A 72,089-nucleotide genomic window follows, 5' to 3' on the forward strand; every position below is an offset into this window, starting at 1 on the left:
TCACACATTGTCACATTCTTTCATAACTCCTATATTGTTCCGACTCTCTTAAGCTACCATAATTCAAATGTTTTAGTATTGTTCAGCCCTTCTTTAAAACCCCAAATGCATAATCATAATTTTGCCCTAGAGCTTCCCAGTAATAAGGGCATTCGACTTAAAAGGAATGGAGTGGACCATAATGAATTTCTATGTAAGCTGATCTCTGAGCGCTATGATAATTTCAAGACCTGTCTGTCTGATAAGTCTAACGTGGGTTAGGTTGTTGAGGGTTTCCAGAAAATTTGTCAGGATATATCCTGCCTCCTGACAGGCCGTTTACCTTCTAATGCCCCCACCCCTTCAAATGGTTAAACTCCAGCTGTACCACTGTTTTAAAACAGCAGAAGCAGGCTTTAAAGGCATCCCCCTGGGATATGTCTCAAGTTGATGTCTAAGAGGTTCGTACATATTTACGCTGGAAGCCAATAAAGTGGAAATTAGAAAGCAGGGATGGGATGATATCCAAGTACAGAATGGAGGAGTACTACGCGATGAGGGTAACTGAAGGCTTTTGTCTAAACTCAGGAAACATTGTTCCTTTGTTAGGAAAACCCTCACTCACCACCTAGTGGTGACTTGCTTCATCATCGGGGCCCACCCAAGTGGCCTAGCGTCACTTGGGTGTGCTTCAACACCTGCAATTGCAGTGGAGCTGGTAGTGAAGTGTGGAGTGCAAACAAAAAAGAGTGTAAGTGTTAAAATTGTCCTGGTATGCTTTTATATAAAGTTTAATAAAAAAGTAACTGGACAAGATTAAAAATATAGGTGAGATAGTAGTAGGGAAGTTACGACCTACTTATCTCTGTTTTATGTGTTGGTCGACATGTTTCTACCATTAGGGGAAAATCCCCGGTATTCCTCAGGACCAAAACAAGGAAGTGGGTGGTATGTGCCCCCTAAAAGACACACCCAGCCCTAATTCTTTGGACGACCAGAAGAAAAATAGACTTCTGGGTATGCACACCTAAAATTAAGGGTGCTGAAAAACAATGCTGGGGCTCAGGTCGAGCTGCATCAAGCAGGAGTAGGGCGCTATGCCGGTAACAACATAATAGTTGTGTTGGCGGAATCAGGCGGATCACCTACTTCTCCGTGCTCGCTGCTTGGTAGCCCGCAGGGTGTGCGTACCCAGAAGTCTATTTTTCTTCAATGATGTTATGGGGTGACTCAATCTGAAAATTAATCATAAGAAACCTTTCATCATGACATGTGGTCCACAGAACACCCGCTCCCGTTCCTATCACATTGCAGTGATTCCCACAGCTAAAGTAACCAATTTTAATTATTTAGAGGGTTTGATATCTTTGGATTTTAGCTGGGGTAACTTTTTGTCCCAGAGAGTAGGTAAATTCGAGGGGCAATTGATGTAATTTTTAGGTTTCAAAAATACTTGGACATAAACCCATTGGAGAGCTTATTTCTATCTATAAGAGTTAGTGTGTTTCTCAGGGGACTTATGGGGTTGGCATCTGGGGCTAATCTTGGGCAAACCCAAAACAATAGAAAATTAATTCCTCTGCAGGTTACTTGCCATGCCAAGGAGCTCAGCAACTTTTATAACTCATTTAGAAGTTGGATTTCATTTCTGGAAGGCCTTGTTCTGGTTGCCCCACTGTTGTTATGGCTAAAGATCTGGCACATGCCCTCATTCATCATATAGTCAAATGATCCTTGCAGACTGTCTTAAATTAGATTATTCATCCACAATCCCATGGCTCGCTTGTGTCCAAAGTACTTTCACAACTATATGACTGTCTTTCACAAACCTCAAGAAATCAATGGAAGCTCGACAACAGTGGTTAAATCCTCTTTCACTTCCCACAGATCACATTCCAGGCTTGTAAAACATTAGTCCAAGACCTCTGTTGTTTGTTATTTAGACCTGAAGCAGACTGAGGGTCAGGAACAGTACCTTACCTGGATTACAAATTTGGAAAGCTGATTTTATCTGACCTCAGTCAGTCAGTCAGTCAGTCAATTATCTTTATTCGATTATTAAAAATCATAAAAGAACGAGCATACTTACAAAACAGCATTTCATCAGAGCACAAGTTGTTACAAAGTTAAAAACAAGCAATCATTATTTTAAAAACACTAAAATCACGATGAATGATACAAAGATATTAAAAATGATAAAAAGATAAAAGAAGAGGGGCTTGTTAAAAGATTTTATCTGACCTGTTTTATAGTGGGTATTTTCTATTTCATGGTAGCCCACCCTAAGCAGGGGGTATGGTTCTCTTTTTTACCTCTCTTTCCTTGTGGTGGGGTTTTCTAAGCAATCTCTAGCCCATTTTATGTTTTTTTGCAGTTTTTATTCCAGACCCAGGATGTTTTTTTATGTCCATTACTATGCTCTTTGGGTTATAGTTATTTTTTTGTCTGTTTGATTTTCTCCAACTTCTAGATTCTGAATTTTGTTGTGCAGCAGTTTTGGCTATATCCGTAAAGCACTCAAAATCAGGAAGTCTGTTACCTCTTTTATTGATTAATGTTATGTTTAATCACCTTATATAGTGGATGGAATTTGAAAATGGTATTGTGCTTGGCATGAGATTACACTGCAATATTTTTATCTAATTAAAAAATGTGTATGCATGATATTGATTATTTTATGGACTTGTGCCAAATACAGCTGTGAATCAAAATGACTAGCAGGTTCATGGGAGACTCAACTCCGGGACTATTATCTTCTCACTAACATCGAGATCAGGAGACATGACTTATAACAACAGTAAAACCGATCATCAGCCACTAAAGAAACAGTACCCCCCAGCAAACAAGAGAGGCGCTGACTTTAACAGCAGCACAGTGGAGACCAGTTCAGGGGATGGACTTAGTATCCTAGACTCCCTGGTCTCCCATTATGCAAACTGCATGCCCGGAGGCGCTTTAAATCAACCACGCTGTCCCACGGCACGGTATACGAGTGAGCCACGCCCAGGTGAAGCCCAGGCTAAGGGCAAAGCCGTCTCTGCCCGTCCGCAGCCGAACGAGGCTGGGACGGGCCCACTTGTTTAATCTTTTGTTTTTTTGGGCACAGTCAATCCCAGGATACAAGTGTTATACCTGGTTAATCATCCAGATACAATGAGCATTTGAACCTTGAGGGGGGTCTAGTTTTTTTGTAGTGCTCTTTTATATCGGGAGGCTTTTGGACAAGGAGGAAGAGGAAAGCAGGTCATGTGAGCTCCCCAATGGGCAAGAAACACGCAACTATTGACTCTTTTCCAGCGAAAGCAGTGGGGGAAATTTCCAAAGAAATTGATAGGGCAGAGAGGAGGTTTTATTTGGACTCAGGTGATCCCACTGTCACCCCGCCTGGCGACCCCATAGACTCAACCAACCAAGCACCTCTGGTAGGAGCTGCGGAGGTAGCTCTGATGGTTATAGAGGCCTTCCTCTCTAGCTCCAGTACCCTTACAGGAACTAAAAAAAAGAGCAAAATACCTACTAATTTGTACCAGGGAGTAGACTCGGGAGGGCCCCTAGCACCTAAAAGGTTGCGGCGAGTCAATAAGACGTTGGAGAAGGGAAAGGGTCTGCTAACGTTGAACCGGGCTCCTTTAAAACAGAAAGTCACTGAAGTTTTGACTGATTTCTTGACTAAGTTTTACAATTAACTTACTAAAGTATTGTTAGAGTCCAGAGACAATTTAGAGAGAGTTGAAAATGCACTGGCTTCTATCAACCTAAAACCCCCTACTGTTATCTCACAGCAACAGACAGCACAAATTGGACCCCCTCCTCTGGATAGCTTGAATATTAACAAGCCCATTATTTATACTTCAAGGGCAGCGGGTGTAATGAATCGCAAAAATTAAGCCTTTGTGTACCTACCTTCAATCAATTACTATAAACTCAGGCCGCTCGGACCTGACCCACCAGCTCCCTTTGCCGAAGCAAAGTCCTCAACAGCCCTGGTCTACCAGTAATTGATTTACCCCAAGCGTACTGTCCCTATACTGTGGTTTTGGTAGCGTTGTCAGGCCTTGGCCCTCAAAGGGCCGAACCTACTGACCAACTCATCAACAAAGTTACACACTGGATAAGCAAATATGCCAGATTTAAACAGATCTCCCTTTATCTAGAGCCGGCTATTAAGCTATTACCCGTGGGCTTATTTTACAGGCCCCATTCCAGGGGAGCGGTTCTCCTTCTTTTGGGGGTATACAGACAACACATAATCCTTATGCTCCCCTGATGGACCTTAATGACCCAGACTGACTGCAAGAGCGTGCAGGGAAATGTTTAGCTACTGTTATGTCTGCGGAATCTCCACCACAGAGATCGTTTATCGGGGATATACAGCCTGGTGCTATTGTTGACCATCATCTTAGTTGTATAAGTGGCTCGAGGTCAAGTAGTATGGGGACTAGGAGCCCATAGTTACGCTCCACTGTGCCATTTTTAAACCCTACTCAGGGCAGGGGAGACAATCAAAAAATGTTTCCCAGAATGTGGCAGTTCTACCCCCAAAATGTGCGAATTACAGGTGGTTCTATTTTATCAGATACTTTAATATAATTTGTTTTTAGGAGACATGGGAGACTGAAAATAACTACTTTCTTGAGGGTTATGAAACCTTTTTTTGTCCAGCAGACGGCGCAAGAATGGGCAGAGCAGACCTTAGGATATCGGCAAAGTATTTGAGTTGGGATTCCAAGGTAGCACAAGATCTGACATTTGCGACAAATCATTTAGTTTGACTATAATTAATTTCTATAATGCGAAGCGAAAGTCTCATGGCCCTCAAGTCTTGCAGAGTTAAGTGGCCGCCTTGAGTGGATGAAGGGCGAATGCCTACCCCAGGGACAATCAAATTCTACTGCGAGATTTTAATTGCCATCTATGCCCGGACCTTGCTCTGGATATGTGAGATTGGTCCACATGTGCGATTAGAGATGGCTTGCACATGGACCACTCCCTAGAAGCACAGGAACTGAATGCCCTGCTAAACACTCACAGTTTAATATACACTGTGAATCTGCTGGACAGCAGACAGCAGATGTAATCACTTAGAACAGAAAAACTACATGTCAGAAAGATCTATCGCACTAGCCCTTGCACTAGCCTTTGCTTTCATCACATTGGCCTAAAAACTTGGGGGCCCATCTTACAAACCACTGCTCTCAGTAACAGCAGCACAAATGTTACCATTGATTTCTTACGCCAGAATGATCCTACACGGAAAAACTCTGCTCTGCTGAATAAGTTACATGTCACAACCTACAAACGAGTATTTCAATTACCCCAGTCTGCCTTGCCAACACAGGTCTGCCTGAAATTTGGGCTAATAATCGAAACATCAGGGAGAATGTACTCCACAACAAAACGTTGGTACAAAATAAAACAAAACGTAGTACACTGCCCGCTCAACAAGGCGCTATGGACTTAAGTCGAAAAAGATTGAAAATCTGTATACAGTCAATATCTTTCCAAAGCTTTAACAACCACCAACACCGATGTGCTGTGGAAAAGAATCAATCCTTCACAACCTTGAAACATATCAAAAACAAAGCTGAAAAACACAATTCATCTGCTGCTTTATAAAAACAGATTCACTCTCAGATCACACGGTAGGATGGTGATAAAAAACTATCAAATCTTAAAATCATTTCCTTACTTAAGTCTCACATTCCGCGTACACCTAAAAAACAACTGATATCACTCTGCTGTGGTCAGTTACCATCAACTGCCGACCAACTGTCTTGGAAGCAAAACGCATCCACAGCAGGAAGAGTTTGTGGTAGCAAAAAAGAGGATTTTATTCATCTCATACGTATATACCCCAAGTTACACACAGTACGTGTCACTTTACTAAGAAAAGATTTTATCGCAAGAGGAATAAGGACATGCAGAGAAGCAATGATATAAGGTCTAGACCCGTCAGATCCTCAATTAAACTGCAAACTAGTAAAATATCTAAAACTCCACGAACTATCTCTTGGATCAATAGCCCAGGAGGAATACTGATTTTAATTTAGAACAGAAAATTTCAATGGTTCATTCTCGAGCTAAAGTAAATAAAATATGTGAGCTTCCAGATGACTGAATAAACAAACAATATCATGAGGAAACCCCAGATCACAAGAATCCTCCAACAGTTATACGACTGAAGACTGTGCACACCTAGTTCATTTTGCATAGGAACTTAGGGGCAGATTTACAAGCCCCTTGAGCCTCTTTTACGATGCCGTTGCGTCACTTTTATGACGCAGCGGCCCCACAAAAGATGCACCATGGTGCAGGGTATTTACAACGTGACTGGGAGATGTATCACGTTGTAAAGCCCTGCGCCATAAGGAGACGTTACGGCGCAGGGGGGGGAGTTCTGGCGCAGGAACGCCTCCTAAAAGTGGCTGAGTGAAATCTACAAGATTTCACTCAGTCACTTTTAGGCCAATGCTGCATCAAAACCCTGCGCCTGCTTGAAGCAGGCGTAAGGCTGGACACAGCATTGGACAGATAGGGCACCCCAGTGCATTGCTGGAGAGGCGTCACGCTTGCGCCGCAACTCCAGCAATGCGCCACTTTTAAAGCACAGATGCGTCACGCATCTGTGCCATTTTTGCCCCATGGTGGGCCGCATTGTAAATGTGGCGCACCATGGGTGGCTGAGCTGCGGCGCACAATAACTGGCGCATCCCTGGGGGTTGCGCCAGTTATTGTAAATCTGCCCCTAGGTCTTCACAAAGTATTTATTATGCTCATTTTAACAATGAGGCTCACAGGACAGCTCATCTATCACAAAGCACTTTACGCTCTCATCATGCCTGATTTTGCACATAGAATCTATCTTAGACACAGTATTAATTATGTCAAAACCCAAAGACTAAAGGGCAGATTTACGTTGCCTGACGCATCTCTGAAAATAGGCAGAGATGCGCCAGGAAAGATACGTCATGCAAGTCCATCCCTGCGCCACCAATGATGCACCGCATTTACAATGCGGTGCACCATGGTGCAAGGAAGGGCGGATGCGTGACGCATCTTTTGGCTTACGGGGGGCGCATTGCTGCAGTCGCGTTGCAAGCGCGACGCAACTCCTGCAATGCACAGGGTCCACCCATACATTACATGGTGCGTCACTCCTTGCGCCTGCTTCAAGCAGGCATAAGGAATTGACGTAGCAGCTTTGGGAAAGTGACTCAGTGAAATCTTGTAGCAGGTTTCATGTGGCGCAGGGCCTTACACCGTGACGCATCTCCATAGATGAGTCACGTTGTAAATGCCTCGTAGGGATGCGCCACGTTTACGCCGCCTTGCGTGATGCAACAGCGGCGTAAACATGGCGCAAGGGGCTCGTAAATCTGCCCCAAAGTTTGTAGTTACCTGGCTCATTTGCACATTGTACCAATTTGTAGACAGAATGTTTATCATGTCTACACTCGGGAATGCTTTACATTTGAATCATTGCATAACCATACCTGAGCAAGACCAAGGTTAGAAGAAATATTATTAAGTATTACTCTTTTATTTATGATCTCTTGTTTATCGTACTGTATTTTAATAGGCCTATATTGTTAAGGTTTTAATTAACTAAACATTAAATACGTTATTACTCTCTTTCTCAGTGCGCAATTAGGGAGGCTACTCAAATAGATTCTGGTGCAGTGTGTCTTAGGCCCTGATTTAGGGCCCGAATTCGATGTTGGACGGACCTGAGTCACTAGTTTTTTAGGTTCCGTTGTTTCACTGGGACACCATTCATTAAATACTGATGATTATTTAATTACCATTAATGTATTTTGTTTCTAAAACTGTATAAATAATTGTTTATGAAATACTAAATCCTAGGTGTATTCGACTCCTCTTTTGACATCACATTAACCCATTACATTGCCGTTCATACATTGAGATTATTTTGACATTAGTCCACAGGAGCCATTGTCTTTCTATATTACTTTAATTACCCTGGTTCCAAGTGAGTAGGGTACCCTTGTTTTTAGTTTCTCGCAACTTTAAATCACGGCCATAGTCTGTTAAAGAAAGTTTTCTTGAATGATATCACAATAGGTTTCCAAACCCGAGCTGACGTCTTCAAACAAAAGGAACATTCTGGAATGTCTGCTGTCACGATTGTTAGCGGTATGGTGCTCAGTAAAGAGAACTGCTTTCTTCCTCTACGCTGAGTGACCGATTTAAAGCGTGCTGTTTTCTTAAGTACTTCTGCGTTGTTCCTTCATTAAACTCTAAATAAAAACAACTTCTCCAAGAGACATATACTTTTGCTTCACAAATGCAATTCCATTTGGATCTACAATATCATGGTTTTATAATTCTTGATTCACAGATAAACTGTATGTTGCCACTGGCGCTTTTTATTGTTCTGTTGCACTTCTTTTATAGGGGGTTTCCTGCAGTGTAAATGAAGTCATTTCCTGCATTCGGCAGCAGTTGAAATACATAAGAAGAATATTGCGTGTTAATTGTATGTTTCTAAAGGCACATACCGAGAACTCTAAAACTCACACAACACCGTGTGCTAATGGGCACTAAAAGACAAATTTTGTTTTAAAATGAGAATCATAATATAAAACGAAAAGCACATTAAACTTAAGCAAAAGAGTTCCAGTGGAAGTAGTTCTGGGGTCACTGGAAGGGCATTTTGGCAGCCCCTGGGTAGAACTGGTAGCTTGCATTTACCTTCATTTTTTAGGGCAATGCTACTCGATGAAAAGCAAGAATTGGCCTATGTGCAGTGTGCTGCCTATCTCATTTTCCTATGTAATAAATAGTTCTGACTTGAAGAGCGTCTTTTAAAAAGTGTTTTAAGAGGCAGTGGCATGGTTTATTTTGCCGAATGCCTTCTTCAGAATGCCAAACTCACCTACTGACAGGCCCAAAAGACAGGTTTGAAAATTTATATCTGCCACTTCTTCCTGAAAAAATGGGAAAATTGTTGGTCTTTAACAAGCTAAACAATATCGTATCCACTATAGAGCTAATGTGTTACTCTCCAGCAAGCACTCTTGTCAATGGTATATATTTAAAGTAAAAATTACTGCGCCCTTTTCTCCAACTACTTTGAAAAACCTATCAGGTCAATTTCTGCTCTACTCCTAAAAGGTACTAGTATGAAAATGGTTGCAAATTGCATTTGTGCCTGATTTTACGCCAGTGCTAAACTGTAAAAGGCATTTTATGCACCTGCCTGAACACAAGTCTCACACTAAGGCCACATAAATACAGTCATCATGAAACCGTGCCTCTGAAAATACTTTCAAAAGGTCAGCAAACTGACAATTGCAGAGAGAGACTATTGCAAAGAGAAACTGCTGTAAAAAGCTCACCGAAGACTATAAACTTGCTCCTCAGAAGCAAATGTTATACTTAAAAAGTATTACTGGGGTGCACCAAACCATTGAAAAGGGTGGCCTTACTACCATAGCATAAAGCAATGCAAAAATGCCAAAGTGGCACACTTTAGTCCAGAAACACCAGGACACTAACCACAGCTATATCACACAGAAGTCAAAGATACCCCTCTTTCAGGTAGCATCCAATCTCCAGGAAATCCCTATGGAAGTCCAAAAATGACCTCTTACTCTCGGGGGGACTTGGTTTGTACATATGTATCATACGAAAGAGAATTGCATTGGTTATCCCGTGAAAAATGTCCATAATTTTTGTTAGCCATAATGTGTTGTTGTGATTAATTATTATCGTAATTTGCTGATTTGTTTTTTTTTTGTTTGCGCTTATATGGATTGTTATGACAACCCGAATAAAAGCTTTTGAAATGAAATGAAATGAAAATGACCTCTTACTCTCTTACTTAAATCTATCATGCTCCGTAATACCCACATTGCTAGTCCTTTCCAATCCTAAGGAAATGGCGTGGGCGGAGGGACGCGGGGACGGAATACAACTTTTAAAAGAGGCTGGCATTCATTTTCACAGTGTAAGCTGTCTGAGAGGGACAGTTCTCAAAATGTGAACTTAGACTGCCAGCATTGCAGCTTAGGGGACAGCAGCATGCTCTTCCCGATACTCTTTGCCTCATGTAGTGTCACATTCTTTTTATTTCATAGCATTCTTTCTCCCTTTAAGAGCAGAAACTGCAATGATGACATTTTGTGAAGACAGTGTTGGATATCTGCTGTCCCCCGTAGGCCTTCTACTTTGCCATGTGCAAACTCTCACAGAGAGAGTCAAGCATGTGTCATTTTCAACTACCTCTAAATAACTATTGTTTTTACATCTATTTGCTTAATTTATGATTTTTTTAAGCTTACCTATATGATTTTTGCGATACATAACTATAAATGATAACTAATTGGTTTTTTTTAAAACACCCTCAGTTTGAAGAAAATATATGTGTGACCTGTAACCTCCTTAGTCTATCAAAGAGTATTGTTTTTAATAGAAATATTTGGAATTGATTTCTTTAAATAGGATGAAAAAAGAAAAAATGCTTCATCCATGTATATAAGTGCAAACCCATTAACCCACAACATTACAATGAAAAAGAATGTTTTTCATGTGACAATGCGTAGTCCAGAAGAGACAAACCAGCTGTGAAGTCCATGCATGACACCACACAAAAGTGTAAGTGAAGAAATGGCAAGAGAAAAGTAACAGAGAAAACCAAAACATAACACAAAAAATAAAAAACTTATTTGTAGCTAACATTCACCTAAAGAATAACTCATAATAGTCAATGTTTTCTACATTTTCCTTGACATTTCGTAAAAAAATCCGGAAGAAAAAACACCGAATGATAAAAGACAAAACATCATCCAAATAGTAAAAACATATAACAGACGTCAGACAAATTCTCCAGAGCAAACCAAATATCAGCAACAAGGTAATTTATCAGCTACCAAGGATATTACGGTACCAATTATCTTGTTTGAATTTCTACCCCAGCTGATAAGAAAGGATGGCAAATAATTCTATCGAGATGGGGTAGAATTCCTTCAGTGTAACAGTTGGAAAAGTCACTCTTCAATATACATTTATTTAGAAGCCCTTAAAAACCAAAAGGTTTGGATCAACCCAAACAACATCTCTGACAATTTATGTCCGAAAACCTCCCAGAAAAACAGAGAATGCCAAAAACAATTACAGCAGAAAAAAACACATCTTGAGTTGTTCTGGTGTATATTATTGGATATGAGGTGTGTTAGAAATGAGGGTCTCTAGTTGACAGGGATAGGTACCTTTGCCCAAATGGGGACCCTTGTTTCTAGTTAGGGTAACAGGATACACACTTTAGATAACCCCTGCTCACCCAGGGGTAGCTTGGCACGAGCAGACAGACTAATTTCGAAGGCAATGTGCAAAGATTTTGTTCTCAAAACACACAATAATACAATGATACCACCACAAAAAGGACACCACACAAGTTTAGAAAAAGAAAGTATCTTTATTTAAACTCAACAAGACCAAAACAACAGAAATCCAACATGCAGGTAATAAGAATGACTTTAGAAAGGTTTCAAACATCTTGGTTCATAGAAAACTATGGATGCGTGATTTCTCACAAAGTACCTGTAGATGCATCAAAATTGAAATGAATGAAACTTATATAGCGCACGACTTACCCTGGGGCATCTCCGCGCTTGCTTAGGGAACCCGTCCTGGTATTCCCCTGTGAGATAACCCTGGCAGGGTATCCACAAGGTGAAAGCCAGGCATCCCACCGCGAGGGGCCGTTGTGGAGATTAAGCAAGCTATTGCCCAGAGTCGCAGAGTGTGAACCCGTGAGTCGAGAAGGCACCGGAGCGAGAATTATCGAGTCCGTGGAATTTTTTAGCCCAAGACCCGCCGAGGCAGGGAATTGAACCCTGGTCCAGGGCCGAACTCAAGCTCCAGGTCTGCCGCCTCTAACCCCTGAGCCACACTTCTCCACTCAATTTCACAAGGTCAAACAACCGCAGAGATGGGAAGCGTAGAAAAACAAAGAGATGTGCCAGTTCCTTAGACCATGGGAAAGCAATGCAACAGTTCTGCTGCATGCAGGAGAAGTGATGCGTCGAAATCCAGTCTGTAGGGGGAAGTGATGCGACGATTCTGAGATGGTTCTGGTCTGCTCGTGATGTGTTGGGAAAACTTGCTGCACAAGAACGAAACGTGGACATCTGGGATGTTTCGGCAATTGATGCGCCGGCATTGAGCGGCGCTGCAGTGGTTTCTTCAGCCACGATCCCTCGATGCATCGGTTCTTGCAGCGGTGACAGGTACTGCGTAGGTTTCAGCAGCAGTGCAGCGATGTGTGGAGATTCTTCTCGCACAGCAGTGCTGCATTGCAAAATCAGCTGCAAGAAGAGCCACAGGTCGATTTCTTCAGTTCCTTAAGTTTCTTCCAGCTCCCAGCAGCAATCACAACCTCCAGAGGCCGAGAACTGGAACAGGCACCTCCTGGCAGGTAAGAACCCTCAGCAGCAGAGTTCAGGGGACCTGGGGGTGAAGTCTTTGTGGCCCTGAGACTTCAGAACCGAGGTCAGCACGCACAGACCCTTGGAGACCTTCTTCTTCAAGCTGGTTCAAAGCAAAGTTCCAGTCTTTGTACACTCCTAGGGATAAACAGCAACTGCAGGCCGACCCCACACAGCACACAGCAAAGGGGCAATACTCCTCCTCACAGGTCTTCAGCTTTTCTCCTTTGCCAGAGTTCCTCTTGAGTGCAGAAGTAATCTAAAGTTCTGGGGTTTTAGGTCTAATAAGTATACCCTAAAACGTCTTTGTTCTTTTTGTGCAAGGGTCTCTGAGGCCAGTCCAAACTAGTTCTGTTCTCACTGGTGCAGTATGACCACAAAGGGTGGAGACAGCATTTTGAAAGGGAGACAGACCCCTATGCAGGTGCAAGGAAATCTCCTCCCACTACTCTAAATGCTGCCAAGCCCCATTCAGCTCAGCTCTGAGTCATCCAGGAAGGGCCAGGCACATTTCAACCCCCCTCACCCAGTGGCTGTCTACAATGAATGCTGAATGCGCATCCCCAGCCCCTGCCACTCTAAAACCAGCCAGTCAATACACTAACAGGCAGAGGCACACAGAATGGTTAAACAAGAAAATGCCTAATGTCTAAAGGTACAATAGGAAGAAGGGGATTGGCCCACAACGCTAGAGAGGGCCTCACAAGAGACAACAGGAAAAAATGCAGTAGCCGTAATGTTTAAATCGCTGTTAACCTTATTTAACAGACTGAAGACCATTAAATGAATTACATGGTCTGAAGCAATCATTTACTATACCCATTTCATTTTTTGAGATATAGTTCATTTACTTCATAGGTCAGACCAAGGGTGATACTTCCTTATCACATTTGACAACATACATTAAACAATACATGTTAAACGAAAATGATGTGTAAAACAAAACATTCATTGTGGTACAAAAGCTACAAAAACTGCATACATTAATAAACCAGTCTTGTTTTTTCAAACCTGCGGTAACATAGCAATTGGTTTTGCAACCATATTCTTTGTACATACTATGGTGCTGCTGAACCAAGGGTAATTATTAGAAAGCCTAGTAGGTAGGTGGAAATGTACACAACTCCCTACAAAAGTCAAAATTGATCAAATGCAAGTTCCCAGTGGTTTAGGGTGCTGATGGGTTTCGAGTCCCACGGTGATTGTAGGGATTCTCTTCAGGGTATAGACTGGATATAATCTATGAGGAAAAGAATGGGGGATTTTTCAAAAAATGATTTCTAAAGTCTCCTCAACGCTATTAACTTATATACAAAAGTTGCTGTGATACCTGGTAAAGTGGTTTCTTATTCTCGTGTGGGCACAAAACCAGAAATCTGACTGGTTCATTAATGTATGTAATTTTGTTGCTTTTCGTACCATAATGAATGTTTTATTTTAAAAGTGGCATTTTCAAACACACAACTTAAAAACCATCTTTACTAAAAGATGTTTTATTAAATTCTGAGTTCTGAAAGCCTAAACTTAATTTCCCGATCTTGTCCGAGTGGGAAGTTATACGTGTAATATATTACAAAGTATTTCCCATTCTATCCTATGGGCCAGATAGCCTATCAATAGTGAAAAACGAAATTGGCAGTATTTCACTAACAGGACATGTCCTTCCTGTCACATACACTGCATCTTGCCCAGGGGCCAACCATAGGAGTGACTTACATGTAAGAAAATGGAAGGTTATGGCCTGGCAAGTGGGTGCACTTGCCAGGGCGACATGGAAGTTTACAAACTGCATACATACACTGCAGTGGCAGGTGTGAGATACATTTTCAGGGCTACTCATGTGGGTGGCACAGTCAGCACTGCAGGCCCACTATTAGCATTTGATTTACAGGCCCTGGCACACTCAGTGCACTTTTCTAGGGGCTTACCAGTAAATCAAATATGCCAATCATGGATAACCAATCAAGTTCACAAATTACACAGAGAGCATATGCACGTTAGTACAGATTGGAAGTGGTAAAGTGCCCAGAGTCCTACCAACAACAAGAAGTCAGGAAAAATAGGAGGAAGAAGCAAAAGGTTTGGGGATAACCCTGAAAAAAGGGCCAAATCCTACAAGGTGTTTTCTGTACAATGCTAAAATATTACACTTGAGAGTCGCAGAAACTCTATTCAAACAAAACATTTCAATTGCATTTGAATAAAAATACTAAGAAACAAATCACAATTATCAAGGTCCCAAAAATTAAACAAACAGTTTCTGTGTTCTTGCGAGTGATACAGACATGTCAGACATCTGACTCCTGTAACGTCCAGATAAAAATCATTTTAAACAGTCGGATAAATAAATACAGTTAAAAAAATGAATGTTTACCAGAGCCAATTTAAAAAACTTTTAAGGAATTGTAATTCATGGACAAAATAAGAACAAGTTGTCTGGGGCACAGATTGAAACACTGATTTCAAATCCCTCAAAGTAACCACTGCAAAAATTACCATAAAGGTGTTTATTAAACATCTCACAAAGAAATTCAAACAATAGAAAATACAAATAAAAGTTTTGAAAGGTAATTGTATTGGTATCATAACTTCCCGAACCTCACACACACACACACACACACGCACACACGCACACACATACCTACACACACACATGCACACACACACACACACATATATTTTTATTTTTTATTTTTTTCTGGACATCTCATGTAAACACCCACAGAACAGGAAACATAACATGAAAACACATGTTCAAAATATCAGAAAACCATGTGTGAAGTGTGAGGCTTTATTCTCACAAATCCACAAACTAAATTCTATCATGTTAAACTCATTAATAGGTATACACAAATACAACTATTTGGCAAAACCATGACCAAGAGGTCTCTCATTCTGCACCCCAATGTGCTAGCCCAATAACTGCAATAGAAATAGAAAAAAGAAGAATTAGTTATGAAACATTGTAATTATTTGCATGAAACAGTAGAATAATTAAACTTAATACGCTATAACATTTCTTCCCATAAGGGCAAGAGCAGATCTACACATCTCGCTAGTTTAACTCAATTAGCTAAATAATGGAAGGCACAATCTATGACACAGGAAATTTCAGTTTGTGTGCTTGCTTTTATTTACAACGTCTATACACAATAATATGCATATATATTTGCAGATGAATTACCTACTGAAACTAAGAAGGTAGAGATTTGCAGGTACTTAGATGGTGGACCTCTTCCTCAACTTCTAATGGCACAGTCAAAACGACTTTTACTTGATTTAGGTCACAGACATTGGAGATTTAACTGTTGGTGAAGCCTTGGGCTAAGACACAATTACGGCAATAGTCTACAAAGCACTAACATCAGAGTCAGGGCTACAATTTAAAAAAAATGATTCAAGAAATTATGAATAAATGCAAGATCCCTGAGGGTTGGAAGATGGTCAATATTTCATTGTTTGTTAATGAAGACCAGATAGATTGCTTCTTCTTTTGGCCGATTTCGCTGTCAATTTGAATCTCAAGTTCTATTTGAACATTTTAACAAGCTGGGTAGTGAGCAGACTTCACGTATTAGTGTCACCATTGCAATAAGGGTTTGTGCCAGGTAGGGCTACTACATGTCATACATACCATGCCATAATATTGATGGAAAGAGCACACACACACTAAGTGAACTAATAACAATTCTACTTTTGGATGCAGAAATAAACATGCAGGCAAGTGTCATGAGGGTATTATGGGAAGATAAGCAAAGGATGTACATCAACCAGTGGTGCAGCTAGCGGTCCCTACGTTGGCTGCAGTGAAGAGTCGAGGGTGGTTCTTGCGAGAGTTTTTTCCATATGAGGAGTGGGGGGTTGCTATAGCAGCCCCGAGATGGCAGGTAAGAGTGGGGGAGGGTGCCACACCCAAAACTCATGCCGCCCCCCCCCTCCATTTTCTTATGTGGGGAATTATGTGGTGATGATGGTTAGACTTTACCATGCAATACTCTCACAATAGCCCAAAGATGGCCCTTGGATTCACAATAATAAATTGTTAGCTAAGTCCTGGCAGAGTGGCAGTCAGGTTTTGCTAGAGGAACATGTGGACGATTAGTAATTGACATGACTTGAAAGAAATCTAACACCAATACACATATAGCGCAGATGTGTAATTCTTTTTTTATTTTAGATACCAAAATGAAGTAAATCAAATAAGTATATCCAGAGAAATGGATTTTAGAAGCAATATTTAATCAGTGCAAAACATTTTCATTGTTGTCAATTGGAAAAAGCCCTAGTGACAATTGGTCATTTGCAGGTCGAGTTGCGTGGAACCCACCAAAGAGGCCAAAGGTGATGAGGGTCCCAGGGTCAAGCCACGAAAGCCATCTCAATTTTACCTGGCTCAAGAAGCCCAGGTGCAATTTTTTTCATATCAGAGCGAAAGGAGAGTTGTTTTTACGGCTTACATGGTGCTGATAGGGAACTGGGTGCAAAAAGTTGACAACAAAGCTACTGCAGACATGAGATGAAGATTTTGTGGAGTTCCTTTGAGGTGCAGCATTGAGTAAATGAGGTGGTTGCTGGACAGGGAACCAACAAGTCTTGCCACCGCTAAGCACAGCAGAAAGTTCATTCAACGTCTGGAATCCCAGAAGAACATGTTAGCCACCTGAAACTTCATGGACGTCAGGACTATGTTTCCCACAATGCACTGGATAATCTATGCCTGGGCGATCCCTCAGAGGGCCCGATGGCCAGCAATTCTTTGGTTCCAGTACATTGTTTTTATCTGCAGTTTGCAGGGGACTAATGCCTCTAGTCCAGGGGAGTTGGGTATTGCCTTTGGCTCGCAAAGGGGTCCCTCAGTTTGGGGGAACCAAGCTTTGGTCCAGGTCGAGTTGCAGTGATGCAGTTCCAGAAAGGTTGCCACAGGTGCAGAGTATCATGCCTTTGGGTTGTGAAGGTCCTATTTTCGCAGACTCGGTTCTCTTCTTGTATCCTATGTTGCGAGTCAGATCAAAACTGAGGTTCTTTTGTCAGGGGCAGCCCTTTAGTCCTAGATTTAGGGGCTTTAGGGGTGTGCAAGTTGCCAATGGGCTACTAGACCCAGGGGCTAATTCACCCCTGAGGTGACTACATCCAGGGGTGTAGGTCACCCTTTCTACCCAGAACCCCCTTATTACCACTTTTTAAACTGGCAAAAGCCTTCCTTTGCTTTACAGACCAGGTAGCCCACCCTAGAGATGTGGCTAGCCTTCTGGGGGTGTACATCTCCTGTATACCAAATTATCCTACCTGCCCAGGTGCAGATATGCTTGGGGGCGGGGAGGGCTGCTACCTCCATTGGGAAGCAGCCTGGTTGCATTTCACAGGTGGTGCAGCCTTTAAAGGTCAACACCTTGATGTGCCACTTCACTGCCCATCCTGTCAGGGAGGGGGGTATGACCTCCTTCCTGTCCAGGTGATTGTTTCTGACTCCTCTGTGAGTTCACACCTCCTGGCATGTTGTCAGATTCCTGTTCTTGTGGCAGCAGCCGCAGGGTAGCAGCCAGAGCACAGGAAATGCTAGGGCAACCAGGTGGTCAACCTCTAAGGTAGACACCTGGGTGCATACCACAATGCCCTCGACACAAGATTTGTGTCAGGGGTGAAGAGGCACGTTGTTTGATAGCAAACACAACATATTTAGGGAGCCCTATAAAGTAGCTGCCAACCTTGAGTTTGCTCAGGGGACAGCCCAAGATATCCAATGAACTCGGTATCACTTATAGGAGCCTTTAATGGTAAAGGCCACTATAGGGGCATATAGGCTTAAACTTACATGTCCACACCTTTAATGTAATGCATCCAGCCTCCTGGGCTCATGAGGCCTTCCTTAGGGGTGACTGGCATATATTAAAAATAGTGCATTGACATTATCACACATGGTGAGGACAAAGTCATGTTCAATCAGTATTGCACTGCTCCTGTAGTCTGCACCGGCAAACCTGCTGTCAGTAGTTTGCGTGGGTCACTCAAGGTGGCACAAACAGTGCTTACGGGCATGGTGTTCCCTTTAACACACCTGCCCTGGGTACCATTGGTACCATATACTAGGGAATTACAAATGGGTTGAGGTCCTTGCCAATGGTGGTTAGCAATTCACACATATCAGCTTTAGGGAGAGAGCACTTCAAGAGTCATAACCATCAGCATTAGAGCAAAATGTGGAAGGGGCGACCACACAGAAAATGAACTTTGCTAAATTACCCCCCCCCCCCTAAATGGGAGGTGATGAGAAACTAACCTATTCCTTGGTAGTTCTCATTGTCTAAGTGGAAAAACATGGAAAGTCCATCTGCATTGGCATGGCCAGCCCCTGGTCTGTGTTCCATTGAAAAGTCCATACCCTGTAGGGAAATAGACCACCTCAACAATTTGGGGTTCTCTACTCTCATCTGCATCAGCCATCTGAGAGACCTGTGGTCAGTATTAACCTTGAATTGAGGTCCAAACAAGTATGGTCATAGCTTATTCAGAGACCAAAGCACAGCAAAGGCTTTCCTCTTAATGGCATTCCAAAGCTGCTCTCTAGGGGTGCTAAAGACAGTAATAACCAGGTACAGAGAAGCGTCAAACACAGTGATCGCCGTGTGCAAAGAGGCATTAAAAGCGGGAAACATTTCCAAAAAAAAGAAAAGTTAAAGGCAGTAGAAACCAGTGAAAATGCAAAGAGGTCAGAATGGCGAAGAACCTTGCAAAAAACAAAGCTGCTACTCACCACCAAAAAAGAAGACAGCACCTCACAACCAGAAAGTGGACATGAAAACCCAAATGTTAGCGTGCAGCTAGTGCTTGATGAAGGTGCATATCCAAGCAGGCAGCAAATGCTGCCAGAACAAGCTCTGTTCCTGACAGCCAAAAGTTTCACAGGCTATAATGCTGCAGTATTCCTAAAACCTATATTAATCAAATGGGGGAGGAGGAAATTCTGATCCTTTCAGTTTCCTTATTTTAAGCTTAACTAATCAAAGGGGAAAGGATCACTTGTCCTGCTAAAACCGGGGTATGCAGAAATAATCCGGGGTGTCTCCGGTAAAAAAAAACCATGCACGTGTTTTCAGAATCGTGGTAGCGGTATATGTTGGTTCTCCGCTCTTCATACACGTGTGTGCGTAATCATAGGGTTAGTTTGGTTATGCAGCCTCCACCAGGAGGTTCTTACCCATGGTTAAAAACAGTAGTGATCTAGTGATGTGGGTAGTGCTCGGTTTAAAATACCCGAACAGCCAGATGTTTCACTTTATTGGGTCTGGATTCGGGTAGCCCATGAGGGAATGTTAATATGCGTGCGTTCTGTGAATATATTAAGGATTCTAACGCACTAGTAGTCAATAAAAATGGTCAACATGTTTCAGCCCAAACTGCCAGATTAGGACTTTTGGGCTTCCTTCAGGACCAACTGTGATTAGCGAAAAAGTCAATAAGTTACAACAATCATTTGTCTTATTGTAAACAGTGTAAGAAAAAGGGAATTTTCAACCTGTTTCTTTTGAATGGGGTCACAATGTACCTTCAGTGTGGAGATTTCACACTTCCTTCGCGTTTTCCACTCTTGTTTTATGCTCTCTTGTGCCTCACTTCTCCTGAGAAACAAGATGGCTGCTCAGGTGGTCCCAGAAGGATAATAACATATATAAACGTAATCCACAAATAGAATTAGCATTTACAAAACATTTGAAATTTATAGAAAAAAAATATAGGTTTCACGCCTGATATAGTTAGGAATTAGCATTTAAAAAACCTTGCAAATTCACTGAAAAAACCATAGGTTTCAAGCCTTATATAGTTAGGAATTAGCATTTAAAAAACCTTGCAAATTAACTTAAAAAACCATAGGTTTCATGCCTTATATAGTTATGAATTAGCATTTAAAAAAACCTTGCAAATTCACTTAAAAAACCATAGGTTTCAGGCCTTATATAGTTATGAATTAGCATTTTAAAAACCTTGCAAATTAATTTAAAAAACCATAGGTTTCAGGCCTTATATAGTTAGGAATTAGCATTTAAAAAACCATTGAAATTGCTCCTATATAGTTGGTTGTACTAACTATATTTTGCGCACCCGCAATCCACTGCTGATGATGTCACATATTACATCATTCATGACATGGTCAGTGACATCACTGATGACATCACTGATGACATCTCAAATGACATCACTTCTTAAAATGCTCATTCCTAACTATATAAGGCCTGAAACCTATGGTTTTTTAAGTGAATACATATATATATATATATATATATATATATATATATATATATATATTACCTACTGGGGGTCGCCAGTAGGTATATATAGTTAGGATTTTTTTCCTATGGGATTTTTGAAAATTCTATGTCGAATAACTTTGGCGTTTGTGGACAGAATTGGCTGAAATTTTCAGGAAAATGGCACATTTTGTTTCTGAGCAGCCCCTGAAAATTTGGGGGGGGTTTCGTCAAGGGGGGGCAGAGAAAAAAGGGGGTCCCAAAACGCGTTTTTAACATTGAGTTTTCCATAGGGCGGTTGGACTCACTTTTAGCTCGAACGGCTGAATGGATTTACACGAAACTTGGCAAAATTGTAGATATGGTTTGCCCGACGTGCCTTTGCTATGTCTCAATATATGTGCTCCAGTGGATTTTGAGAAATTAACGTTTTAAAAAACAGATATATCTGTGACAGCGCTCCGGTCAGCGCTCCGGTTCGCGTACCTGACGCTTAACGGAACTTCGCGAAGCGAAGCTGATTGGCTCTCCGGTGTCTGTCGACATTCTAAACAGTCCGGACTGGCCGCCATCTTGTCTCTCGGTAGGATCGAGAGACAAGAGGAGGAGAAAAACGAAGGGGCATTTTAATGAAAGGGGGCAAGGTAGACCCCTCTTGACCCCCTAGGAATGATGTTGGGGTTATTAAAGGGTCCCGTGGGGCAAATAAAAAAAATTTGATTTTTCGCGGTAGAAGCGCTTCCCGGTACGTGAACCGGGTCGCTCACTGGTAGCGTAACGGGAGTTCGCCATTTTGTGTTTCGTTTGAATTAAATCACAAGATGGAGGAAAAACAATGTGGGATATTGGTATAAGGGGGCACGGGAGACGTATCCTGACCCCCTAGGTTTTCTGAGGGTGGCTGAGGAGGCTCATATATGTTGGAATTAAAAAAAAATTGAATTTTTCGCGCGGTTAGCTGCCGGTACGCGAACCGGGTAGCGAACCGAGAAGCGAACATAAGTGAAAATTAGTGAAAAAAGGTACATTCGAAATTTGGAAAGACTAATTATAGTTAAGGTAGCTCTGAAAAGAGCTTTTGTGTTCTTTGTAAGTTCTAGGTACTTATAAGTAGGTACCAATACACGGTCTTAAATTTTGTATGAAAACTCTGTTTCCCTCATCTGAGAAGTGTACACCATCTCCTCTGTAGATATCTTGCATGTAGTAACGCAAGTTATTGTTGTAGATGGCGCCCATTCCATGATCTCTCATATAAGCTGAAACAGACTTATTTACATGCTTCCTCGCTTTCTCAATTTGTGGACAAAATTGATTGGACCACCTCCATTTCTGTCTTTGGCATATATTGGAATATACCAAGGCAGTTTGAGGGAAAAGTGCCATCAATTGCTCAAAGGTGTCCTTTAAGAGCATTTCCAGACCTACCCCAGTCAAAGTGCCCAAATCATTTCCTCCACAGTGCACTATTATGAGGTCAGGGTTTGGCAAATGCAGAAAGGTTTTCACCAATGGTATCAATTGGTGACATCTCAATCCTCTTTGCTCAATCCATTTGATATCCACATTTTGAAAATTGAGGTTGTGTAAATTTCTGTTATCAGCATACCTGTGAGCCCAGTGGATATAGCTATGTCCAAGAATCCAGACAGAAAACATGGCGAGAGGAGGTTCTGCTGCAGTCAGATGAAGTGTGGGAATGAAATGGCAGTTGAAACAGTAGGAGTTTGTAAAGAAAAAAAACTGTGGAGTTTCAGTGCTAATGGTTCATTAGCAATGATTGGTGGATTTCCATTGCTGAAAACAGAAAGTTAGGGTGCATGGATGTGTTCTTTGAAAGATGTAATTTGAATGGTTAAGAAAAAAATATTTTATGAAAGATTGCAGTGGATTAGCAGGTGTACTGAGAGTTCAGAGTTCATTTGAAACATTGTTGTGTGAACTTGTAAATATGAGAGGTCTGGCAGGAGGTAGTTGCTATGGAAAAAGGGCATAAAGGGCAGAGGGGGGAAGGATGTTGATTTGAAAAAAGTGAGGGAAGAGTTTTGATTGGCTGATATGAGAGATATGTGTGATGAATATCAGCATTTATGTGCCTTTCTTGGTTGCAGCCTCTGGAGTGCATACCTTTTGTTCTGCTAAAGCAAAATTGGTGTTTTTCTGAGACTGTTTTGAAATTCAAAAAACATTTGCTAAGGTGAGATATCGTTTCTTTATTTTAGATAGAGACTAGTATGCTTTTTGGAGAAAATAAGAAAGCTAGCTGTGCATTTAAAATGATGTTTTGAGTCAAGTGTTTGCATTATGTTTTCCAAGAAGATTTTGCATTCTTTTACAAATTGTAATTGCAGATAATGTTAAGTATTACTACTGACAAGGTGTGGTTGTACATAGGAGCTGTGCTGTGTTTTCTAATTATGATCAGAAAATCGTTTTTAAGGAAAAGGAATGCTTTTTAAATGTATAAGAATTTATTTACTTGCGAGGTGACTCTTGCAATGCGTGTTTTTTATGGAATAGATGCATGATGCATCTGTGCTGTTTATGCCCCATGGTGCTCCACAGTGTCAATGTCAAAAGCGATGCATAAGTGGCGCAAGGGCCTTCTAAATACGCCTCCATGTGTGCTTGGCAATTTTAAGTGACTTGCTCCTGGTGCAAGTGCCTTGTAAATACGCCCCCTTGTGTGCTTGGCCATTTTAAGTGACTTCCCCCTGGTGCAAGGGCCTTGTAAATACGCCTCCATGTGTGTTTGGCCATTTCAAATCACTTCCTCCTGGTGTAAGGGCCTTGTAAACACGCCCCCATGAGTGCTTGGCAATTTTAAGTCACTTCCCCCTGGTGCAAAGGCCTATGAGACTGTTTTTAAATTCAAAAAGCATTTGGTAAGGTGAGATATGGTTCCTTTATTTTAGAAAGAGACTAGTATGCTTTTTGGAGAAAATAAGAAAGGCAGTTGTGCATTTAAAATGATGTTTTGTGTGAAGTGTTTGCATTATGTTTTCCAAAAAGCTATTGCATTCTTTTGCAAATTGTAATTGTAGATAATTTGAAGTATTAGTACTGACAAGGTGTGCTTCTACATAGGAGCTGTGCTGTGTTTTCAAATTATGATCAGGAAATCGTTTTTAAGGAAAAGGAATGCTTTTTAAATTTATAAGAATGTATTTACTTGCGATGTGAGTCCTGCATTGCGTCGCTTTTGTTGAATAGATGCATGATGCATCTGTACTGTTTTTGCCCCATGGTGCTCCACATTGTAAATGTTAAAAACGATGCATAAGTGGTGTATAGGCCTTGTAAATACTCTCCTATGTGTGTGCATGGCCATTTTAAGTCACTTACCCCTGGTGCAAGGGCCTTCTAAATATGCCCTCATGTGTGCTTGGCATTTTTAAATCACTTATCCCTGGTGCAAGTTCCTTGTAAATACGCCGTCATGTGTGCTTGCACATTTCAAATCACTTCCCTGTGGTGCAAGGGCCTTGTAAATACGCCCCCATGTGTGCTTGGCCATTTCAAGTCACTTCCCCCTGGTGCAAAGGCCTTGTAAATACGTCCCCATGTGTGCTTGGCCATTTTAAGTGACTTCTTCCTGGTGCAAGGGCCTTGTAAATACGCCCCCATGTGTGCTTGGCCATTTTAAGTCACTTCCCCCTGGTGCAAGGGCCTTGTAAATACGCCCTCATGTGTACTTGGCCATTTTAAGTCACTTCCCCCTGGTGCAAGGGCCTTGTAAATATGGCCCCATGTGTGGTTGGCAATTTTATGTGACTTCCCCCTGGTGCTGTGTTTTCAAATTATGATCAGAAAATCGTTTTTAAGGAAAAGGAATGCTTTTTAAATTTATAAGAATTTATTTACTTGCGATGTGACTCTTGCAATGGGTGTTTTTTATGGAATAGATGCATGATGCATCTGCGCTGTTTATGCCCCATGGTGCTCCACAGTGTCAATGTCAAAAGCGATGCATAAGTGGTGCAAGGGCCTTCTAAATACACCGCCATGTGTGCTTGGCCATTTCAAGTCACTTTCCCCTGGTTCAAGGGGATTTCTAAATACGTCCTCATGTGTGCTTGTCAATTTTAAAGTCACTTCCCCCTGGTGCAAGGGCCTTGTAAATACGCCCCCATGTGTGCTTGTCTATTTCAAGTCACTTCCCCCTGGTGCAAGGGCCTTGTAAATACGTCCTCATGTGTGCTTGGCAATTTTAAGTCACTTCCCCCTGGTGCAAGGGCCTTATAAATATGCCCCCATGTGTGCTTGGCCATTTCAAGTCACTTCCCCCTGGTGCAAGGGCCTTGTAAATATGTCCTCATGTGTGCTTGGCAATTTTAAGTCACTTCCCCCTGGTGCAAGGGCCTTGTAATTATGTCCCCATGTGTGCTTGGCCATTTTAAGTCACTTCCCCCTGGTGTAAGGGCCTTGTAAATACACCCCCATGTGGGCTTGGCAATTTCATATGACTTCCCCCTGGTGCAAGGGCGTTCGTTGTAAATACGCTCCCATGTGTGCTTGGCTATTTGAAGTCACTTCCCCCTGACGCAAGGTCCTTGTAAATACGCCCTCATGTGTGCTTGGTAATTTTAAGTCACTTCCCCCTGATGCAAGGGTCTAGTAAATATGCCTTCATTTGTGCTTAGCAATTTTAAGTCAATAACAATAACATGAACAATGTCTGTTGTGGAAAAATCTCTAAATAGAAATAGAGTCTCGAAATTAGTTGAGATTAACATATAACAGAGCACAGGTCATATGTTGAAGCATTCCATTCCATTGCTATTTTCTACAATCAAGTATGTTGCAAAATCCTTCCATTCAATTGTTTGCTTACTGTTATTGATTTACTGTTTGGTAATAGTATTTAATAACATTTTTTTAATAAATTTTCCACAGATTCAACTCAAAATATTCTTGAAAATTGAAACATGCCCTCAAGGCAAAGAAAAAAAAAAGAAGCAAAGCGACTTACACCGCACCTTTAAAAAAATGGAGATAATGGACCTTTGCAGCAGTTCTCTAGAATTAAAAGTTGTGAAGTCACCAAAAAAATTCCGGGTAAGACAACAAAATCTTTTTTAAGAAACATTTGCCGACGAAAAACTATCACTAGAGAACATGTTTCAGTTCAGAAGAAGAGAGCCAATTTAAACGGGAAGGAAAGGTCCCTCAAAAATGTAACTGCTAGAGCAGGAGATAATTCTGTGCATGGTAGTAGAAGGGAAAATCTGTTTAGAGACATTCGTAGACGAATGTTCCGCAACAGGATAATTGGCAATTTGTTAAAAAATTTTAGGAAAGGTCAACAGAAAGTGGCTTTTTATAAGAGAAAGAAAAATGTAGAGAAAATTATTGATCAGGCTTTCGAAATTAAGCGAAAGTTATTTATTTTGGTAATCAATAGAATTAGGAAACTAAACAAGGTAATTTATGATTTCAAATCAAATAGTAGATGGAAGAGAGTAGTTAATCGTAGTAATTTTTGTGAAGTTTTCTCAGGAGAATGGATGCATAGTTCAAGTTGTGAGGCATTTTTCAATGAGGAGAGTTACTTCCAGGACAATGATTTGGTGCATGCAGTTGACACCAGTGGTCGAGCATATGAGGTAAAAGATGGTTGTCCGGTTGAAAAAGAAAAACTTGTGTCTGCAGATGCAGAAGAGGTGTTAGGTGATGAGGTTTTAGGGAGATGTCCTAAGGGACCAGTGTACATCTGAAAGTGTAGTTCTATTTGCAGTGTGCGACAGGATTCCATCAATTTGCTTTGTGATTTTGTTCGTACATTTAATAAGAAAAGTTTAAAACAGAAAATGAAGTTGTTGCAAGAATTAGATCCTTGCAGAGTGAGAGAAGTGACAGGTTTGCGTGGTCATTCACTGGCTTGTCTTTCCAGGAGAGTATGCCAGAGTGTTTTTCATCATTTCAGGATGCTAGCAGTGCATCATAATAAAGTGAGGAAATTAGTTAGAATGTTGTATTATGCTAAGAGTCCGGCAATTATGCTTAAAGAATTAAGCACTGCTCTTTTGCATGGTTCTGAAGTAGATGTGAAGAATATTTGTGAAGAAATTGAGTTCTGTTACTTTGCTGGTGAAGAGAACAATGTTGAAATTGACCCAGTAGAAGTAGGTAATGTGGAAGAGAGTGCACTGATTTCTAATATAGATAAGTTTCACAAGGAAATTTTCAACTTTCAGGTGAAATCAAGTGAGAGGCCTAATTTCACTTGTGTGTGTTGTCGACGGACTTTTTATAAGAATCAGACAAAGTTAGTGGATTTATATGCAAAAAGTAAAATGGAAAACAATTGTGAATGGAAGGATTTTGCCACATACTTGATGGTAGAAAATCGTTTTGATTTGGGATCGGACCAACGTATGTGTACTTATTGTTTAAAGAAATTAAACCAAAACCAGATGCCTGCTAGAGCGGTTTATAATAATCTGGAATTGGTTGACATTCCTTCTGAATTGAAGGATTTAAATACTTATGAATCTATTTTGTTTCAAAGTGTTCATCCCTTTCAGGCTATTGTACGAATGGAGCCAAAGACAGGGAAATTGCCTCCATCAGATTTGCAAAGAGGATTAAAGGGAAGAGTTGTTTATTTGCCTTTAGATTTGAAGAAAAACATTAATACAATTGGAGTAGAGAAAGTGGAAGAGGAACCTCTAGTTATCCTAGTTAATGGGGTTCCGACAAAGAGTAAGAAAATCTGGCAAGATTTAGTGGATGTTAGGAAAGTCAAAAAGGCAACATTGTATTTGATAAAAATAATGAGTACTACAAGAATGTATGTACTGCAGAAGAGGAAATAAGTGAAGAAGAGGACAGCAAATTGTGTGCTGGGCAAATTGAGAAAATAGAAGCTTCTAAAAATGAAGAAGTATATGAACATTATAGTGTTCATCCTTTGCATTCCAAGGAAGTCAAAGGGAGTCCCATTAGTGTTTGGGAGGAAAGTTTGGAAGCTCGGTGTTTCCCACAGTTTTTTCCCACAGGTCGAGGAGGACGATATGATGAGCGACCTGATCAAATTCCTGCTTCTGAATACCGGACTTTACGATTGTATGCAGAAGATCCTAGGTTTCGTCAATGCATTCCCTATTTGTTTCATCTATTGTTTGAAAGTGATCTGTCTGGACTGTCTTATGCAGTGAATCACATCCTGAAAAGTGGTGTACAACTGCGAAATATCTCGGCAAGGGACTTTATGGATAAAGTCAATGTGCAAGACAGTATTTTGGATTCTCACCTGATTAATCTCATGGCATGTCAGCGTGGTACTAATGAGTATTGGTACCGTTGTCATGGTGACTTAAAATGTATGCTGAGGAACTTAGGAACTCCCACATGGTTCCTCACTCTCAGCTGTGCTGAGTATGCCTGGGAAGACTTACTTGAATTTCTACGAGAGGCAAATGGAAACATTGAAAATATTGAATTCAAGACACCCGGAGAACTGTGCTCTTTGGATCCAGTGAATGTATGCAGGTACTTCAATCATAGATTTGAAGCTATGATGTCTTTCATCACAAACAAGAAAAATCCACCTCTTGGAGAGGTGTTGGATTTCTTCTGGAGAAAGGAGTATCAAGCACGAGGTGCTCCTCATATATATATGCTACTATGGATCAAAGATGCACCCAAATTTGGAACAGATCCGGATGACTTAGTGACGAATTTCATAGAACAGTATGCTACATGTGCTGTTCCAAAGACAAACGAAGATAAAAGTCTAAGAGAACAAGTTTTACGGTTTCAAAGCCATCGATGTGGAAAGTACTGTCGTCGTAAATTCAGAAACAAGGACAAGTACTACACCAAATGTCGTTTTGCATTTCCATGATCGGTGATATCTAAAGGAAGAGTGAACAATTTGATGTCTTCGCTGCGACATAATGTGACGAGGAAATCACCCAAAAACACATACAATTTGAAAAGAAACGAAGAGTCCAAGTACATTAACGACTACAACCCAGTGATTTTGTCCATGTGGAATGCTAACATGGATATACAGTTTGTGGCTGACAACTGTATGGCTGTGGCTCGGTATGTGACGTCTTACATCACAAAAAAAGAAAAGACAGAACTGAAGGATATGTGGGAGGATATTTCCCATGAAAAGAGCCTCAGTAAAAAGTTGTACAGTTTCAGTCTGAAGATGTTGTCGCATCGAGAAATCGGAGCTTACGAATGTTCTGACCGGTTATCTTCAGCAAGTCTCTATGCCAAATCTAGGATTATCATTTGGGCGAGTCTTGGTCTTGCTGCAACGTGTAAGCGAGTTCTGAAACCTGTACGAGAAATTGAGTATTTGGCGGAGAAGGAGCCAAGCAGTACAGATATTTTGAAGACCATCATGTTGGATACATATTATCCAAATAGAAGCAGTCACCTGGAGAATGTTTGTCTGTATGAGGTTCTACAAAATTACATTTTCAAGAGGAACATCAAAGAAGATATTGATAAAGGAGTGTATGCTGTAATTGGAAGTGAGGGATGTCTGGTCAAGCAAAGAAAATGTCAATTGGTAAATCATCGAAAATTGAATTGCGAATCTTCAGAAAGAAAAGAGTTTTTCTATTTAGCTCTTTTGCAACTTTTCAAGCCTTGGCGTGCAGAAGAGACACTGCTTGTAGATTTCCTCTGTTACGAAGACTCTTTCAATGCAGCTAAGGAGTCCATAGAATGTCCTGTTTTTCCAAAATATCTAGAAATGTTGAATGCAGAAATCGAGCAGGAAGCAACAATTGCAGCTGAGATTGCTAGAGACAGTTCTCAGGACAGTCAGAGTTCTGTTTCATTGAGTCAGGATCCACTAGGAGAACCAGTTATCGAAAATGAAGCTGCCACTGCCATGATTGAAGTGGAAAGAGCCATGGCACATGCTCAGGAGGATGCGGTTAACTTAGAAGATTTGGAAAGACAACTCAACGTTGAGCAGAGGAAAATATATGACCAAGTTACCAAACAAATTGAGCATGGATTAAGTCATGAGAAGAAAGAGTGCTCATGTACGTCGTTGAAGCCTGTCAGACTGTACGTGAGTGGAGAAGCAGGAACTGGAAAAAGTTTCCTCATTAAAACAATTTCATGTTATCTGCAGAAAAGGACTGAGTCATCGCTGTCTTGTGTTGTGACCGCTCCAATTGGTCTGGCAGCACATAATATTAAAGGTATTACTTTGCACCGGCTACTGATGCTGCCAGTGGAGCTTGATAACAAATTACAATACCACAAGTTATCTGGAGATGCTTGTTGTGAAGTATCTAGAGTCCTGAAGAAGATGAAACTTCTTATCATTGACGAAGTAAGCATGGTTTCCAATGTCATGCTTGCCTTTGTGCATTTGAGAATGCAGGAAGTTCTTAAAACAGAGTATGATGTGTTATTTGGTGGCAAACACATCATTGTTTTCGGTGATCTTCTGCAGCTGACACCAGTGAAAGGACAACCAGTGTTTAAACTGCGTACGCATGAAGATACCAGGAAGTGCCTAGGGAGCATTGGCACCGTTAACATATGGTTAAACTTCAATTATGCTGAGCTGCATGAAAATATGCGTCAGGCGAAGGATGAAGATTACAAGAATATTCTACAAGATGTTAGAATTGGGAAAGTGACCGAGCGTGGGAAAAAAGCTTTACATGCACGATTACTGTCAAATTTGTATCCAGAAGAAGACGTTCTGCCAGAGGATATTTTTTAGAAAATTACTGAGAAGAAATGTGGAATAAGTTTGATGCCAACTCTTGCAGAATGTTCCATCTTCAACAACAAAATGTTGAATTTAGAAAACCAAGAGATTGTAAAACTGGAAGCTATTGACAGAATAGAGCATATGGGAGCAACAATTATTTTGTCTGAGAATTTGAAATCTAAATTGGATTCATTAGAGAAGACTATATCTAAAACTGCTGGTTTTGAAAAGACTCTGAATGTGTGCTTAAATTGCCGTATCATTTTGAGAAGGAATTTACATGTTGAAAGAGGTCTGGTAAATGGATCAATGGGTAATGTTGTTGATTTTGAGAAATACAGAAATAGAGATGGAATTGAATTTTTAAAAATTAAATTTGATGGCATTGAGGAAGTACAGCTACTTGGTCGTTGCACAGCTAGGTTTTTGCTTGTAAAAGACTTATATGTTCGCCGTAAGCAGTTTCCTGTTTGCTTGGCATATGCGGTGACAATCCATAAATCGCAAGGTTTAAGTGTAGACACTGCTTTAGTGAATATTGGCAGTTCTGTGTTCAAAGAGGGTATGGCTTATGTAGCATTGTCACGAGTCAGAACTTTATCGGGATTGTACTTGATTGACTGTGATGTCACAAACATTTGTGCGGATCTAGATTGTGTTAAGGAATACAATAGGTTAAGAAGAGAGTATGCGCCACATTTGCCTCAATATCCTTTGTTTGAGAAACGTGTGGTAGGCCGGAAACGAAGAAATATCAGTAATAGTAGGGAGGTTGTAGCAAAAAGACCAAAAGTCGATGAACCGAAAATTGTAAGCAGAAAGAAAATTAATTCTGTTGAAGATGTTGTTGGTTTTCAATTTGAAAATAGTTCTGGTGTCAACTGCTATGCTAATGTAGTGGTTAATGTTGTCTTTTCACTAGAGACTTTAAAAGAACAGATTGTGATCAATTCGGAACAAAGTTTATGCTGTTTGTTGAACTCTGTGTTAGAGAAATGTAGCGCTGATAGAAGAAAAGTAGAAAGTGTGTCTGAAATTCGTAATCTGTTAGACAAATGTTCAGGTCAAACGCAATTCTCTCAAAATATTCAGCAGGAATGTCAGGAGTTTTTAATGTATATGCTTGATGTATTGCAAGATGAAGGTGTAAATGTAGATTATCTGTTTGGCCTTTCTTATCAATGGCAGCAGGACTGCGAGAACTGTAGGCTATCAAGTACTACTAGTGTAGACTCAGAAAGATTTATATATTTAACTTTGCCTGACAGTAAATCAGTATCCTTCAATAAGCTAGTAAAAGCAGCTGATCAAAACATGGAGTGTAGCCAATGTAAGTCTGCAATGCTGTCCACGTTAATTATACGAAGTTATGGCCAGTATGTCATTTTAATGTTCCAACGATGTAGGTCTGATGGAACTAAATTGACAACTTTAATTAATAATTTTGTGGCTTCGCAGTAGTCAATATCAGGAAGGACTTTTGTAACTAGAGCAATTATATATCATGACGGTCCTTCAACAACTTCAGGACATTACACAGCTTATTTAAAATCTGGAAACGGCTGGTCATTCTGCAATGATTCGGTTTTAACTTTCAAAAAAAGATTGCCTTTCCACCTTCAAAATTCTTACCTGGTGTTTTTACAACCAAAATTTTAGGGAAGGAATCTTGGGATTTGTTCTGAGGAATTTCAAGAGGTTCTAATGGCTCCTACTCTATATGGCCTTGTGGATAAGTGTAGTACAGAGCGAAAACTGTTTGTGTTTATAAGCTAATTCAAGCAGTAGATCAAAACAAGGAGTAGAGGAAATGTAAGTCTGCAATGCTGTCCACATTATTTATAGAAACTTATGGGTGAAATGTCATTTTACAATTTCAACTACATAAACTGGATGAAAATAAGTTGTCAAGTCTAATTAAAAATGTTTTGGCTACATAGTCATCGATTTCAGGAAGAACATTTGTAACTGCAGCTATTATATGTTATGATGGTCCTTTGACAACATCAGGATATTACACAGCTTATTTGAAATATAAAAAAGGCTAGTCTTTCATCAATGATTACCATTTTAGTATGAAGCAATGTTGCCTTTTGACTTGTTTTCAGAAGTGAGAATTTAGGGTAGGTAACTGGATTATAATGATTCTAGGTGTTGCTGTAATTTAGTGTGCTGTTTTAAATTGCTTTGTATGTCTCATTTTTCTTAAAACGATGGAGCTTATCTTTCAGAAAGTGGCGGGCAGAAAATAGTAACAGCACAACAGAGTATAAGCTGTTCATAGGACATCCTTTGACGTCATAGAAAGTAAGTTACTTTTGAGGAGTTCTGATTTCAGATTGATTATATTTTATGGGTTTTTTAAACACAATCATTTTGATTGTGTTTTTTTTTCCCCGCTGTTATATGATGAATACCTTCAACTCACTGTTTTCAGTGAAAATTGATATATTCTGAGAACAGCAAAAATAAACCATTAAATATGTATAATTAATTTTGTACTTTGAATTGTGATTTTTAATATGTATTCATCTTGTCTCATGCTCACTCATCTTTTACTACCTTCTATTAATTTAAAAATTTTTGTTCTTTCTTACACAGATTAAAAGTATAAAAATAACAAGTGACTAAGTTAACGACAATTATAAGGTAAGTGTTTAGTACTCTTTACGTTACATCTCTATCACATTTAACTTTTATTAGTTCCACTGCTTCATTTCTTTAACCCTCAGTTTTTTGCCTTTGCTACTTCCCTTATTTCTTTTTCTATTACTTACTTATACTACTCTTTCCACTCCTTTTCTCAGTTCCTCTTTCAACAGTATCTGTGTGTTACTCCCTCTATTTGTCTTTCTTTTAACATTACTCTCTGTTTACTTACTCTTCTTTAAAAAAAAATTTTTTTTTTTAGTTTGCTTCCGGTTCGCGTTCCGGCGCGCGAACCGGGAAGCGAATCAAAAGAAATAGAGGTTGCCAGAATGCTAAACATTCTGGCAATTTCTTATAAAGGGGAGGTAGTTCTGAAAATAACTTTTTTTTATTATTTTTGTTGTTTTATATTTTTTTTATTATTTTTCTGAACATTTTTATAGTTTTTTTGTATTTTTTGAACGGTTTTATAATTTTTTGGGATTTATTCAGGGGGAAGAACGAAAAACAGGCATTAGAAACGGCTCAACAGAAGCAAAAAATAAAATCACTTTCTGGGGCGTTTTGAGCACTTGTGATTTTCATATGCTCTGTTCATTAAGGTTACGCTCATCTCGCCGTAACAAAGCAAACCCCCACAATAAATGCACACCAGCTTGATGTGTTGAAAATTAGTTTGAATAGTGGGGACCGTCTCCCTCGCCTCTGGTCCCGAAAGACTTTCATGGGTTGAGGTGGTGGCCACAGGAGTTGGTGGATTTTCACATAGGTTACGCACCTCCGCCACACTGTAATTTATTGGATGCCACCTTTGCATGTGGCGATGCATAGTATAGTTACCAAAGCTATACTTTTTATCCGTGCCTCGGGACAGAGGTTCAGGCATGTAACATAACGGACATTCACCTTTTTTTGTCCTGCAGGAAATGAAAAAAACTGCCAAATAAAATTGTCCTTGCGGTGTGATTTCCGGGGCTCTTCAGGCAAAAATTCTATTTGATGTACATCCTGTTCTTCTTCTTCCTCCTCTTCTTCAGGGTTGGGAATAAACTGGGGAGGTGGTCCATCCTTCCTAGGAGGTTGTGGTGGTGGTGGGGGTCCACCAGCTGCAGCTACAATTGAAGCCATCTTCCAATAATCAAAAAAGTTCTTCCTCTCACAAAGTTGAAAGTCAGAGTGAGAAAAATAGGAGGGGGCTTTCATCATTTGGGAAAAAAAAATGTTCTAAACCAATGAAAAGTGTTATTTTTAGGTCACATGACCTAGCCTTACATCATTCAGAAACCAAAAGTGAAATCAACCAATGAAAAGTGTTATTTTCAAGTCACATGACCTGTTACGCTTACGTTACGCGTCCCGCTACGCGCCCCGGATCGCTTCCGGGTAGCTGCGCTTCGCGCCTCGGTTCGCGTTCCAGAACGCTTCCGGGTGCGCTAACGCGGCGCGTCATAAGACGCATTACGCGGCAACGCGATACGTCGCGCTTACGCGACGCGTCACGATGTTGTTTTCTAATGCAGTGGTTGCGCTAACGGAACGTTTACCGGTTCGTGGACCGGGTCGCGGAACCAAATTGAGCTAACGGGAAGCTGCCCGGTTCGCGGACCGGCAGCGAAACAAAAAAAAATATTAAAAAAACAATAAATAAATAAAAAAATTATATTACAAAAATATAAAATATATTTTTGAATTAGAATAAGAATACATTTTACAGCTTTTGATATTTGCTATTAAAAAACCATTGAAATTCACTGAAAAAACCATAGGTTATAGACCATATATAGTTAGGAATTAGCATTTACAAAACCTTAAAAATTCACTGAAAAAACCATAGGTTATTGACCATATATAGTTAGGGATTAGCATTTACAAAACCTTATTTTACTCGCACAAAACCATTGAAATTCGCAAATATAGTTAGTTGCACTAACTATATATCGCGCACCCGCAATCCACTGCTGATGATGTCACATATTACATCATTCATGACATGGTCAGTGACATCACTGATGACATCACTGATGACATCTCAAATGACATCAATGATGACATCTCAAATGACATCACTGATGACATCACTGATGACATCTCAAATGACATCACTGATGACATCGCATTTGACATTACTCATCACATCACATATGTGGTGTCATCAGCAGTGCATTGCGGGGATGCGAGTTATAGTTAGCTCAACTAACTATAAGGGATGAATTTCTCTGGTTTTGTACGAATAAAATGTCCAACTACTATAACATCCCTGAAACCTGTGGTTTTTTCAGTGAAAAAAAATAATATATATATATATTATATGCTGGCGGTCACCAGTAGGTAGTTATAATTAGAACCTAGTTTCCAAAGTAAAAGCGCTTTTGGATTTGCCAATATCTTTGGCGCCGTTTGATGAATCTTCATGATATTTTTAAAACAAATGGTGTGCTCCGGTCAGCTCCTGTCTTGAAAGCTTAGGAGTGATTCGCCAAGCGGGCCGAGAAAAAGGGGGATCCCAAAACGTGTTCATCCCATGTTAATTTGCATAGGAACTTTAGACAAAGCTACAGCCCGAACAGCTGAACGGAATTACACCAAATTTGACAAAAAGATAGGTCTTAATTCAGAAAGAGCCCTTTTTGTTTTAAATGGTGTAAATCCATTAAGTAGTTGCTGAGCAATTTAAAAAATAGAACTTTTGGTATCCGAGCACTGAGGAGGAGTTGCTACTCCTCACGAGCTTCACTCTGATTGGCTGCCAACACTCCAAACCAGGAAGTGTTGGCAGCCATCTTGTGATTCGGAAACTGAGTTACAAGAAAAGTTAAAAAATGTGAAAAACAAGAAAAGGGGGCAGGGTACAAACACTCTAACCCCCTAGGCCTGCTCAGGGGGCCACACAAGGACCCCCAGGGACAAAAAAAGCATTTTGTTTTGAAAAAATAAGCCAACTTCACGCAGGGTACGCAAATCCAGACAAAAAAAATAAATAAAAATAAAGCATGGGCTCCCGCATTTCATTAAATGTAACCCCCCGGGTGGGCCATGTCCCGGGGCAATGTGTAATTAATTTGTGGGGACCCGCAGGGGCTCCCACTTCCCAGGGACTGCCACCTCCCGGGGCTTATTTACTTGTATGTGGGGGGCACACGGCCCCCCTGCAGCCCCGGGGACCGCCACCTCCCTGTGGCTTCAAAAATAAATGTGCGGGGGTCTCAACCCCCCCACGCTGCCCTGGGGACTGCCAACTCCCCGGGGATTTTTATGTGTATGCAGGGGGGCACGCTCTGGGGACTGCCACTTTCCCTGGGCTCTGTTTTAAAAAAAATAAGATCTGTGGGGGGCAAGAGCCCCCACATGCCCCAGGGACCACCACCTCCCCGGAGCTTTCAAATTCTGGGAGGGGGCCATGCGGCCCCCCTCCTGGAGCCCTTGATGGCCCTTGGGACTGCCACAACCCAGGGCCGGCTCCTGCAATGTCCCACGTTGCCCACCCCTGAGACATTGCTGTTTGCTATGGCAGGGCGGGAGCACGCCTCCCGCCTCCCGCCCTGTCATAGCAAACTCTGCTTCGGTTTTTGGAAGTCAGAGCAGGAAACCTGCTCTCGCTTCCAAAAACCAAAGCAGAAATGCTTTTTGCAGATGGGTAGCTGAATGTCAGCAGCTCCTCTTGTGCAAAAGCAATGCCGGCTCCCGCAGGATGCTGGGAGCCGGTGGGACCATGGGGGCATTGGGGCTCCACCCACGGTCCCCAAACAAGAGGTGAAGCACACATGTGTAGTTTCAAAGATGTTTATATATGGCTTTATTAATTAGGGTGATTTTTTCTAGTATGTACAAAGGTATAGTTAAATGATGCCGCATAATTTTAGATAGAATGGTGAAGATGCATCACAAAAGTGTGCTTTGAAGGATGCTCACATAAGGCAATATTAATTTGGCTTCTTTTTCTAGTCTGTACAAAGGTATAGTTGAATGATGCGAGGAATTAGGACCCCCTGTGCAACGCTAGAACTCCTAGGTCAGGGATTACCAATATGTGAAAAGAACTTTCCTAGGCAGTAGAAAACTTGTAAATTAGATTTATTTATTTGACAAAATGCGGGGTATGACCCTAGCTCAGTGCAAAAAAAGGGAAACAATTCATTAAAAGACAAAGACATAGGGGCAATAGACATAGTGTGGCAGATGCTATTGGTTGTTACAGTTCTGTGAGAATTGTAACAACCAATAACATCTGCCATGAATTGTTTCACAAAATAGATTGAGTACAGATTTGTTGTCTTTTTATATATGTATGTATTGTTTTGTTTTTGGATAAAAGTGCTCACCATCATTTACTTATGGTAGATACAACACAATTGATGTATAGGCACCTATATCTAGATATATGTTTTTTTGATTATCGCTTTATGATGTTTTTTTTTAAAAAACACTTTAAAAAAACTTTAATAAAAGAAGAATGAGTATGTTTTAAATAACTGTCTACTACCCCTTTTTTTGCACTGAGCTTGGGTCATCCCCCACATTATGTCAAATAAATTAATGTAATTTACAAGTTTTCTACTGCCTAGGAAAGTTCTTTTCACACATAGTTGAATGATGCCGCATAATTTTAGATAAAAAGGTGGAGATGCAGCATAAAAGTGTGGGTTGAAATATGCTCACATACGGTGTTGTTAATTAGACTTCTTTTTTCTAGTCTGTACAAAGGTATAGTTGAATGATGCCACATAATAATAGATCAAAAGGTGAAGATGCAGAATAAAGGTGTGGTTTGAAAGATGCTCATATTAGGTGTTGTTAATTAGCTTTCACCCAGCATTATGTGGGAGATAGCCTCACCTCACCCGGCAACCACTCGGGAATATGAGGCCCGCTCTTTTAGAGAGGAGGTCTCCTCAGTCCTTGATCATTAAAGACCAGGATACATCGAGAATACTGGATTTTACCCTCATTTGTGTTATTTTATATTTTTGTTTTGAGCAATGCTCCAAACACCACAGGGGTTCTTTGATAACTCTCCCTCATGCATAGTGTAGATTTTCTGCACCTTCAGCCAATCCCTGTAGCTAGTCAGCCTTCTGGGTCATTGTAAGGGTGTCTTTTTTCAAACAACTGGGTTTATTTAAATGTGATACAATTAGAGCAATTATGCTGGGCAAAATAACAAAATGTATTGATCATGTCCATATTTTACTCTTCACATAATAGAGCGAGGCCTCATATTCCCGAGAGGTTGCCGGGTGAGGTGAGGCTATATCCCACATAATGCTGGGTCAGTAATAAATTTCATAATTTATTTAAATCAAAAGGATTGATGAGAACAGAAGTTAAATATACTTCTGCCTAGCGAAGTGGATTTCCCCTTCGTTTGTGTGTTTCCTATACTGTAAGCAACCATATTATGTATTTGTGCATTTTTTCTTTCTCTTTTTTAGGAAAGGACAACATATTCATTATCACCAGAGTACATTGGGGATCCAAGTTCCTGGTAGGATGAAATGAACTTTACTAAATGCACAGTCACACAACTCCTTCCCACTATTGCAGTAGCTTTTCCATCTTTTTGGTCCCGAAGAAAGCCGGACAGAAGTTCCCGTTTTTGCTGAAACATGTTGACCTCCCTGCACAGCGCCATTGTGTAGTTATAATTTCAGACTACCAGGCGTTATTTTAATCTTGACACTAGGACAATCCTGATTAAACTTTATTTTTTTGCCCTAGTAGCCATTTTTAGATTTTCACTCACATTTTTCACAGCACTGCACCTCATTAGCACCACTTGAGAAACACTTTGGCTAGATTTGACCTTTGATATCCATCTCTGCACCATCAACTGATGGATTGGGCGAGGTTTGGATTCACCATCTAAATCCCACATGATGATGTTCCGCTATAAGGGTGGGCTGATAGGAGTTTCTCAGCCTGGTGTTACCTCTCCTGGTTGCTGTATGATTCCTAGTTTTCTTTAGTGCCCAGTACAGTACACACAGTTTTCTTTCCTCTAGACCGGTCATCTCTTCTACTTTTGTTGCTTGGGGATAAGTGCAGCTGGCACGACCTCTGGAACTACATACGTAACGTTAGTACGTACGTAATCAGTCTCTCAATTGGTGTGTAAGCAGCTGCATGAGTTTGTGAGTATCTACATGAGTGTCTAAATGGGTTATTGATTGGTTGTCTGAGTACCTGTATGGTTGCCTGTGTGCTTGTGTGAGTAGGTGAGGGGCTGTGTGACTCCCTGCATGGATGTATGAGTAGGTGCATGCCTGGGTGTATGGGTTCAGGAGTGCGTCTGTGAGGGATGGCATGGCCGAGTGAGTGTGTGTATGGCTGTGTCGGTGAGTGTATGGATGTCTCAGTAGTAAATGTGTGAGTAACTACATATGTGAAAGGGAGTATATGTGAGTGTTGGAGTATATAAATGATTAATATGTGAGAGTGATTGATTGTGAGAGTGGCTGTATGGATGAGTTATTGTTAGTATCTGTATGAATAAGTGAGGTGGTGTGTGTATAACTGTATAGGTGATTAAATGGGTGTGTTATTGATTCTTTGCATGACTGACTATGTGTATGAGTAACTTCATGGATGAGTGGCAGTATGTGAGTGTCTGTATAGGTGTATGAGGGTATATGATAGTGCTATATTGATGAGTGACTGCATGTATGATTGACGGTATGGATGAATGAGTGAATGTATGTGTATAGACCTAGGAATCAGTGAGTGGGCACAAAAAAAGTGGCAGCTACTTGTGTGGGCCTGTTAAGGAATCTCCATCCCATACTTGGATTGTTCGATCCCAAAACACACCAGCTTTTTATCCAAGCTACTATCCTCTCCCGCTTTGACTACGCTAACGTACTGCTACTGGGCGCAAACAAAGCGGAAACTGCACGACTGCAACGTGTGCAGAACACTGCGGCTAGAGCCTTAGTGGGTCTCCCCCGCAGATGCTCAGCCAGAGCCACTATTCGGAAACTGCATTGGCTACCCATTGAATCACGTATCCAGTTTAAAACACTCATTATGATTTTCAAAATACTTAAAACTGGTCGCCCAGAACTACTTCGCCCACTTTTAACACCTTATGTGCCACAACGTAACCTTCGCTCTTTAGGGCAACATCTTCTGACTGTCCCTCGGACGAGACTTGCCCGCACTGGTGGACGCTCCTTTAAAGTGCTGGGAGCCAAGCTCTGGAACACCCTCCCTCTGCACATCCGATCTCTGGATAACTTGACTGCCTTTCGCAAAGCCGTCAAAACACATCTGTTCCCCTTTCCTTAAACTCCCTAGCTCCTTCCTTTTCTTCTCCCTCAGGTGCTGACTTGGGTCTCTTAGCGCCGGGACGCCTCTTTGCTGGGGCAGCTGTCGCGCTCTACCAAAAGCTAACATAACATAACATAGTAACTGGTATTGGTGTGTCTATGGTTTTGAAAATGGTAGACTATATTTTAGAGTGGGTGTATCAAAGATTATATTAGGGTGTGAGGAGGTGCATCAGATTATGACCTGGATGATGTTATCAGTGATGTCATTTGAGATGTCATCAGTGATGTCAATGACCATGTCATGAGTGATGTATTATGTGATGTCATCAGCAGTACATTGCGGGGCGCAAGTTATAGTTAACTCAACTAACTATAACGGCTGAATTTCTCTGGTTTTGAATGAGTAAAATGTCCAACTAACTATAACATCCCTGAAACCTATGTTTTTTCCAGTGAATTTTTAAGGTTTTTTGAATACTCATTTCTAACTATAAGGTCCCTGTAACGTATGGTTTGTCAGTGAATTTCAAAGGTTTTTTTAAATAAAATTTCTAAATATAACGTCCCTGAAACCTATGTTTTTCAGTAAATTTCAAAGGTTTTTTAAAGGCTAATTTCTACTATAATGTCCCTAAAACCTATGGTTTTTCAATGAATTTATAAGGTTTTTTAAATGCTAATTTCTAACTATGCCTACATAGGTAGAACATATACAGAAAGGGGAAGAAAGGCGCAAAAAGAAGTAAGATGGATCCAGAAAGAGGGAAGACGAGTGCAGAAAGAGACAAAAGGGGTATAGAAAGAAGCACCCTCTCAATGGCACACTTCACTGAAGTAATTTCAAGAGATTAATGGCACGTTATAGCTTAGGCTTTCTGGAGATTAGAGTAGTGTTAGTTTTAGTCTTTCGAGTGCATGCACATCGGCAGAGTTAGTGCTTTTTTGCTCTCCTTGTCCTTACCTCAGGGTCCGAAGTGGAATCCTGCCAAAAGAGAGAAAAAGAGAGAATTACTTATTGCGCTTCATTCATTACCTGTGAGAAGAATTCATAGAAGTTCGTTACTTACCGAATCTCTTTAGTGGTTTCCAGTTCCTGGTCACGCAACTACTCTATTGAGAAAATACCAAGAGAATAAAAAAAAGATTAAAAGTTACAAAAAAATGTTATGCCAAATCAGTTGTAAATGAATGTCTCAGTTGAAATACCTATCATTATCTAATGAGTATTAGGAGCCACAGAATAATATTGAAAGCACTTCCTCAAGATAATAAAAAGAAAGATATAGGTCTTTTAAGGAATAAGATTCAGAAGGTTACGTTAACTACCGTAAGAAATAAATCATTAGAAGAGGAGCTAAAGCCTGTCATTAGAATGGTATGTTGATATTATGAGAAAATAATTTAAATTAGAAACACAATAGAAGCTTTCATGGAAGTTTAGTTAGGTGTGAAGTAATGTCTTTATTTGTTTTGCAGTGTTCAAAGTAGAATGCTAAGAAGCCCTAGAAGTAGAAGTAGAAGCTGTGAACTTTTTATAAGAAAAAGGATGAGATAGTCTCTTCTTTATCCCAATCCCCCCCAGAGATTTCTTCACCCCTCCTTTTAACAGTTTTGGGAGCGTGGGGGGAATTTGAGAGGAGCATTGGGCTAGAGCCGAGGTCTTCAAACATTTGGATGCCGAGACCCCCCTGTCAACATGTTGAGGTGAAAGGACCTCCTCCTGGCAAAAACTTCTAAACCTGTAGGCAGGGCTATTAGAATTATGAGGCAGGTGAGGACCAAATTACATGACAGGCTTGACTGAATTGTGTGGGAAGAATATGTAAGTAATGTTATGTGATACCGCGTATTTTGGGATAGCATTGCTTCTTTATTTTGACATTTTTTACACACAGTAACACTGAGGAAAGGTTTCACCCCATCAGTACCCGTTTATAACCAAAATACAGCAATTAACATCAGAAAGATTTCTAGTCAACCTTTGAGAAGGGCCTTCCACTCCGCAGGAATACATGCTGCCACATTAGACGCTCACCTGGCCCTGGCCAGGAGAAGCAGGGGACCCTTGAAAACCTGGCGGTTTTGTGCAGAGTTAAGCAGTTTACCCATGCCGCTTTCCTCTCACCCCCTCTCTTCCACCCCTCTCTCCTCTCCTGTTTCATTCCAGTGATTGAAAAATTCATAAGTCAAGGTGTGCTAAAAGAAATTGAGAGCAGCCCATGTAATTTACCGATTATGGGTATTAAAAAGCCAAATGGAACATATAGAATTGTTCAGGATTTGAGGAAAATTAACCAAATTGTTGTTCCATGTTGCCCAATTGTTCCAAATCCTGCGGTAATTCTTTATCAGATTCCGCATGACGCAGAATGGTACACGGTCATTGAGTTGTGTAATGCCTTCTTTACAGTTCCATTGCACCCAGAGAGCCAGCAAATTTTTGCATTTAGGTTCCAGAATCGCATTTTAGCATGGTGTCGTATCCCACAGGGGTATACTGAGAGTCCATCTATCTTTAATCAGTTATTAAAGAAATCTCTGGAAGATCTGATATTGCCTGGAAATTCTACATTGGTTCAGTATATTGATGACTTGCTCGTGGCAGCAAAAACACGAGAAAATTGTGTAACTGACACCATTACTCTTTTAAACCGATTGGAAGATGAGGGACATAAAGTGTCACCTGCAAAATTGCAGTTTTGTAAACAAGAAGTAAAGTATCTTGGTCACAGAATTGCAAAGGGAACAAGACAAGTGACAATTGAAAGAATTAAAATGATTCAAGCAATACAGCCTCCGACAACACAAAGACAGGTCAGAATGTTTCTGGGAATGGTTAGTTACTGTAGACAATGGATTAGTGGATTTTCGGTAATTGCGAAACCACTCCAAAGACTAACAAAAGCTGGTATAAAAGATTCAATCAGATTGTCAAAAATGTAACTAGAAGCTTTTGAAAAATTAAAAAGAAGCTTATGTGAAGCTCCAGCTTTGGGTATGCCAGATTATGAGAAAGAATTTGAGCTGTACTGCAGCGAAAGGGAAGGATGTGCGTTGTCTGTTTTGATTCAGAGACATGGAAAACTGAGAAAGCCAATTGCATATTTCTCAGCTGTTTTGGATCCTGTTGCAAAGCTTTGCCAGGTTGCTTAAAAGCAGTGGCTGCAACAAGTGTAAGTCTGGAACAAAGTGAGGGTATCATTATGGGATTTCCTGTCACGGTATATGTACCTCATTCAGTTTAAATTCTTCTTACCAGAACCAAAACTCAGCATTTGACAAGTAGCAGACTGACAAATTATGAGAAAACCATTCTGGGATCAGATAATGTTTCTATTGCAAGGTGTGTGAACCTAAATCCTTCCACATTATTGTCAGATGGAGTCGTTACTGAGGTAAATAATGAAAATGACATTGATCATGAATGCCTGGATGTTGTAGATTACTGCACAAAACCTCGACAGGACATAAAAGATGTTCCTTTGCTTGAATCAGATCTAGTATATTTTGTTGATGGTTCCTGTTTAAGAACTGATGAAGGAATTCTGAGAGCAGCATATTCAGTGTGTACAGTTTCAGATGTTGTAGAGGGTTCACCTCTTGATGGAATTCGTTCTGCTCAGTTTGCTGAGTTAATTGGTTTAATTCGAGCTTGTGAGAAAGCAGCTGGCAAAAAGGTAACCATAGTGACTGATAGTCAGTATGGATATGGCGTAGTTCATGACTATGGACAGCTATGGTCTCAAAGAGGTTATTTGACCTCTGCAGGTACGCCAATCAGAAATGCAAAATTGATCAAGAGATTGATCGATGGCATTCAGTTACCAGAACAAATTGCTGTTGTCAAATGCGCAGCTCACAAAAAAGGAGAAGATTACATCACTAAAGGTAATGCATACGCAGATGAGATTGCAAGGTACTGTGCTAAAAACAATTATTCAATTAATCGGGAAAAAGACAAAAGTCACATGTTGAATTCTCTCATGCTAATTTCTGTACTTGAAACATGGCAGGGGGGTAAAAGAATTGCAAGATGAGGCAGAAGATGAGGAGAAAAACACATGGTTAAAAGCTGAGTGTAGACAGCGAGAGGAAGATGGAGTTTGGGTCTACGAAGATGGAAGGCCTGTAATGCCAAATTGCATGATTGCTGACATGGCACGGATGTACCATGATCCAGGGCATTTAGGGAGGGATTCAATGATCAGACTATTCAGGGAAACATGGTTCAGTCCAAAATTCAGAATTATTGCAGAGTCACTTTGCCAAAGATGTTTGACCTGTGAACAAATGAATTTGAATAGGAAAACAGTTGTAAGCATGGGAACCATAGGACGAGAGGGTGGTCCATTTACCAGATTACAGATGGATTTCATTGACATGCTGAAGCACAACAAGCTAAAATATGTGCTTGTGTTCGTTTGTCTGTTTTCAAGATGGGTGGAAGCTTTCCCAACTCATCACAATGACTCAGTCACTGTGGCAAAATTACTTTTGAGAGAGATCATACCTAGGTACGGATTTCCAGTAACTATTGAAAGTGATTGCGGAACGCATTTTGAAAACAGATTGCTGAAATTAGTTTGTGAGGCTTTAAACATTGAGCAAAAGCTGCATTGTGCATACAGACCAGAAGCATCTGGTGTTGTTGAACAGATAAATGGAACTATCAAAAACAGGATTTCAAAAATGTGTCTAGCCACAGGAGTGAAGTGGACAGATGCTCTTCCACTTGTTCTAATGTCTTTGAGAAGTACTCCAGAAAAAAGACAGGCCTTAGTCCCCATGATATTCTAATGGGTAGAGTAATGAGGCAAGCTTTTGTTCCAGTCGGCAAACTATTAAGTATTAATGATAGTGCAATCATTGAATACTGTCAGAATCTTTCTGATGTAGTTAATTCTGTATTTCATCAGGTGGGAACAGATGTAATTACAAAGGAGAAAGAACAAGCTCATGATTTGTTGCCTGGAGACTGGGTGAGGACTAAAGTTCATTGAAGAAGAAATTGTTTAGTACCAAGGTGGCAGAAAGCAAGACAAGTCATTTTGGTCACAACAAATGCAGTTAAATGTAAAGGGCTGAAAAGGTGGGTGCATGCGAGCCATACTATTCGTGTACCACCTCCTGAGAATTCTGACGAAGAAAGTGAGACAACAACTGATTCAGATTCAGAGGGAGACCCTGAAGATTCAGAGTCTGATGATCAGCAAGAAAATCAACATCTGGAGAATCTAGATGAGAATCAGAACTTGAATGAAGAAGATCTGGGTATCGAAACTGGAGATCAAGGTGTTGATGAAGACCTGTTAGAAAAAGAATCTCAAAAAGAAAAAGGAGATTCAGAAGCAGAAGATTCTGAGCAAGACAGAAATCTAATCCAGGAGAGTATTGAAAGGCAAAGAAGTAACTCTGTGAATAGGAGCAAGAGACCTGTAACTGGGAAGCTAAAGGTGATCCCTGAAGAGGAAGAGGAATAATTACCAAGTACCAGTTGTAAGGATGATGTTCCTAATGGAGTGAAGCTGCCGAGTAAAGAAGTTCCTAGATACAGATTTGAAGTCTCAGACACAGATACGGATGTGAGTGATGAAGAATCTGAAATAAGAAAATTCAGAAAAAGAGCTTGGAAAGCTGAATGTAACGAAAACGTGCCAAAGAAGAAAATTCTGAGGAAAGGAGATATTTGGCCAGAAGATAATTTGGAATTCAAACTGGTGAAGAAATCAAAAGAGCAGATCAACGAAGTATCTAGTCAGGGAGGTGACTCTGATAAGAAAAACGAAAATAATAAGAAAATAGAAGTAATCACTCGTAAAACAAAAAGAGTAATAAAGCCAAATCAAAAGTATAAGTCACCAGAGTGGATTTATATCATCATTCTGCCAATTGTTGAGGTAGGAAGTAGTAGTCAAAAAGATTTGAAAGAAGCTAGTGACTATGATTAATGCTGTTTAGTTTTGGATAAGGGTATTGATTCCTGGCATAAGGCTGAAGAAAATGTGTTAGGTGACTTTAGGTCGAAGAAATTGTGTTTAGCTGGAAAGCACATGTTCATGTGACACAAGGTCGAAGAAAAGCTGTTTTAGGGTTTCTTTTAAAAAAAAAAATTAAAAGGGGGGAATATAGTTTAGTTTTAGTTTACGTTTACATTTTACGTTTACATTTTTAGTTACTCTATTATTTTAAAACTTTAGTTTTTTCAATTTTGATTATTTTTCAAAATGCCTAGTTCAGATACTTCAAGGTGTTCCATTTTGAGAAGATGTTGCAAAATGTCTTCAATTTGTGTGGTTCTATTAATTTTAGTTTGGTTGATATTAGCTGTAATGTACCCTTTTGGTATTGATAAACAGAAACTTAAGACTAATATAACAAGTAAGATAGAGACTAAACATGAGAAACATGCTAGCAAGTCTAGCAGAGTTATTGAGCATAATCCAGAGATCCATCAAGATAGATCTGTTGGAGATTTTTCTAGCAATTCATTTTCAAGGCTTCTGTCAGAATATGTTAAAGTAATGAATGTTAAAGATTGTTATGTCTGTGTGAAGCTGCCTGCTTCTGTCTCAGAGGGGGTTACTTATAACATGTTACCTCTCACTTATGGCATCACTTGCAGTGTAATTGCTAGCCTATTTTATCAAACTGGTCGTCTGGAGTATTATTACTCAGATTTTGATGAGGTTTTTGCAAATCTCAAAGTTGTAAATAGCTTAAAGAAAGTAAAGCCTGCGAAACAGATGAGGGAATTCTTTTTAGTTACTAATGAACTTAATTATGAATATGCTTATAGAAATAATTTAACATGCAAAATGAGAGCAGAAGAAAAGACTTTCCTGAATATGGTTGAGGAGAGAAGGGCAGTTTACAAGAGAAATGAGATGCTTAAACATGCTAAGTCCAAATACTGGCAAATGGAAGATTCTAAACTTAATGGTGTTAATACAAATGCAGCTATTCATATAGATGAACCAGTGTTAGACCCGTCTGCTTCTGAGAGTCCCCTCACCACTATGATTTCTTTTGTTCCCCGGTACCTCCCAAAATTTGTCGCTTTTCTTTGTCTACTAGGACCTTTTGTGTGCTGTTTCATGGGGCTAGATGTTCCTTGATGCCCAGTTGTTCACAAGGTTTTTGGCACCTATTTACAAGGCACCTGGCGAAACCTGTGACCTTATAGACTGGGATTGGCAACCTGAAGGAATGACCTCAAAATGATGGCCGTCCCTTTTCCTCATGTGAGTGACTCCCCTTGGAGCCTCCATGAACCTTGACCTTTCAAGGCTTTGGCGCCCTTTTGCTTGGCGCGCATTCCTGACAGGAATTACTTAATTTTCCTCAGGTACACAAAATGGCTGCTCTAGAACCCCAGTATGATGGCTGTTAGGGTCCCAAATACCTCTCAGAAGTGCCATGTCATTGGCCTAGCCCAAAGAAGGTTCTAGGACCTACTGGCACGAGCCAGCACCTCAGGGCACTGGCTATATAAGGTCCAGTCCCTGGCGGCCATTTTAGAAGATAACCAGAAGACTAGATAGGATAATGATGTTCCAGATCTAGGTGAAGAAGGAGATTCCAGACTTGACACCAGATTGACACCTGCCCTGTGGACCCCTGAGGCGGCTGGTAGCGCGGACAGTAGAGCAAGCAAGGGTCACTGGCGTGGATCCTGACTGTCGTTCCAGTCAGCTGTGTGTGCAGTGACCTCGCGCCTACAGCGCCTGCCCAGCGAGTGCCTCGTCACCCCCAAGAGACTGTGGCCGTTTTCGTGTGCCTTCCCCGCCCCCCCCCCGGTGGTGAATTACGACAGACTCGGGTCGCGAGGCGGGAGCAAGTTCGCCGCGACTGCGAGCGTCCTCTGTGCCCCTGTTGTGACAGGCACCTCCAGCGAGGAGCTCGGACGTCTCCGAGCTCCACTGGCGTAGAGTGCTTCCTGCGCAGACTGAGGTGAGGTGGTGCGCCGGGGCGGGGAAAGGCCGGCCTTCGTTGAGCGGGACTACTGTCTCTGCCCCTCCCCAGTGAATCGGTGGCTGTAGCTGTGGGCGGGAACCATCCCTGTTTGAGGAAGTCAGAGGGAGGTCCGTGGAGCCCCTGAGAACCCGTCGCTGGCGAGAGAAGTGCTGAACCCGACTGAATCGCTTTTCGATTGCAGCCGATGTCAGGTGGGCCAGTTTCTTCAGGTGGGAAGCGCTGTTATAAAGGAACTGTCAACCGGCATTTATTTGACTGAGCGCGAAGATTGTGTGACCTCTTCGGCAGCCCCGTTCATCAGTCTAAAGACTTTGAACTGGTGCCGCCTGAGTGCTAGCGGTAACAAAGCCCGTAGGCGCGCTTAGACCCCACCGGCAAACAGAGAACTCAACCTGGTGGCAGCCGAGTGTAAATGAAATGTTCACTGTGTTTCCTTGCTTTGTAGATACACGCGCTTATCCCCCGAGTGATTCTTAAAGAGTCCCAACACTCTTTTGTGCCCAGAGAAGCCTGTATTCATTATCAGTAAGGTCATCATAAACTGTAAGAGTAATCTTTCCATCCTGAAACGTATTGCAAGTTAATGTTCCTGAAGTATTTAATTGGTGGCAGCGATACCAGAATGAACATGTGTTTGTTTATTTAAATGAACCAGTATTTATTCTGATAAACAAAAAGCGATATTTATTCTATTTATTGATGATATTTATTCCTGATATTTATTCTATTTATTGATGATATTTATTCCTGATATTTATTCTATTTATTGATGATATTTATTCCTGAGCTTATTTATTGTATTCAACCCGAAATTGAAACCCAGCAAATTGTGGCCAAAAGAAATGTGTATGTGCTTTCCTAATTGATCCCCATTCACAACAGAGAATTTTTACATAAAGGAATCGTATTTTTCAACAACAGTGGTGTGGTGTCCTTCTTTTTGGTGGTTGTACAAGGAGATATTATTGGGTCAAAGCCAGCTTAACACGATAGCCTTCACTTGCCTTGACACTTGAGCCAAGCTACCCCCTTTGTGCTGGGCTTGCCCATCGCAGGTCCAACAACCAGTTAGTGGAAAATTTTGCATTAGAAGAGATAACACACTCTATGATAACTTTTTTGTGGGTGCTAGTCAATGTGAGGATACCTATCGTATCATAGGGGGATGGGGATTTAAAGGTGGTAAGGATCCAGTTTTTCCTGGAATTTATTTTATTTGTGGTAATAAGGCATATTTTAGCCTCCCAGACCATTGGTATGGGACATGCTATCTTGGATTACTTTTTCCAAAATGTTTTCATGTTGACAGAAATGAAAAGGGTAATTTTGAATTTGGTGAACACCTGAATAGGTACAAAAGAGAAAGTTTTACAGAAGTCCTGGGAGACATCTTTGGTGTTGTCATTCCTATGGTAGGAATTACCATGATTTCAATCAAAATCAGAAAGGTTTCTACAATTGTAGATAGATTGTCAACAGATACTGCAAGTGGTTTCCAGTTAGTCAATACAGAACTTGTTGCTACCAAAAGCATGGTTATGCAGAATCGTCTTGCATTAGACATTCTGCTTACAAAAGAGGGAGGAGTCTGTGGGGTCTTACATGTCCAGCATTGTTGTACTTATATTCCTGACAAGAGTCGGAATATAGAGTCGCTTATTAAAAATATTACAGAATTTCACGAAGAAATAGAACCCCTGGAGGAAGAAAGTTTCACTGAATGATTAGGCAAAAGAATTGAGGCAATAAAAGAATGTTTTTCAGAAATTGGTGGGTCAATCATTGGCAAAGTGCTCTATCCAGTAATTGTCATCATTATAGTGATATTGTTGCTAAAAATTAGTTGCATGATCCACAAGAGAAAGAAACATCAGAGAGAGAAGAGGAGTATTTACAAACTCAGAAAGGAACAGGAGAAGGAATATGAGTTAGAAGAGATGCGAAGGGCTCAGTTTGAAAGTGTTGAGCAAACAGCAGAAACAGGGGTTTAGGGAGACTAATACTGAAAGAACTCAAAATGTGATGTCTCTAAATTGGGTTCAAATTTTTTTTCTAAATTTTGGGTGTTGTTTGGTGATTTTTAAATCACCAGATGAGGTAGTTGATGGAGCGAGTTTCAGAAATTATTTTATTCTGGCTCGTGAAATTAATTCTCTGTAACATGAATTAATTTATTAATGAATTGTTGTATGATTTGTATTACTAAACCAACCTAGAGTAAAATTGCATTCACAAACACGCGGGATTAATATTTATGTGCTCATGTTGCATTTGTGAGTTTGTTTTATGACACATAATTAATATTGTCTTGTTCGTCCTATTGTCTTTGTCACTATTAATGCGGCTGATTATCTAGTGGAATGTGCTTTCAATATGTGTGCTTATATGTTTGTCTATGTTGTGACTGTTTATCTATGTTTTGTTCGTCTATCTTTTTACTCTTTCAGATTTACGAAGAATTCAGCTGGACTATAAGAAGAATGGTAGATATTAAATGTGCTGCTTTATTTGTGTGCTTCTGCTAGGTGACATATATTAATGGGTCAAATATTAGCAAAGAAGGGTGGGTAACAGAAGGGTTTATTTTACTTGAATTAATCACCTTTTTGTGTTTGTTTAAATACTAGCTCGAGTGAAAGGCTTGAGGCCTAGTTCTAATGGAAGTTGGTTGGCCTGACTGAAAGGAGCTGAGCACAGCAGTGATGATGCTTTTTAATAAAATACTTCCACGGAAACGTGCAGAAGCTCAAACAATGGATAATGTGTGCAACGTGCTCCGAAAGTAAATACGTCAAGGCCAAGGAAGCGTGTAGAGGCAGCTTGGCTAAAATCCTGGAGGAAATTGCTACGAACATTTAGTTTAATGTTGCGAACTCTAGGAAGCCAGTGTCGCTTCGTGTCAATGGACAATGACATAATGATGTCACGAGAACTGATGCGTTGGCCTCTCGGTGGTCTGATGGACAACAACCAATTAGGTTGCTGCATTTTACTAAAATATCATTTTTAGTTAGATTAGTGAGTAAGAAAAGCTATAAAAACTTAGCCTCTTGAGGGGAGCGGGGCTGACTATTCCTGAGGGCGAAGTGCTGTCCGAATTTCTTTTGGACACGTAAGGTTTATGAATGCTTAATAAATGTCTTTTCTTTTCAGGTCAGAAAGCTTAACATAGGGATTTAGGGTTGATGTTATTTTAATTCATTAATTTTGTGCAATGTTGAAGTGCCAGACCATTTTCAGCCAATAATCTAATGATTAAAACTGATTTAATAAAAATGTTTGAAATTAATAAATGAGTTAATAAAGATTTTGAAACTAAAAACTTTGAATCTTTAAATAAAAGACTTAAAACATCAAGCTGGTCTTGATTATTTAGTTGTTACCATTAGTTAGAACCATTGGCCAAAGTGGTCTAGTTAAATGTTATTTTCTTTACACTTATGAATAAAAGGTTATACTGTAGTTGTATATAATGTTCATATGAGTTTCGATAGTGTGATTAATTAGGCCACATGATTCAGATCCATGATTTTCTGTCTTAGTTGTATGGGCCTTGGTATTGATTAGTATGGTGAGTATTAGGTAGTGAATAGTGACGTATGTGAGACAGAATTTCTATAGTGACGCTGGATCAGGTTCAGGGAAAGGTAGCGATAAAAGGTACTAAGGGTTGTTAAGGTTTATGGATTGTTAGCATTCAAGGGTAGTCAGGGGCTTTTAGAGTTCAGGTAAAGGTAGTAACAGGGATAGTAAGGGTTGTTCAGGGTTTAGGGAAGTGTAGCATTAATGGGTACTTCAGACGTTTAAGGTTTAGGGATGGGAAGCATTAAAGGGCACTAAAAAGGGTACAGTTAGGTAAATTAGAGAATGAATGTAACAAAAATGGCTTATAAAATTCAACATTTTTGTTACTGTCATGGGTAATAATGAAGGACACAACATTATTTCTGCAACAGTTTCCACTTTAATATAGTTGACATTTTATAAGTCAACTTTATTACATACACCTGGAAAAAAGCTGCAGAAAAACAGCAACAATCAAGTTCAATAGACATCCCAGGAAGGAGAATGAATGCAATGAATTTTGACAATTTAAAAGCATTGAGGTATATCCTTCTCAGACCAAAGCCTCTTTAGATATGTTATGCAGGAAATTGCATCACAGGAGAATGGTTGGACTCCATCTTGGAGAGAGAAGTTCTGTTAGCACAAACTGGAATGACAACCATCTTGGCTAGTAATGGATAATATCCTAACCACTCCCACCTACTCAGGAAAATGGCATTGCCCTTGTATGATGGGCATAAGGAAGGAAACCAAATGTTTGACATCCCGCCCTTGATCCTCCATGTGGCCATGCTCCTTATACTGACTTCTTGGTCCAGTGTCCTGAGCAGTGTATGGAGGAGCCCAAAGAAATCAGGAAACATTTGACTCTTCCACAAGCATGCCAGTGGGCAAAGCAGGCAAGGAATTATCTCTGAACTACAAGCAGTAAGACCTTTTATAAAGAGACAGCCTAAAAGAGAGATGCTCTGCTTTACAGTCTGATGATGTGGCCTAAAATAACCATGCTCCCATCTCTGCAGGATCAATGCTGCTCCTCTGTGACTTCCATCTTCAGTTGTAAAGCCATGTCTCTCAAAGGCAGTCCCTATCCTGGTTTGTCTGTGTCAGACAATCTCCTAGTGACTGATTCCAATCTCTCTCTTTCTGACAGTAAGGACTTCCTTTCTGAGTTCATGTGCCCTCCTAGTGATCCCACAGAATTGTGAAGGGTTCATGGCTGATGCCTTTAATTATTTCAGGAGCATTTCAAATTCTTTTGGCTCATGGAACTGCTTTCTGTTCATGGTAATCAACACTGTTTCTGGTTCTCGATATTTCATTTACGAATCGAAGGATCTGTTCCCAGGAATGTTCTTTTTTTCACATGAATATCTTAGACAGAGTAATCCGCAACAAAGATCTTGCTAAATGATTTATATAAATGTCAATTCATTTATAAATCGCATTATGTCCTCATAATAACTCCAAAAACAAGTTTTTATAATAAAAAAAAATCAAAACTCATATTCCAATTTAATTTAAATAAAGGGCATTTTCGATATATTATCACACAAGCAACATGTTATAAAGCTTTTATTTAACAAAAGCTACACATATTGATGTTACTGAGCTGGAGAAGCCGATACGCTGCATACAGTAGCCAAATATTTTTTTACAAACACATACTAAGGGATAGCTTTACCAACTTTTCCTGCAACACAGCACAGCAAACAAAGTTGCTGCACTGCTTTGCGTCGAAAAGAGAGAAATCAACTGTTTTCCTCTCCTTATGCTGGTGCACTTTAGGCTGCCATGCACTAACACACATACCCTTGCACCATAATGTAAGGTTGTGTGTGTTGTCCAGCATAAGTTTTACACTGGAAGCCTTCCAGTACAAAATACTTTTGTTAGACAAAGTTTAACACTTTCCCACTTTGCAGACTGCTGTACAATTCAGGACACATGCAAAGTTGGACATGTTTGGGGAAATACAAATGTTTCTCAAGTTAAGACCAGACTCTTAGAGGCAATATTTTTGGTTCAACTCCCTTTCTAAAAATATTAGTAGAAAGGGCTTTGTAGCAGCCTCCATGAATGGTTGCACTGGAACACCCACGTAGCACCCATAGGATACCCATTTGGCTCCAAGCAATTCCAAGTAATGCTTTTGCTATTTGTGTTACTTTTGGACTTCTTCCTAATGCAAATAAAAATGTTCGCTGAAAAGTAAATCTCAAATCAATAGATTGCACCGGTTTGTGTCACTTTGGGATGCAAACTTCACACAAATTGCTAATAAATCTGTCCCTATGTGTTACAATTACATTCATAAATATTATAATGTTTCAATTATTAAACTAATCTGTCAGATATTTAAAGTTTAGTGGGCCAGCTGCAAATGGCTGGTGTGGAAGAGGCAGGTTAACTAAGATTTAGAGACTCCTGTCTGAAGCAGCTACCACTTCCATGTTGTGAGCCATTTTATAAAATATAGAGATTGTGGACAGGTTCGCCATACCATGGCAATATCATGTAAAGGAGGGGGATGTATCTCTGTGAAAAACATTTACAGGTGTGCTATACGTTTTCTCAGTGCAAATGGGAACACAATTGAGCATTTGATCTGTTTATGACATTCACAGAAACGTAAAAGTTAGGACACCCTAGGTAATGAGATCCTATCTGACATCATCCATAATTAGTGGATGCCCTCCTGGGAGACATTTATTGCTCGTAGACCTATCAGTGTCTCCAATGTCACAAAAACTCAACCCCCTGACCTATAAATCAGTAAGGGAGTATAACAATCTACTTTTAGAAGATTCCCGTTGTGGCAAAGGCAAGATGGCGTCTGAGGGATAAAATCAATGCGACGCTCCCCGATCCACCTCCAGGGAGAATGCCTTTTAACCATTGATGACCGTGTTTTAACCGGATCACTGACAAAATATCGACCTAGAAAATATCTACCTACAGGAATATCGATGCAGAAATATCGAAGGCAAGAATATGGACATCCTATCTACAACATGGTAAGTACAAAAATAATGTAAAAAATATATAGATGTTAAAAATATCGATGTTAAAAATATTGTTTTGTTTCTGTAAAAATATGAATGTAAAATGAAGTAAATAACACTAATAAATAAAATAAACATAGTTAAAAATATCTAATAATGTTTCGAATTAATAAATAATACATATATAATAATAATACATTAATTAAACATATACAGAAAATATATAATATATACGTACTTAACAATAAGTTGTAATAATTATTTTAATCATTTATAAAATATGAAAAAATATTATAAATTACAAATACATTTACAAACATAAAACAAAAACATAAAGAAAAAGTAAAGATGTATGTTTAATACATTAAAAAATATCTATACCTTTAATATTTTTAAAATTAATTATATACTACAGTATCTAAATTTATACAAAAAAAATTAAATAGCTAAATAAATAAAAATACTATTCAAAATCCATAAGTAAAAAAATACAGTAATAAAAATGTTGGATAGCATAGAACTTAACATTACCATTCCCACTCCAGAGAGAGCAACAGTAGAGAAATCGTTGTATAGCGTAGAGATAAAAATTACTATTCCAACTCAAGAGAGTGCAACAGTAGGGAAAACATTAAATAGCGTAGGGGTAAAAATTACTATTCCAACTCCAGAAAGTGCAAGAGTAGAGAAAGCGTTGGATAGCATAGGGGTAAAAAATACCATTCCAACTAAAAAAAGTGCAACAGTAGGGAAAGCGTTGGATAGCGTAGGGGTATAAATTACTATTCCAACTCCAGAGAGTGCAACAGTAGGGAAAACATTGGATAGCGTAGGGGTAAAAATGACTATTCCAACTCCAGAGAGTGCAATAGTAGGGAAAACTTTGGATAGCGTAGGAGTAAAAATTACTATTCCAACTCCAAAAAGTGCAACAGTAGGGAAAGCGTTGGATAGCATAGGGGTAAACATTACTATTCCAACTCCAGAGAGTGCAACAGTAGGGAAAACGTTGGATAACGTAGGGCTAAAAATTACTATTCCAACTCCAGAGAGTGGAACAGTAGGGAAAACGTTGGATAGCGTAGAGGTAAAAATTACTATTCCAACTCCAGAGAGTGCAACTGTAGGGAAAGCGTTGGATAGCGAAGGGGTAAAAATTACTATTCCCACTCCAGAGAGTGCAACAGTAGGGAAAGCGTTGGATAACGTAGGGCTAAAAATTACTATTCCAACTCCAGAGAGTGGAACAGTAGGGAAAACGTTGGATAGCGTAGAGGTAAACATTACTATTCCAACTCCAGAGAGTGCAACAGTAGGGAAAACGTTGGATAACGTAGGGCTAAAAATTACTATTCCAACTCCAGAGAGTGGAACAGTAGGGAAAACGTTGGATAGCGTAGAGGTAAAAATTACTATTCCAACTCCAGAGAGTGCAACTGTAGGGAAAGCGTTGGATAGCGAAGGGGTAAAAATTACTATTCCCACTCCAGAGAATGCAACAGTAGGGAAAGTGTTGGATAGCGTAGGGGTAACAATTACTATTCCCACTCCAGAGAGTGCAACAGTAGGGAAAGCATTGGATAGCGTAGGGGTAAAAATTACTATTCCCACTCCAGAGAGTGTAACAGTAGGGAAAGCATTGAATAGCATAGAAGTTAAATATAACATACTTATAAATAAAAATAATTACAATTTAATTTGTAAAAAACTCTACATCATTTGCAAATACCCATTAATAATTACTAAAAACATAACTACAATTGAATAATTAATTAACAATAAATTAACAATAAATACCAATAAATATTAATTATTAATATAAATTACCAAATAAAAATATTGAACACTAAAATATTTTTCAAAACAAAAAACATATTGATAATTATAAATTGATTACCAATTAAAAAATGGTAAACAATAAATTTATTTTTAAATAAAAACATTTATTATGAAAAATTATTTACCAATTTAAAAAATTAATTTCCGATTAATAAAGATTAATTAACAATTAAAAATATACATTACCAATTGTAAAAAATGAATTACCAATTAAAAAAAATTTAATTGCCAATTAAAAAATGTAATTACCAATTACAAACCTTAATTACAATTAAAAATATTAATTGCCAAATAAAAAATGTAATTACCAATTACAAACCCTATTTACCAATTAAAAAAATTAATTATCAATTAAAACAATTAATTACCAATTCATAATTGATTAAAAATAAAATAATTATCAATACCAATAAAAAATAAATAATTACTTAATTATAATTAAATTACTTCCCACCCAATTCCCCGATAAACCCACAACCCGCTAGAGAACTTAAACGCAAAAATGATTTAAAATTAATTTACCAATTACTAAAAATTAAAAATTAATTTACTATGATTAAATTACTTCCCTCCCTATTCCCCTATAAACCCACAACCTGCTCCTGTACTAAAACATAAAATTAAATTAAAAATAAACATTTTAATATACATAAAATAGTACACATATAATATAAAACAAGTAAAATACTTAAAAAAAACTTATAACACATACATATAAAATACATAATAAAATACATAACAAAAAACAAATATCGATATTAGTAACATCGATATAATTGATATCGATATTACTAACTTCGATATTACTTACATCGATATAAAAAAAAACGATATTACTTACCTTAGGGTCGATATTCTGTCCAGCGATATTCTTGACCTTGGTATTCTTCACCTTCGATATTTTCAACTCGATATTAATGTAGGTCGATAATTCGGAATCAATATTTTGACTGTGCACCGTTTTAACCGCCTAAAACTCCAAAAAGACAAAAGAAGATATAATCCAGCGCTGTGCGGGATGCTGCAGATTAAAATCCGGTAACCTCTTACCTGCTCGGACTGCAGAAGTACAGCACGGGAAAGCCTGCATGTTAATCCCAGCACCTTCAGCACTGACAGAGCAGCCAGGAGTCGTCGATTCCTGATGTCTTTCGGCCTGCGGCGTTACTCTCCATCAGTGAAGACGCAGCTCGGGATTCAGGGAGTGAGTCTCAAAAGCCGGCATTTCGCAAGGGGAACATTTCTTGACTGTCAGCAGCTTAGACAGTTTGTTGTATTGTTGGCTGCTCACTGCCTTGCCAAGGTAATTTGCTGTAGGCGCTGGATGCGTTGGTTGCACGGGAGCGATAACACTAACATGACTGGCAGGGGGGCAAAGTCGTCTAGAACAAAGAACTTACAGTTACAAACAAACCTGCAATCAGGTTCATTAACAGCAGAGAACCAACAGAAGAAAATGGAGAATTGTGGGGGCAAAACCAAATTATCGGCGAAAGGGGAGAAAGAGGCAAATTCGGAGCAAGAGGCAAATGTCTTAAAAAAGAAAACTTTAACCAAAACGCAAATGGCTCATGGGCACTGTCAGCCTCTAATAACAAGCAGCTTTGGGTTAACAGGGGGCAGGCTTAAAAGCTGACATAACAGCAAAAGAGATCAAAGCAGTAAAAGCTAAGACAAGAAGGCAGGAGAGGAGGAAGCAGATCTCAGCACTAAGAATGGCACCATTCTACAGTCTGTTTTCTCTCCCTCTGAACGGAAGAACACAGCAACTACCAAGCAGCACTCCACCCCCTTGGGACCCACCTTAACAAATTCAGAAGCTGGGCAGGTTGAGCATGAACTTGAGCCCCCCGAACTGGAACATCCCCCAGCTCATCTAATTGCATGATTGTAGAATATACTTTTGTCTTGGAAGGAATGACTAATAGCCCAACACGCAAGAGGGCCGAAACCTGGCTAGATGGAGCCGCAGGGCCAGATAGCCAAAACACCTTCGCCACCGGTTACTATTATAGAACAATATTATTCTTTAGCTAAAGACTCAGGCATCTCCGATATAAGCATTTCCGCCTCAGTGACAGTGTCAAGCGAAGATGATGGGAAAAATACAAATAACAGCTCAAATGCAGAGCAATCCAAGAACACACACAACAGGAAGAAAGTCAAAATAAAGAGGAAGGGAGGCCGACCAAGAGAGTGGCATACAATTGAAAGAGACAGCTCCACTGAGCTGAGATGGGACTACTCTGCCAATCAACTTGCTGGCACTTCTGATACAACCCCCACATCAGGTGACAATCGCACAATCATTGGTAGCAATGGCAAAAATAATGAAAATAAAGTCAGAGCTAAGCTGGAGCCTGCACTGGCCACCATATTACAGACTATCAACAGCTTTCAGGAGGAAGCCAAAGCCAACAGTCGCAGGTCACGCTTAGCTGCTAAAAAACTTCAGGGAACTGTGAAGAAGGTTGTCAAAACTTGTGCAGAGATTGCTGATAGGATGGCCTCTGTAGAAACAAGGACAGAAAATCTTGAGAAAGACATGGCGGTACTAATAATTCAAGGGGAACAACAGGATGGCATTGTTAAAGACCTGATATGGAAGATGGAAGAGCAGGAAAACAGACAAAGACGCAATAATCTTCGCTTTTTAGTTATTCCAGAAGGGGTGGAAGAAAATGATCCCAGGGGTTACATGGTTACGGATCTAAAAGGTGCCTTTCCAGAGCTATTTACATGGCACTGGGATAAAGAAATACAACGGGCGCATAGATTTCCACTAATACCATTGAGACGTTCCCCAGATACCCCTCTGCACATTCGTGCTATGCTCCTGTACTTTGGGAATGTTCTACTCCGCCAAGCCATGTATGATCCGGCCAGACCAACATGCAAAAAAACTTTTAATGGTGTAAAATGTTTTTCACAAGACCGGACTTCGCACACGCTACAGTCAAGAGGAGAGGGCGACCCAGGCAGCTCTTTATCCCTTTTCAACAACTAGGGGCCGAAGTATACCTGCAAAATCCAGCATGCCTAAAGATTGTGTATAAAGGGACTACTCGTAGCTTTATGTCCGAGATGCAGGCTACAACATACTTACAGGAAATTACTGTGAAAATTGTAAGCAAGAAATAGTAGTCACCAAGACTTACGTGTAATGCTCTAAATTTGCCTAAACTACTTAAATTCTCTTTCGTAGTTTTTGATTTTTTTTGCAAAAATGTTGATGTCTTTTTTGTGTGACTCACGGTACCTGCATGAGTGTAATGAGGTTGAACACGTTTGTTTTCTGTAGCTTATAGTAAATTATGGTTTATGGTTGAATAGCTTCTCTGAAGTTTCTAGTTAAAAGTTCAATATGGGGGTATCGCAGAGAGAGCATGATTTTCTCCCTCGAATGTCATTAACCGGGCCTTCTCAAAGTCAGGTAACCTCAATTTTGGGGGGCAGGTCAGGGGTGGAGGGCGGGGGAACAGGGCCGGTGGCTGGTCTAAAGAATGGGAAATCACTAGTAGAAAGCTTTTTGTCTATTGGGTGGACCCGGGGTGGCTCCTTTCCTCTTAGTTTTGATGAGTAAGCTACGCATTGCTACAATCAACATTTTTGGCCTTAATGACTGTAAGAAAAGATTGAACAGAACCGCTGCCTTAAGGCTACTGAATGCTGATATAATTTGCATGCAGCAAATGCACATTGAAGCGGCACAGAGACAGCTAATAGGGACACTTGGGTATGTTTTGGTGAGAACCATAACGCAGAATTCGTGCACACGAGAGTTTGCAATATTGGCTGTAAATAATACGCTACAATTTAGCCGCACATCAGTGGACCAGTTATGGAGATGGGTTATCACTCAGCTTCATAGACAGTCAGGAGACTCACTTACCATCTGCTCCATATATGGCAGCAACCTGGATGATCCAACTGTAATCCAGCATATTAATAATGAATTAACCAATTGGCCACTCCTGATAATGGTCTGTGGGAATCTAAATATAAATCTACCATCAGACTGGAATCTGAAACAGGACCCTGGGGAGATATATAAGGGCCACACAGCAAAAGTGTATAAGGCACTAAGGACACTTTGCCAGGAACATGCACTTACTGATGTGTGGAACTGGCAAAACCCTAAGAATCCCAAATACACTTATTTCTCTCATCCTCATAGCAAGCATGTTGGACTAGATTACATTTTAGCCTCCTATTCTATACTCAGGGATTGCAGAATAGAAAAGAAACCTTGAATATTAGCTGATCATAACCCACTAATTGTGGAGTTGAAGATGGAAAGGATCAGCGGTGGTACAATTTCGACATGGAGCTTTGAACAAGCTCTTCTTTTTAATGAGGAATACTGTGAGCTCTTGAAGGGGTGGATACCTCAATTCATTAAAGAGAATATAGGTAGCACCAGCATTGATGTCGTTTGGGATGCACTTAAGGCTGGGATTCGGGGGGAAACTCTCAGCTTCTCTGCCATAATGAATAAAAAATCACTGGTAATAACACAAGATAGCCTAGCAAAATTAGCTGTCGCAGAAGAAGAGCTGGTTACTATAGTTCAAAATGGAGGAGAACATAAGGAAGCACTGTTGGGGGTTATGGCAGCTAAATCCACCCTAATGAAGATAATAGCTAAAGGGGTGGCAGATAAACTAGCCGCAAGACGTGAGGAGACTGATGAATACAGCAAACAGGTGGGTCATCATCTTGCGGTTAGAACGAGACAAAAGGCAACCTGGAATTTAATCACAGAGATTGAAGATCCAGTTAAAGGACTAACCACGGATCTGGATGAGATCCGAAGGTTTTTTTATTGCTATTATCAAAAACTTTACCATGAAATATCACCAAGAGATCTGACCGAAATAGCGGTATATCTTAGTCAGATTCCTAAAGACAAATGAACATGTGAGGAACAACTACAGTTGGAAGAGACTCCTCAGTGGTTAGAGATACTGTTATGTATTAATAGTTTGCCAAATGGTAAAGCAACAGTCTCTGATAATACACCTAATAAATTCTATCTAAACAATTCAACCCAGCTTAAAGATTGTATGATGCAACTGGTTATACATGTTTTTAAGAGTGGTAGGCCCCCAGCGTCATGTACACAAGCCAAAATTATAATATTTCTTAAAAAAAATAAAATACCGACTGATCCAGGGTCATATCGCCCCATTAAACTGATTAACTCAGACACTAAGATTTATTCTAAAGTGCTGGCTACGTGCCTTGCCCCGATTAGTCATACGGTTATCTCCTCTAGACAACATGGCTTTATCCTGGGCTGCGGGACGACCAGCCATATCAGCAGAGCCATTTCTCTTCTTGAGGCAATTTTTTTTACTGAAGAACCACTAGCACTGATTTTTCTGAATGCAGAGAAGGCCTTTGACAGAGTCTCCTGGTATTTCCTCTGGTTGGGATAGGAGAAGGATTTTTAGAAGCATTTAAAATGCTAAATGTTTCTCCCACTGCCAAGATATTGATGAACGGAGGCCTAACCGATAGCTTTGATATAACGAGAGGTACTAGACAGGACTGCCTGAATTCACCATTGTTATTTGCATTGTATATCGATCCTTTTCTGCAAAAGATAGAGCATAACCTCATTGTTAAACCAATTAATACAAATGGCTGGGAAACAAAAGCCTTGGCGTACCCGATGATGTCGCTATCGTAACACCCGAACCGGCAATAGCAATTGAGGAAATTGAAATAGAGGCGGCTAGATTTGGGAGACTGTCCGGGTATTCTCTAAATCAAAATGAAACTGAAATTATATGCAATACGCATGCCAAGATTAACGATGCACGTGTGGTGGAAAAAGCAACTTACTTGGGCATATATATCACTGCAAATACCGATTGTATAGTGGAAAACAATACTGAACCATTAATCATCAAACGTAGATTATAAATGGCTAGATTACATAATCTACATTTATCCATAATTGGGAGATGTAATTGCATCAAACTTTTGTTTTTCCCAAAATTCCTGTACCTCCTGCGGGCAATCGCGCTAGAATTTGATGAAAAGTGTCTGAAAAAAATTGAAGATCTATTTTCATGAGTTATCTGGGGGTATGCCAGACCCAGAAGAGCTTTTAAATACCTTTCGCTATCAAAAGAAAGGGGTAGGGCTGGCCCTGCCAAACATCAAATTATATTACTGGGCTATTACCATACTGAGTAATCTAACTCTGATTCAAGAAAAACCAAGCGCTGGTAGGAATGAGGAGATACCTTCACCAATTGAGATCATAATGGGGACAGAGGCATGGGGATGGGTTTGGCGCCATATGAACGACAGCCACTACAAGAAAGTGAATTTTAAGACCTTACAAAGTGGGTGCAAGGGTATGAAATGAATGCTGAAGCTGATCGGGCTTGGCCGCCTGAATTCTTATACACCATTATGTAACAACCCCATGCTGCCAGAGATTTTTAAAGGCCCTACCACAGAAAGATGGAGCAGACAGGCATTAGTAAACTTGATGATCTTTTTCCCATAAATGGGCTGGTAACATTTGAAAATCTACGAGAGCAATTTGGGTTGGAGAATAGAGACTTCTTTACATTTTTGCAAATCAGAGACTTTTGGACGAAAAAAGTGGGAGGACCGAACGGGTTTTTGAATAGACATTATGGATGAATTCAGGAAAAATTTAAATTTTTCTATTAGTTTTGTATATAATATGTTTAATTCTTTGATGGTAGACAATTTAGATGATCGAGCAACAAAGTGGAAACCAGAAATAGGGGTTACTGAGGACAATTTTTTCACTCAATTAATTTAGCTCAGAATACTTTAATTTCAGCCAGGTTACAGGCACAGTATTATACTCATGCTTTTCTTTATATTATACCCCGAAAAAGATTGCTAAATGGGGTACGGGAAAGGAACCACATGCCTGCACTGTGATTTATATCAGGGCGAAACAAAAGGGGGAGATGGACGGAGCGTTTGAGCAAATCAAACACTCACCCCCAGTCAACTGATATGGGTTTAATCCATCACCATTCTTTAGCTCACTCAGCCACCCCAGTTAAGACATGGCCATATGCAAATCAGTCTGACCCTGTGCCTCATGGTAACAGTCCAGCCCGAACTGCCAAGCCATGTCTTCCCTAGACCTGAAACAAGCATCCTGGGACCGTTTTCGGCTTCATAATCCTCATCAGCCAGGCTATCTTGAATCCAGTGGCCAAGTGAGCAAGGGACTCCTTCTGAGCATACCCTGCCAACTTAGGGCGAACAAAGCGATACAAAAGCTCTGTAGCTAAGGTAACATCCCTAAATAAACATCTTCAGTGAAAATGAAAGGTGTCAGTGCATGGAGTCTTTCTAAGAAACATCTACACCATCAAAATGGGTCAAGTAGCCTAAAGCCACTATCGCTAAAGAAAGAGCTTGTTCTAAGATGCTCTCCCTCCAAAGGCAAGAAAGAAGTGGGCACTTTCCCTAATTTCAACAATCAGCTATCCACATTGAGCTTTCCCATAATGCACAGCATGCACATCGTCCACAATGAGTACAGTTATGCAAGTACTTTTCCACTGTGTTCTCCATGTAGCTCCTTTGCAACAATTGATCCTTGGTCCCATGCCTTCTCCCATGTGAATTTGTCTCCGTATTTATCACCTCCAAAGCATCTAACTGGAATTTCTTCTCTCCTTGCCTAGCTACTAAAACAAAAGACATTACTTTTCCCTAAATAATTATTCCCCACCTACTATGCAAACGTGAGAAAGTACAGATTACAAGGTGCACATGAAAGTCAAACGAGAGTTGTCAGGGACTTGCATTTCAGGCCTACAATTTTAGCAAACATAGGAATGTATTACTTTAAACATTACAGATGGGCATAACTCTATTCCGTTCTAGCTAATACATTTACCAAATTATAGAATTATCATTGTTAAACACATTCAGAATATTTGTATGTCAACTTCACAACACAAGTTCTTCATGTTACATTTTTTCTGCTAGTTGCATTCAATTTTTACGTTTATTCTCCTTACTACTTGTCAATAACCTAAAATATGTCACGTAGTTAAGTTAATACATTTCACAATTCTAACACCTCATGTTAATATAATTGCAAGATTATATGTGGGTGCGCTCCACACGTGATTATGATGCACCCCTACAAATTAAATGATTTCAGCTCCATCACTATCATTACCAAAAGAATCTGAGCATTTTAAATGCCAGAGCAGTGGACCCTTGATCGGATACTAAAGCTCCCAAGGTTCTTCTTCTAACACAACTTCTTTTTCAGAATATTACTCTGTATTCACAAACTGTTCTCCAGCATTCTCAATGGAAGCAACTGATCTTTGCAAGTGAAATCCTGAATCCAAGGAGCGAGGTCCTGGCTGCAGCAATATTATAGCATATTTACCTAGCAAGAACGCCATGAAACATGAGTAACATTATACTCAATGATCCAAGATAGACACTGCAGTATCCAAACAATGTCACAGTGCAAGAATTTCTGAGAAATGTAGTTTCTCATTGTGATATCCTTTTCTGAAATGAACTTGGCACAAGAGGATTTGGAGAATTTCACACCCCCATCTGCTGAACCATAAGTGGTAAGTCAAGACTGCTGACAATAAATAACTGAAACTGCCAAGAAAAGAGGAATACATTTAGTCAACATGAATGAAAGTAGGTTGTGAAAAACTCTCCAGTTCAGCTGTCATTTCATACAGTCTTGCTGTCAGGAAATCTCAAATCCAGCCCCTTCTAATAGCCACTTCCAGGTATGTTTGTCTGTTGGTGGGATGGGGGAGGAGGTAGGAAGGAAGGTGGGAGAAGCTGTGATTCTTGTCCCACCCTTTCTAACACCTACCTTTCTCCCACCAACAAGCACAAATTAATTGATTTGGTGGGTGTAAGTTGAAGGAGCTGGGAGCAAGAATAGCAGGCTTCAGTGCCTCCCAGTGTCGGTTTTTGGTAAAGGGCGTCAGGGCTCCGATCCCTTTATTTCCATCCCCCCCAGCATCGGCATTGCTAAAATAAAAAATAAAAACTCTTTATGTGAAGTCTGTTATAAAACAAATGTACACATGTTTGTTGGTGGCAGGGCAGTTGATGTGCTGACACACTGCCAGGCAGTCTGATACATTCCTAAACTTTTAGCCGCTGGGCAGGCCCTGGCACCTGAGTCTAATGTATTTGTGGGGCGGATGAACTCAAATCCCTGAGGCCTGTGAGGTCATCAGCTCGGCAAAGACATAGACTCGAGCTCCAGTCTCCACCCCCTGATGACGTGTGGGTAAAGTTTGCCCGGTTGCTTCAGGTTGAAGCCCTGTAGCACTGGGGATCCACGTCAGTCAGTGAAAGGAGATGATGGTCACCCCATCCTTTCCAAATACATCACAGGGGGCGGTATCTGCCCTATGACGAGTTGTGAAGGGGTGGGGTAGAGGCTGCAGGTTTCAAGCAGGCGGGAAGTGCAAAAGTCGTTTGTGCACAGTATGTCATATGGACTCCTGAAGAGACACTTGGCAGCCTCGAGGAGGAGTCTGTTTCCTGCGCTGCTGTGAGCCGTGGAACTGTGAGGAGGCCGCTATTTGATCTACAGCACTTCAACTTCGGACTCGGAGACAGGTCTGAATGGTATTTTGGGCCTGTAGTCAGAGAGGAGACAGAAGCCCTTCTGACGGGGCATCACCCCTGGAACCTGGCAGGCGTCCGTCACTCGCACCGGCATTCTAGAACAAGCCCTCAGGGAGGTAAGCACCATGAGAAAGCTTGGCAGTGCATACATTTAATTTAATTTGAAATTAAAGTCTTTTTCAATTTTAGTGCACATTGCAATTGTTTTTCAGAACACATTTGTTGAAAGGTATTTAAGGGAATGGCACGCTACTGGGACACAACATCCTAATTGTGTATTGCAGGGTTTGGAAAAGAGGTCAACTGAAAAGTTTTAAAAAGATAGATAAGATTTTTACGACAGAGGGAATAAAAGACTGCCTAAATGGTCTCTATTTAAAAAAAAACACAGCCTTCATTGCCAAATTTAATGGTATTCATTTACCCTCATCGGTACGATGGAAATTGAAGTGCTTCTTGCTGGTATTCGTGCCATGCATGGAATGCTGTTAGCAAAATCTGAAACTCTGCAATTAATCTTGTTTTCTGTTTTGCTAATAAATATTTCTTCTATCCTGTACACCTATTTTCTATTTCTCATAGAATTACATTTTGTTTGCGCAGTAATTTGTGACTGATTGACGGACCAGTCACACCGGTTTGCACTTTGTCCTTAATGGGTATAACTATGTGCCAGAGATTGGTTAATAGTAGGGTATTGTGCTGGAGATGGGCCTGTGCTCTGCAGCTGCCCTCACACAGTCCAGCTACTTCTGGAACCTAGAACCTGATGTTTGATGGCAAAGATGAATACGAGGTACGAGGACTGGTCACAAACTTTATGTCTTCTTGCATTTTTCTGTAATGATGACAGTACTCTTTTCGGTGGTCGATTCATCAGTTTTACCGTACTTTCCATTTTTCACTGTCCTGTTTTGAGTGTGAGTCCTATTTAATCATTTTGTTTTTCAATCGTTATCTTTTCATGTAGAGACAATTTGTCTGAACAGTTTCCCGGTTGATGTACACTGTAAAGTGGCACCAGGTACTAAAGTCACATGCAAAGATTGTTTTATGTTTAATATGTTTCGTTTATTACATGCAAATATCAGGAAAATGCGATTTTAATGGTGTCAATACTTCTTACTGGTTGGGCTATGACCTTTATGACCTAGGAGCAGCATGTTTTCATTTCCTATAGTCCAGAATGAGTGTTGCTTGTCTAACACACATTGGAGCTAACACATTTTGCCTTGTATATCACAGCAAGATTTTTGCACCGGAGTAAAAATGAGAAAATAGACTGTCTACATGGGACTAAGGATATAAAACACTAATTTTTGCTTATAAATCATTTAATACATGTACTATAAATTTTATTTCAGAAGTCATACTCTGTGTATCATGTTCAGGATTTTAGGTGACCCGGGCCAGACATATTTGGGTGCCCCTACATAGAACTATTTTTTATTTTATCACCCATTTCCTGATGATTCAATTCAACATATTTTCAGACAGAACTGAATTATATGTTAGACTTTAACAGTGTCACACAAACATAGTTCCAATATGTCTTGCACAAGACCCCAAATATTCCTTAAGAGGACATAGGATAGAAAGACATAGCTAGAGGTAGCGGTAGGAGGAAAGGGAGAGAGGTAAAGATAGAGCAAAAGTGTCAAATAGAGAAATCACTTTCCCTGGGCGGACCTTGGGAAGATTAAAATGTCTCTCCAATGGACTTGCGTAGTGTAAAACCCCGCCGGTCACTCAATGACGCGTGTCCTGGGGTTGTTGGAGTGTGCCAGGATTGATTCTAACGCAGCCAGTTATGGTTGTGCTAGAAGTGAACATACATTCCAATGCAGACGCCTAGACAGTGATTGACATTACACATATATTGTATGCAACAACCCGTACTTGTACCAGTATCTACAGGACATGAGGTAACATGAGGCAACGGTATGGAATTAAGATTACCTTTACATAATCGTGCATTTCTAATAGATGGTTAAAACATTAACCAACAGATGGGTTAATTTGCTTGTCTACACCTATCATATTGATCCATGTGGTCTGTCGTAGTTCCCGGAACAGACCTATTTATCAAATTGCACGTAGTAGACATAATTTAATACCTTCTCTGAATATTTAAAGTCAAGGTACGTGCACAGCTTTTCAATAAGAAAGGCTGTTGTGTTTTACACCACGTTTGTTACAATAGAAGTGAATCAAAGACTCAGACACTTTTGGTTACATTTTCTGTAGCATAGCAAAGTTGGCCCATTGAGTGAAACTCACATTTATTTTATTTTTTATTTCTTTTGAAGGTTTTGTATAGTGCGAACAAAACCCTTGTGGGTATCAGAGCACTTTACAGGGCAAATATAGGATGACAAATGCATATAAAACACAGAGTTATGAGAGTACAGTACTGATCAAGAATGTAAAAGTAACAGTTCAAGTGAATTTAGATATGAGTATCGATTTCACTTCTTTTTTTAAGGAGGCCGCGGACGGAATTAGGCTTGTTTCCGGCAGTAAAGTGTTCCAGATCCTGGGAGCCATTCCTGAGAAGGTGCAATTATATGTTTTCTTCTTGGAAAAACGCTGTGGTTTAAGTAGAAGATAATCCAAGCTCCTGGGAGATCTGTACCACCCGATAGTACTAGTTTCTCTGCTAGGTACCTGTGGGTTTTGTGATGCAATGCCTTATGAGTCATAGAGGCGAATTTTAGGTGGATTCTGGCCTCATAAGGTAACCAATTGATGGCCTGCAGGTCAGGTGAGATATGGCAACTTCTTTTTTGCCAGTGACCAATCTAGCAGCTATATTGACTGCGGCTCTTAACGGAGCAGTCGTTGATTTAGGAAGGCCGCAGAGAGCGACAATCCCATAATCAATTCTGGGAATTACTAGAGTTTGGACTGCCAGTTTAAAGTCATTTGCGGATATGAAGGTTTTCAGTTTTCTCAGGGTATTTATCTGAAAATGTGCTCATTTAGTTTCGGCGCTGCTTATTTAGTTTATTGTCCAGGGTTATTCCTAGGGATTTGGCGGAATCGATGATGAGAGGTTGACCGTCAAGTGCAGTTAGGTGCTTCATCCAATCGCGGATGATGGCTGTTTGGTTGGGGGGAGTGATTAAGAGGAATTCTGTATTGTATTGTATTGTATTGTATATAGTTCTTGTATAGCGCAACTGCCACCCTACGGGTATCCTGGCGCTTTTTGAGAGAACCTAATCAGATGGAGCCGGCTGATGGCAGGGCTAAATAGTGGGTACTGAAATCTCAGATTTTGGCAAATAGCCAGGTCTATAGGCTCCTTCTAAAACCTATCAGAGAGTCGGCTTGCCTGATGTTCTGGGGCAGCTCATTCCACAGCCGGGACGCTACTGTGCAAAAAGCCCTACCTCCCATCCTGGTTCTCTTGAATCTAGCAGTTGTTGTTAGACTCAGACTAGAGGAACGAAGAGGCCTAGTGGGCTTGTACCATGTAAATTTCTCCTGCATTGGTAGGGGGCCCGTACTGTGGAGTGCTCTATAGACAATACACAGTGATTTAAATGTGACTCTGTCCCTCACGGGCAGCCACTGGAGGTCTCTCAGAGCCATTGTGGTAGAGGAGCTACGTGGTCTATTAAGTGCCAGCTTGGCCGCGAAGGTCTGGACTCTCTGCAGTCCCTGCAAGATATATAAGGGGGCACCTAAATATAGGGAATTGCAGTAATCCAGTCTGCATAAGATTATACTCCTTACCACCAGACCAAAGCAGACGCTGATAGTTTTGTTAGTTTGCGATACCATTTGAAGATCTTCATCAAACAGTACTCCCAGGTTATGCACTGTCTTAACTGGGACACATAAGCTGACACTGTGGCTGCTGATTCAATTTCGCAGTCGAGCAGTAGACTATCTCCGTTTTCCCCTCGTTAAATTGTAAGGAATTTGCATTGAGCCAACCAGAAACCCGACACATGCATTCCTGGAATGTGTCCATAGACACTGCATGTTTCCCTTCAGGGGAAAACACCAATTGGGTGTCGTCAGCGTAATTGATCAGGTCGATCCCATAAGATTTTATAATTGGGATCAAAGGCCGCTAATATATGTTAAAAAAGGATAGGGCTGATCGCCGAGCCCTGTGGCATTCCATTGGGGAACCAGGGATTCAGGAGAAGCATACGGAGTCATGGTCACTACCTGTTGTCTACCTGACAGGTATGATTGTAGCCATGTCAGAGCTTTGCCCTTCACCCCAAGTTTCTCCAGTCTGCCTAGCAGGACTGCGTGGCTTACCGTGTCGAATTCGGCCGACATATCCAACAACACTTATATTGATGAATTACCATTGTCGGCTCGCATTCGCAGTGTGTCCAGCATGGTAGCCAACGCAGTCTCTGTCCCATGGTCTGGGCGGAACCCAAACTGATCCTTATCCAGTAGGCGGTTATCTTCAAGATAGCTCGACAAAGATCTACTAACAGCCTTTTCCAGGATTTTTAGATTTTTATAGGGTAGGGCAGGAGGGATATAGGCCTAAAATGAGCTGGGATAGTTGGGTCCAGTGAGGGTTTCTTAAGTAGGAGAGTTACTGTTGCCTGCTTCCATATCTCCGGCACTACTCCTTCCTCCAGTGACTGGCAACAGATCAGTCGCATCCAGGGAAATAGCTCTGGCCCATACTCCTTCCAGATCTTATGGGGAAGGGGGTCTAAGGGGGAGCCAGAAGATACACTAAGAGCAAGGCTGTTAAAAAGCTCTTCTGTGAGAGGTTGAAAACTCTCAATAGATGATACTGCCCATGGTTCCTCCTCGACAGTCAAAAGGAGAGTGTCCTGACTGCTGGCTTTATCCTGAACAAGTCCCCCCACGATTTTGGCAATCTTTTCTTCAAAGAAGATAGAGATTTCGTCACAGAGCTTTTGTGTTGCAACCACCCTGTTGTTTGTGTAGTCCGGGTTGGAGAGGTCCCTTATAATATTAAAGAGAGTTTTTGTGCTGTTCGGTGATTGAAGTATAGAAGTGGCATAAAAAAGAGCTTTTGATTTGATGATGGCCCCTTTATATTTATTCTGTGCTATCTTTAGCAGTCTCTTATCTGATTCTAGATAGAGCCTTTGCCACTTCCTTTCTGCCTGTCTACACTGATTACGTAGTAATTATAGCTCCTCACTGAACCAGGGGGCTGGCGGTTTTCCTCTATTCCTTATCTTTTTCAGGGGGACAAGTTTATCAAGGGTATCAGTGATATAATTACAGTAGGCAAGATAATTCTGACCCACCGAATTACCCGGAGCAAAAGGTGTCTGATTGGTGAAGGTAGGATCCGTTTTATCTTTTGGTAGTTTAGACCAGTCACTTCCCATTCGGTAGGTTGCAGGACAGGCATTTTTATTTACATGAGTGGATATAGTGATCTTAAAGTGGATTAGGGAGTGGTCAGTCCACCATTGGGGTAGAATGCCAGTCACCTCTGTCTCAGTCTGATTAGCAAACAAAAGATCCAAAACATGGCCACCTGAGTGGGTAGGTTTCAAAACCAGCTGATCAAGGCCGCAGTTCTCATATATATGTTGTAGGTCCTTCAGATGACTCCCTAGGGTCCCATTGTCCCATAGGTTAAAATCACCTAGGAGCAGCAGTCTGGAGTGGCTCAAGGCCAGGGCGGCGATAATGTCAAACCACGCCTGATACTGCGTATCTAGGCCTGGAGGCCTATTGCAAACCATACCGGTTAGCACCCTTCCTTTAGTTTCCTGCAGGGTGAAGCCCAGCAGTTCTATCCCTGC

At 40.4% G+C, this 72,089-nt stretch overlaps 1 pseudogene; it reads right to left on the reverse strand.

Annotated features, from left to right (window-relative positions):
• Positions 1-70,592: 70,592 nt before the first annotated feature.
• Positions 70,593-72,089, reverse strand: part of LOC147728020 (uncharacterized) — a 1,818-nt pseudogene continuing 321 nt past the window's right edge.

This window comes from Lissotriton vulgaris, chromosome 3_1 (genome assembly GCF_964263255.1).
Source record: "Lissotriton vulgaris chromosome 3_1, aLisVul1.2, whole genome shotgun sequence".
Taxonomy (NCBI): domain Eukaryota; kingdom Metazoa; phylum Chordata; class Amphibia; order Caudata; family Salamandridae; genus Lissotriton; species Lissotriton vulgaris.